Raw genomic sequence first — 72,089 nt, 5'->3', positions numbered from 1 at the left:
CTTTATATATATTTCCCCAAATGCTACAAGAAACACAAATGTGTTTAAGAGCCTTGATAGTACAGTGGTTTAAGCACCCTGTTATTAACACAGCTGCCTGCAATTTACTGCTGGTTCGAATCTCTCCAAGGCTCAAGGTTGACTCAGCCTTCCATCCTTTCTAAGGTAGGTGAAATGAGGATCCAGTTTGTGGGGACAATAAGCTGACTTTGTATAAATATACAAAAGTATGAAGGCTATTGCTTAACGCATTGTAACACATTGTAAGCCACCCTGAGTCTCCAGAGAAGGGCGGCATATAAATCAAATTAAAAAAAAAATCCTTGGAGCCTACCTTCTTTTCCATAGAAAAGAAAAGAATTCAAGAAATGTTGCAAAGGGTAAAAATCTCTCTCTCTCTCTCTTTCTCTCTCTCTCTCTCTCTCTCCCTCCCTCCCTCCCTCTCTGTCCCTCTCCCTCTCCCTCCCTCTCTCTCTCTCTTGCTATGAGAATAACTTTGGAAGGCAGGAGACAGACACACATTGTTTCTTAGACAATGGTCTAAGAAATCTGGATTCAAAGAAGGAATGGGATAATAAAAGCAACCCAGAAAGGATCTTTACGAGTTCTCTGGAAAGGAAAAGCAGTGGAGAAAGATGTGCTTTTGGATTTATAAGGTTCTGTTATTTTAATATTACAATCGAAGTAGTATTAGTACTCATGGTTTTGATTTCTCTCTACCTTCACTACTTTGAAGGGCTGGCATGTTTAAATTGAGGTTGATGTGTCAAAGTCACATCAAAGAGGAGATTTTACCTTTCCCCCTCTCTGTTATGGAAGTCATCTGAATTCCCAACAACATATCGCCTCATGTGATTAGACCACTTCTTTAAACACCAGTAAAATCAGCTTTGTTTTCTTAGGCCCAATTTATAACTAAGGAAACATTATTATTCTGGATGATATTTTCCACATCAGTCAGGAATAACAGTTTGATCAAACTAAAACCAATAGGAGGAAAGTCCATCCAACCTAATGAAAAAAACTGCATAGGTTGGATGAAATGCCATCATTAATATGTCTTTCTTTAGGTAGAAAGCACCATATTCTTTAGCAAATGAACAAACAAGCCATCTTTTTAGTCATTTCTCTCCATAATATCCCTGTGAAGACATTCAGTGAAGTAAGTCTATTTCCTCACTAGGAACTTATAGTGTCTTCTGGAATCATACAAACATCATTGTTCAGGATAACTCTATTGAGAAGAGACTGTCATGTTGCTGCTTTAGGTCAAAAGGAAGCAAAGAGCCCTGTTGTCATTCTGGAAAGGTGTGTCAGAGAAGGTGGAATTAATATCAGGTCAGACCATGATGGACTCTGACTGTTGTTGAATCAATACTTTTTCTTGAGTAGTTCTAATTATCCTATAGCACTAATATCTATCCAAGACCCTGGTAGATGTCAACTTGTCTTGCCTTTTTCAATGACTGACTGACTGACTGACTGACTGACTGACTGACTGACTGACTGACTGATTGATTGATTGAATATGTGCCATCCAGTTGCCTTTGACTCCCAGCAACTACATAGATAGCTGGATGTAATCTTATTATTTGAGTTGTTTAACTACTTTCAGGAGCATGAACTCATCTACAATCAATCTTGCAGTGCTTCTCTGAGTCTTAGTAGCAGGATTAAATGTATAGGAATGGTATATGCCTAGGTAGAAATAGGCCTGGTTGTATTATCATTCTGTGAAAGAAGGATGAATACGAACAAAGTGCTGACAGATATTTATCTTAATCATTTGGCTGTCAATCTGTTAAACACTTCACTGATTTATGCATTAAGTAGTTGGTTAAATTTAAATGCATTTACATTTGCAGATCTTAGTGAGGGGACTGTTGTTGAACATGATGGTACATTAGTCTATAAAGCCTTTGCAGAGGAACATTTTTTAAAGAAATCTATATAAAGAAGGGGCAATTTAAAACTAAATGTTTAACCATTAAAAAAAAAAAAACCACACACCATCTGAAATATTTTTGCAGGGAATGTATAAAGATTGCAACTTTATCTACATTTCTTCCCATTTGTATATTTTTTTGGAAGCATTCATGGATAATATAATAAACTATAACATTTTATAAATGTACACATTTATGTAAGCATTTTCCTTCTATTTATGCATTCTAATGCATTTTAATAAAATAGCTGCATTATAAAAATAAGAAAAAATATAGATATTGATATGTGCTTGCATTACAATTTATATCCAGAAATTTTCATCCATGGTTAATGCATATTTCTATGGGCATAGAACATTGGAAATTAAGCCCTAATCCCAAGGAACTGACATGCTTTTTCCTGCCTCCCTTGTCCTACATTATGGGTTACTCTGATTTTTTAAAACCTATTTTGATGTATATTATTTCAGGGCAAATACCTTCAAACATTATATGCCATGGCACACACTTCATCAGCACATGTATTCCATAGTAACCAAACCATTCCACTGTGATTAGAAAAGTAAAGCAATTTGATGAACTCCTTGGTTGATGTAAACATACTTAATTGTAGAACAAGGAGTGGGAGAAATTGGGAGTGGAGTCAAAAAAAGAATCAGCCTACAGTCCAATGGTGGGTTTCAAATATTTTTACTACCAGTTCTGTAGGCGTAGCTTGATGGGCGTGGCTTGGTGGGTGTGGCAGGGGAAGGATACTGTAAAATCTCTATTCCCACCCCACTCCAGGGGAAGGTTACTGCAAAAACACCATTTCCTCCCGATCAGCTGGGACTTGGGAGGCAGAGAATAGTTGGGAGCAGGGCCAGTCAACATTTTTACTACCGGTTCTCCGAACTACTCAAAATTTCCACTACCGGTTCTCCAGAATTGGTCAGAACCTGCTGAAACCCCCCTCTGCTAGAGTCTCTACATAGTCACAAGTGGACCAAGTCCAACCTTCCTGAATTCCATTAAGCCTTATCTAGGGCCAAATAGTGCTAACCCTTAGTTGATTAGATTCCTGTGCATAGGCATGAGCAATAAATCAGTTTAATTGAAACTTAACATGTGGCCCTGATCTCTTATGCCTGACATTGATAAAGTTACTATCACAAGTGCTATGCCTTGCAATGAGTTGCCTTAACCTAAGATTTTAGGGTTCAATTTCCCAACTATGAAAGTTCCATTTGAGTTTTCTGACCTTAACACATGCTGTAATATAAAATGCAATTCAAATTATGTCACCTTTGGAAGAGTTTCAATTATTTTCTGGGGAGGAAAGGTTAAAGGCTGATGTTCATGGCTCAAGGTCCCCTGAAGAACAGAATTAAATGTTTTGTAGGCATCAGGGGTATTTTCATTCCTCATTTGGACATAAGACTTTATAAAGTTGATATTTTAGAACCTGGATTTTGAAAAGAATGTGCAGACACATAGTGTTACAGAAATTAAAGACTTGGAAAGTATTTTGGAGATCATATAGTTCAACTTCCTCCCACAGCAGGATTTCAGTATTACAAGAGTCTTGACAGATGGCCATTCTCTGCTTAAAATCTTCCAGTGAAAGAACATCTACCCGATCAATATTAGATAGATAAAAGGGAATGACCAAATAAGGAAGAGTCAAAATACAAAGAGAAATGTATATTATAGTTGCGACAAACTGGACATGTATTGAAATGGATGTTTATATGTTTTTATGTTTTGTACGTTTCATTGTTCTGTTTAGTTTATACTTATAAATAAAAATTGGAGAAAAAAAAAGAAAGAACATCTACCCTCTTTTGTTCCCCTACTGAAGAAAGCAAATTCTTCTTCATGCAACAATCAGAATGTTTTCCTGAAGATTTAAACCCATTCTTTCTTGTCTTGTTTCCTGGAACAACACAGAAGAAGTCTGATCTGATTTCTACATGCTTGAAGACATATATTATTATTAGTTTTTTTCTTATATATCTTTATATATATGCTACTCATCTGCCTTACAAGAGTCACTTTTCTAGGAGATATGGGCAACATAGTAATTTAATAAATACATAAAAAGAAATAAAGCAAAATAGCCAACATTTACAGCAGTTCCTCATGTGATTCCCTCCTCCCTTCCAGATCCTATGTCAGCTTAGATGGCTTGTCAATGTCTTTCCTAAAATTAAATAATCAGATGTGGGTGCATAATTACATGTAGGGCTTGACCAGTACAGAAGCAAAAGGAGTAAAGATTATTCTTGATATTGTCATTATAATTCTGTTGATGCAGCTACAATGCACTTTTGCTTCACTTGATGCAGTTTTGGTTCATGTTGATTCATGATCAGTTTGAGATCCACAAGACCCTGAAATCTTTTTCACATGGATCTGCTGCCCAGTATGGTCTCCTCCATCTATATTCATGTTTAAAACATTTCCCCTATCCAAGTGAAGGAATTGCATTTGTCCTTGTTGAAATTAATCTTGCTAGGTTTTGCAGAATGCTTTTCAAGGTTGTTCTCAATCGTTACTCTGTTATCTAAGGTGTTTGTTATTCTTCCCAGTTCTTTGATGACTTAAAATCCAGTAGGACTGTATTTTCTATCCCTTTATCCTAATTGATTATTAATATATGTTGAACATTACAGGGCCCTGGATGGACTCCTGAGATACACTGTTCAATACTTTTTCCAGCTTGAGCTGGAATGAGCTCAATGGAATGAGCCATTGATGCATGCTCATTGGTAAAATTGCTCAACCACTTTTATATCCTTCTATACTAATTATGATATAGTCCAATCCATATTGCTTGCCAGCTTCTCTACTAGGTTACTATTGGAGAAATTATCAAAGACAAAGTACTCTACCACCTTCCCACAATCAACTAAACTAGTCATAGTATAAAGGAAGAAGGGAGAGAAAGACAAAAGAAAGAGAAAGAGAAAGAGAGTGATCAGGTTGATTTGGAATGACTTGTTTTTATGTTGACTCCTGCCAAGCAGTGAATATTATTGAAGGCACTGCTGATTAACTGGTTCTATAGCATTGTCCAATATTGACATTAAATTGATTGCTCTATAATTGCCCTTTCTCTTTTTGTCTCCTTTAGACAATGTTTGCCTTTCTCCCATTCTATGCCACTATTCCTATCATCTATGTTTTTGTAAAGCTCACAAACGGCAGAGAGGACCAAATAAACGACCTTGGAGAAGAAATGTGGCACTTAACAAAACATGAATTAAACACAGGAAAGGAGGAAGGCATTAAAAATATACTTTAAGCAGTTCTGCTTTAACTCTCTTTGTTACACTATAAGAAAGAGGGAAGAGAAAATGCTGTCAGACTTTCAAAATTCTCTTACTATAGTCTACATTAACAGAGGGTTGTGGTTTTTTCCCTTCACTGCCCTTTTTTCTTCTAATTACCAAAGAAATGAAAAACTCTGTTAAATTGGGTGATTGAGGAAGCAGAAGCAAGGTAGTGCGTGACAACAGCTCTTTAATATAGTGCGAATTTCAGCAAAGGTTACAGTAACATAGCTCCCTTCATATACCTTGCTGGCCAGGGAGCTGACCAATCACAATTGACCCATTGTCTTTCAAATCTCCCACCAAAACTATATACATAACACCCCTCCCCTCCCAGAAGGCACTCAGGGTGTACATTTGCATACAAAATCATGCAGGTGACCAGGGTGTTCCCTATGCCTAGTTGACCTGCACAGTTCAGTCTGAGGCATGGCGTCGAGCTGGTCGGAGGGACCTTTTGTTTCTCCCAGCTCCACCAATGGAACTTTCTGGATTACTTTGGGGGCGTTGCTTTCCTCAGCTGGGAGAGGCACCTCGCTGGAGCAGCACTGGACACAGAAGTTGGACACCAGATCCTCCCATCTCCCATGTCTACGGTATATGACTTGGGGCCTGTGTTATCCGAAATCATCCCGGCTACCTATAGGGGCCCATTTGCATAATTTCTGGTGAACACTGGTGTCCGTATCTGAAATTCCCTCAACTTCTTGTCCACCCCCTTGAACCCGTCCGGGGAATAGTTGGGGTGTAATCGGTCAAGAATGCACCACAGCTTCCTACCCATCAGGAGCTTGGCCGGGCTGTGCCCTGTGGCTGTGCATGGTGTAGCATGCTGGACAGCCAGGAACTTGTCTACCCTAGCCTGCCAATCCCCAGCGTCTAACCATGAGAGTGCCTCTTTGGCTGTTCTCACGAACCTTTCAGCCAGTCCGTTACTGGCCGGATAAAAAGGTGCAGAGAGGGCATGTCTGATGCCCAGCTCTGCCAGGTACCCCTCAAACTGGGTAGTGGTGAACTGGGACCCGTTATCCGATATGAGTGTACCGGGCAATCCGTGGGTGGCAAAGAGTTTCCGAAGCACCTTGATTACCACTTCGGAGGTGGTGGACTGCATTAGAATGATCTCGAGCCATTTCGAATAGGCATCGACGATCACTAGGAATGTTTGGCCATGAAATGGGCCAGTGAAGTCTATGTGGAGTCTAGACCAGGGACCCTGGGGTCATTCCCATTCCCTGACTGGTTCTGTGGAGGGATCTGGTCTGGACTCTTGGCAGGGTTGACACTTCCCCACCTACTCGGTGATGTCGTCGTCCATTCGTGGCCACCAAACATAACTCCTAGCTAGCCCCTTAATCCTTATGACCCTGGGGTGCCCGTCATGTAACATGCGCAAAACCTTTTCCCTTAAGCATAAGGGAACAATGACACGATCACTCCACAATAAAGACCCCCCTTGCATAGACAATTCATTCCTCTTGGCTGCAAACAATTTAAATTCCCCGCCTTCAGTCTTTCCTGGCCACTCCTTCATGACTCAACTCATGACAGTCTTTAGAACAAATTCCTGAGCCGACACTCTCACCACTTCAGAAGAAGTGAGAGGTCCTGAGTCCAAAATGTCAATGAGTAGGACTGGTGTCCCCGGTGTGCGGTCATCTAGGATGTCCGGTAGCAGGCATTCCCTGAAGGCATTGGCGTGTCCCAAACTCAGTCTGGGTTGGTGGTCAAGGAGGTAGGAATATGCTGCTAGAAAGATAGTCCAGCGAGTCATCCATGGAGACAAGGCAGTGGGGGTGGGCCGATCCCCAGCTAGGAGGCCCAAAAGCGGCCAATGGTCCATGACAAGTTCGAAATTCCGCCCAAACAGGTATTCGTGGAATTTCTTTACTCCCGAGATGGCTGCCAGGGCCTCTCTGTTCAGCTGGCTGTAGTTCCGCTCAGTGCTGGACAGGGTGCGGGAATAGTAAATTATGGGCGCCTCTAGTCCCTTCAGTAGTCTGTGGCTCAGGACGACCCCTACTCCAAAAGGGGATGCATTGCAGACTAGTACCAGCGGAAGCGTCGCATTGTACTGGATAAGGAAACTTTCCGCAGACAAAAGTTTTTTCACGGCAGAAAAAGCAGCAGCCTCAGTCTTTCTCCAAACCCAGGGTGCATTTTTAGCCAATAGTCGGTGTAGGGGTTAGCTACCGTTGCCTTGTCTCTCAGGAAGATGGCATAAAAGTTAAGGAGACACAGGAAGGCTTGTAGCTCCGACTTGTTTTGGGGGGTTGGTGCATTTTTGATGGCTCTAATCTTGCTTTCGGTGGGGTGAATACCCATTCTGTCCACCCGGTACCCCAGGAACTCGACAGAGGGTACTGCTATCATACATTTTGTCCGTTTGACCCTGAGGCCAGCACTTCTGAATTTCTAACACTAGCCTTAGTCAGTCCCCTAGTTGTTTTTCGTCTGTGGCACTGATAAGGACATCATCGAAATAGGGGACTACCCCTGGAAGTTCTTGTAGTAGGCATTCCATCGTACTTTGGAACAAACTGGGGGCTATGATAACCACAAATTGTAGTTTAGTGTATTTGAAGGCACCTCTGTGAGTTACGATAGTCTGTGCCTCCGCGGTAACACCATCTACCAGTTGCTTGTACGCCTGCACAAGATCGAGTTTTGCAAAGATCTTGCCAGGACCCAGCGAATAGAGTAAATGGTGCACGATTGGGACAGGGTAAGCGCTCTGCTGGAGACCCTTATTAATCGTGCATTTGTAGTTGGCGCAGATGCACACAGACCCGTCAGGCTTGATGGGTGTCACGATGGGGGTCTCCCATTTGGCGTGGTCTACTGGGACTAACACCCCCTGTTTAATTAGTTTGTCCAGTTCCAAGTCAATCTTAGGCTTTAGTGCAAAGGGCACTCGTCTAGCCTTAAGTCAGATTGGGCTACATTGGGGTCAAGATTAAAAGAGATAGTGTCTGCTCCGATTGGCTGGCTCCGCTCCTTGGCTTGTTGTTGGATGGTAAACTCGCCTGGCAGACCCTTGCTAGATGTCCCTTTTTGTCACAGTGTCTGCAAATGGCATCCTTGAACTTGCAAGTCTGCCATTGGTGGGAACCTCCGCAGCTTGCACAGTTCTCCCAACACTCTCTCTGCTCCCTCCTGTGCTGTTCCGTTTGGAAGACGTCTTCGTCGGACTCTTCCTCTCTGTCAGTCTGGGTCACCTCGTGGTGCACCAGTGTTGACCTTGGCGTTGCTTGCGATGGTGCTGGCCATTGCAGCGTCTCTGCAGCCTTGGTGGACAATTTGTGTGCTCTTGGCTCGTCGAGGGCGATGTGGAGCGTGAGATTGGACCTGGCGAGCACTCTTCTCTGTAGGCGAATATCCTTCATGCCACAGATTAGTTGCTCTAGGAGAGCATCGTCGAGGTCTCGGTACTTGCAGTGCGTCGCTGCCTTGTGCAGGGTGGCCATGTAAGCGCTGATTGGTTCCCCTTCTCGCTGCAGTCGTTGCCGAAACTCATACCTCTGTATGAATTTGGATGGTACCGGGGTGTAGTGGGCCTTCAGCGAAGCTTGCAAGGCCTGCCACGATACTGTCTGGACCGGGGTTGGTTCCAATAGCGACTCAGCCATGTCAAAAACCTCCACAGTGGCTCAGGAATAGCGCTCGCTTCCTGTTGTCGGAGAGGCCCTGTAAATTGCTGGCCTCCAGGAAGCATTCGAACCAACCCCCACTTCTCTGTGGCTGGGTCAAAAGGCATTGCAGAACATATGCAGACATCGTGGTAGTCCTGTTCTGTACGGGGCTCGTCCGCCTGGCTGAATCCATCATCGTCAGCTCTTTCTTGGCTTGCTTCTTGTTGCCTCGATCCCACCTTCGTCACCAATGTTAAGTTGGGCGATTGAGAAGACAGAAGCAAGGTAGTGTGTGACAACAGCTCTTTTTTTTTTTTATTGCAAAAGTTTTACAATTACATTTTCACCCCTTTTCCCCCCCCGCCTCCCCCCCCAGACTTCCCAACCTCCCTAACCCTCCCTAACCCTCCCCTCCCCCCAGACTTCCCTATAATATACTCATACTCATAAAAAACCCTTAATATAACACTTATATATAAACTTGAACCCCTCCCTCCCCTGTATAATTTTTCTCTTTACCTCCTTACATTAAAATATTTCCAATACATTATTTTCAAATAAAAGCTATTTGATACTTTCTAGTTTGATATTTGTTCTGAACATATTCTATCCACCTTTTCCATTCCCATTCATAAGTCTCTTGTGAACAATCTTTTAAATATGCTGAAATCTTCGCCATCTCTGCAAAACTGGCCATCTTCAAAGTCCATTCCTCGATAGTGGGCAAAGCTTCATTCTTCCAGTATTTACCTATCAACAATCTTGCTGCTGTTATCATATACAATATCAATTTTGTTTCACCCACCTTTTTTCTTCTAATTACCAAAGAAATGAAAAACTCTGTTAAGTTGGGTGATTGAGGAAGAAGAAGCAAGGTAGTGCGTGACAACAGCTCTTTAATATAGTGTAAACTTCAGCAAAGGTTACAGTAACACAGCTCCTTTTATATACCTTGCCGGCCAGGGAGCTGACCAATCACAATTGACCCATTATCTTTCAAATCTCCCGCCAAAACTATATATATAACAAACTATTTTGTTCATAATGAATCTAAATTTTATTTGTGCTTCAGTCTTTTTAAGTTTCCTATTGCAAATATGAGCTTCTTGCTATGCAACTCTTTGGTGATTTGTCCCATCTTCCATGTGCTGGGAAAGGATCACAGATAGGTGATCTCTCATGTGCCAGCTCTGCCTATTGACACCTGCACTGCGGAAAAGAGACAGAAGATGTAGGCAATGGCAAAGACAGAAGAGGCGGGGTTCAGCACTGTAAAAGGACTCCGCTGCCGCGGCCCGGCTCCTATTCACCAAAGGACCGGCACCAACATACAGACATTTTCACCCACATTTGGGGGGGGGGGAGGAAGCGTGTCTTATGGAGTGAAAAATAGGATAGCTATAACTGTGTGTTCTTATTCAGTGTCCAAACCTTCACTGCTCCAGTTATTAAAATTAAGTATTTTAACAATTTTGCTTGTCTGAAGATTACAAAAGACCCCAGAACACAGCACCATCATCAATGTGAAAAATGATCAAAAGTCCCTTTTTCAGTGTCATTATAATTGGATGGTCACTAAACAAATGGTTATATGTCAAGGACTACATGTATTGAAGAATTTAGGAGATCTTGGCTGAGTTACTTTCTCCACTTATCTGAAGTCTTATAATGTCTGTTTTGGAAAAAAAAAATCTGTAATCTAGTTCAGGATTAAATAAACCAGACTTTCCATATGGTTTAGTAATTTATAATACATCTCAACAACAATGCCACTACTACTTTTCCCTCTTGTTAAGCTTATTCAGTGCAGTGCTTTCTTTTGAGGAAAGAAATGGTAGTTGATTAAATTAAATGACCCTGTTTATTAGGGTGCTCTATTTTTTACTATTTCTATGACTACTATTGAGTTAAGCTTCATTGAACCTGCATTTAACAGCAGCTATGGGAAGGTTTTGCACTATTCAAGCCTAAATGAAACTTTATCTTTCCATTGACAGAGGAGAATAAGAACTATTCTTATTATATAGTTCTTCTTATTATAGGGAGGGGGAGTTGCCTAGCAACCTTAGGAGTATAGCCTGACCTCATCATGATAACCTGAACATACATCTAAGCTTTGAACCGTTTGTCACATACAAAACACTGATAAAATCTGTACCCTGTCTTCTAGCAATTTGGTATTTATTCTGTCAAGGGCACCTATGAGAGTTTATCAGGAACTATTGTTTGGCTTTTGAACTGCCTATGCAAAGGCTAGCCCTGCTACAAGTCTAGGATAAAATACAAACAATACAGAGCAGAAGACTTTGGACTTATCCCACAAAGTGAAATTGCCAACTGATTTGTCTACCCAAAGCCATTCTGCTATGGCCAGATGGTCCAATTGAGTGTACCACTGGAGGAGATTACTGGCAGACAGCCCTCATGGCAGCTATATACAGATGTACAACATTTGCATTTTTTGTAGAGTCCCAAAAACATTAATTTTCTGCAGATACATATCTCTGGATTTGGGAGGTGGGGGGGGGGGGTCAGTTGCAGACAGCGTGTTTTATTATAGATTCAAAATCTAATCCTGTAAACACGACTTCTTGACAGTCACATATTATTCTGTAAATTCTATAAAATACTCAAAAGTTCTTCATTGGATTTTTTGGCTCAAATTCCTGGATCTCTGTATGCATTTCTTTGTACTCCTTCTCTTCTTTTGTCTTAAAATGTCTATTTACTTTTAAATTAGTTACCTCCTTCAGTTCCTGCATTCCACTCACAATTTTCATCCCACTAGGTTTTAGTCGTTCCTTTGAAATCATATTAGCCTTCCTGCAGTCCACTTACAAACTTCTAGTTCTTCTTATCTGTTTCTCAGATCCATATATTTATACAGGGATCCTGAAAGTATTGAAACATATAATCTGACATTCCTTGTTATATTTAACAGTTCATTACTGGATGCTGCCATACCCTATATATATTCTGTATACATATCCTCTGTATCCCTCCCATCCCTCTTTCTCCTAGTCTCAACTGAAGTATTTGGTGCCACTATTTTATAGGCTGGGCCCTCCTTTCCCCATAGCATTTGACTGAAGGAATTCTGTCATATCTTTTCATGAACCACATGTAAAAGATTGACATAGCTTGAAAAATGTCTCTGCATAATTCCCATCCCATTTTTTTACCCTTGAAGAATGCCTTATTAAAATGTTATTCCTCTGAGTAGCTAAAGTTAGAATTGTTCAGGTTTAACTTATCCACCTAGGCCTCTAGAATATAAAACTCTCAAAAGTAAATGGATGTCTTCCCTAAAGGATATAAAAGAATTTCACCATTATTTTCCATGTAGAAGAATGTGTAATATCAATCAGACTAGACTAGATATTTATATCTGTAATATATATCAGACTAGACAGTATCAGAGAAATCTATGTAACAAGATTGACATTAGGGAAATCTTAAATCTTTAAGCAAATTATTTTTCAGGGAGTTCATAAGAAGTATGGATATGAGGGGGCATGGCATACAAACATTCATATATTACTGAAAGCTCTGAATAAAAATAGGTTTGGATTTTTGAAACATTTAGAAGAAATAAATGGAAATCCCTTGGGAATGCAATGTAATTCTGCTGTTGCAAAACAGATGTATTCCATCTGATTCATGCATTCTTAGTATCCATATAATACTATTACTATGAACACTATTATGAAGTAGAACCTAGGTATCAGATTAAGAAAAATGCAAGTTAGAAATTAGAGTTTAGAACAGCTGGTAGATGCAACAAAGAGAACCAGAGTTTATAACTTACTTGGGAATTGACTGGAGCTAAAAACAAACAAACAAACACAAAAACCTTATTAGTTTGCTTCCATCATTATAAACTGTAGCATAGTCTTTCTCATCCACTCTTTGCACATGCTCTAAACTTCCACTAAACTGCAAATGTAGAGTTCTATGGGTTAGATGCAGGGGTGAAATCTAAACATTTTCACTACTGGTTCTGTGGGCATGGCTTAATTAGTGGGTGGTGGTCAGGTGACTGGGTGGGTGTGGCTTGTTGGTTAGGTGGGCGTGGCCAAGTCGACGTCACTTCTTTGCCTTTTTTTAACCTAGAAAACACAACAAACACAAGTGGCTCACCCACAATGTAAAAGTAGCTGTGCTAGACCCAAAATGGCCCCTGCAACAAGCAGGAACCTCACACAACCACAAAAGTCCAAAAAACCAACTTTCACACTGTATACACACACACACACAACACAACACAACTGGCTCACCCACAATGTAAAAGCAGCTGTGCTAGACCCAAAATGGCCCCTGCAACAAGCAGGAACCTCACACAGGCACAAAAAGTCCAAAAACCCAACTTTCACAGTTTACACACACAAATTCCATATACAGCTTTGTGAGATTTTGTGTGTTTGTGTAGTTAGAGTGAAACACTACAGAAACATACAAAATCTCAGAAAGCTGCACAAATATTATTTTATTTTATTAATTTTTATTTTTATATTAAAGCAGCTAAATTTAAAACTTTCTAAACTTTAAATGGCTAGGTCTAAAAAAAGAACAACTAAAAAAAACCCCAATTAACTATTTTTTTTAAAGCTCCCAAAGGGGGGGGGAGGCAGGCAGGCAGATAGAGCTGCTCATCGATGAGCTTGATTGCAGGCAGAGAGATTCAGTTGCTTGCTGATGCAATGGATTGCAGGAATTACAGGAAGCAAAGCAAGGCAGGTGTTGCAACCAGCAGCTCAGGATTCGGTCCGAAGAGCGAAGGTACACAAACTGGAGGCTGGGGGGAAAGGGATTTTTGCTACCGGTTCTCCAAATTGCCCACTGCCATCGCTACCTACTCGCCTGAGCCAGTCCAAACTGGGAACATTTCACTCCTGGTTAGATGGTGACTCAGGTTAAGTCTATAGATTTATAAATCCAGTCCCAATGAAAGGCAAAGTGGTGGGATTCAGAAAACTACTATTTTCCCTGTAACTATTGGCAGAAAATCCAGACAGCAACAAAGATGTTAAGACTAGACTTCCTAACTAGGACTCTGGTTTATGCCATCTGTTCAGAAGCCCTGAGAGAACTGGAACCAATATACAGTTAGAAAAACTTTAGGAAAAAGATAGGCAGGAGTGTTTTATTTTTTCCAATGCTGTTTGATGTTGCTCACATCCCACATTCTCTTTTTCAAAACTGTTTATGTCTGACATATAGATCTAGGCTTCCCATGCCTTGATTCTAATAGCCTATACTGCAAGCATCCACTTTGTCGCATGATATTAAAATAAAAAATCCTTGTTTTGGCAGAAAAATAAGAAAAAGTGCAAAATAATAGAATATAAAGATTGGCTGATCTTGGAAATACTTTGTCCAAGCCCAAAGGAATCTTTTCTTGATGCCTGCTAGATCTTGTGATCAACGAAGATGAGAAACTAGTTTGCGGGAAAATGTATTTAAAATTACTGCTATTTTTTTTTATTTTTTTGCTTTAATTTATATGCTGCCCTTCTCCGGAGACTCAGGGAGGCTTACAATGCATTAAGCAATAGCCTTCATACTTTTGTATATTTATACAAAGTCAATTTATTGCCCCCACAATCTGGGTCCTCATTTGCTATACCCAAAACAAACAAACCAGGAACCTTGCTGGTGCATGGCAAATTGAACAGCAGAGTAGGTTTTTGGTAGGATCAGTCTGAGCCCAAACCCAGAAAATTGAATGATCTAAATAAATCACAATTCAGATGATGGTGAGAAAGGAAATAATATTATCATAAACCTCAGTTCAGGGCTACTCTACATTCCTGCAAGTACTTGGTGGTTTCTAAGCTTCTACTTTTAAGTGCAGACAAAATATGATGGAGTGAGAATGCAATGACATCATCTTATAGAATCACATAAACCTACAATATACAACTTCCAAATCATCTTATCTGCCTAGTACAGTGTCCTTGACAGAGGACCCTTCAGATTTTCTATATAAACTCCTCCAGTAATGTAAAGGCCCCTATCTTCTCACGGTGCTGGTTTAAGGGTATATGGTACCTCTAGACCATATTGACTGATGATGTTGACTCCCATCAATGAGGAAATTGGCAGCCATCGTGGCACCATGGTTAGAATGCAGTACTGCAGGCTACGTCTGCTGGCTGCTGGCTGCCTGCAGTTTGGCAGTTCGATTCTCACTGGCTCAAGGTTGACTCAGCCTTCCAAGATTGGTAAAATGAGGACCCAGATTGTTGGGGGCATATGCTGACTATGTAAACTGCTTAGAGAGGGCTGTAAAGCACAGCTGTAAAGCACAGTGAAGCTGTTGTGCTATTGCTATTTTTAGAATGATTCAGAGAAAGGTGTCCCATTGGTGCCATCTAAACTTTGGCACCCTAGCCCAGTGGCCATTTCAGCCTTAGCCTAAAGCCGTCCCTGCCTGATCTAGTTCATTTAATTTATTCATCGACTTATGTATTATATCAGTTCCACTGGAAAATCTAAAGTAAATCAAACAACACAGTTTTTGCACATGCAGGAATGTTTATATGATCAAAATCAATTGCAATTGGTAGTTCAGTTCAACCTATTGATTCCATTTGCCACATCAAATTGACATGAACTGCACTGTTGTACTACAGTGTTGTTCATCTAAGAAGCATAGCTGACTATGGCTGAGCTTATAAAGCTAAGCAATTAGTACTTGGATGGAAGTCAACTAGAAAACCTGGTGCTATAAGATAAATTAGAAAGTCAAGAATAAGAAAATGATTCTGGAAAAAGGCAATGGTAAGCCACTTATATATTGTTACAGTATAGCTATTACTTTAAAGTGCAGTCTCACTTGGTTTAAGGGCCCATAAAGATCTCATATATACTTCCATTAATTATATTTTGCGAGAAGTAAATTCTGGGCATAATGTTCTATGTCAAAGTTCTATCACCAAAAAATGAATAGGTTATAGAAGAAGGATAGCTTGCTATTAAATGTATTTTTCTATTTCAACATCTCTCATCTGCTCAAACCCCACTCCTGATGTAAAAGAAGTAACTACCAGAAGCATTATTTCCATTGTTCCTAAAATGTATAGTTATGTCTTTATAAACACAGCTTGCCTCCTCTTTATACAAATAAGAAAGAACAGTATGTGAATCATAACTGGGCTATTTGAGAGCTGAGTAAGTAAAAGGATAAATTCATCTGCAGCATACTGAACTCCAGACATCTTCAGGTAGCCAAGCTTGAGAAATACTGGGCTGCCTGTGTACACACAGTGTATGATGTGTGTATCAGTGGTGGGTTTCTTCTGGTTCGCCTCAGTTCGGGAGAAGCAGCGGGAGGCTCCGCCCAGCCGCCCGGACATCATCACGGATGCTCTGTGAATGTGCAGAAGCGCTACATGCGAGCGAAGCAAGTGCACATGCAAGCTCACAGTTCTGTACCAGTAGCGAAGGTAAGTGGAACCCACTACTGGTGTTTATATGTAATACATACACATGCATATATGCACATACAAACATACATACATACCATACATACATGCACATATATTCTTTCCGGGGGGGGGGCTTCTGCTTTTATCCAGCACCCCAGGTGATCACATGACATGTGATCACATGATATTATCATATGATTATACATGTAATTCAGTGTCAGTTATGAAATTATTTACTAAGAGCAGCTTATACATACACACAAAGAAACATACAGTTTGTATACATGTACACACCAGAGGTTCTGACCAGTTCTGGAGAAACGGTAGTGGAAATTTTGAGTAGTTCAGAAAACTGGTAGTAAAAATTCTGACTAGCCCCGCCCCCATCTATTCTCTGCCTCCCAAGTCCCAGCTGGACTTGGAAATGGGGATTTTGCAGTATCCTTCCCCTGCCATGCCCACCAAGCCACGCCCACCAAGCCATGCCATGCCCACTAAGCCACATCCACAGAACCGGTAGTAAAAAAATTTGAAACCCACCACTGGTACATACATACACATACATACATACATACATACATACATACATACATACATACACACACACACACACACACATAACAGCTATTGGTCAGTAGGACGGAGTGTCTCAAAAGCAAAGTATAAATCTTTGTATCAGTGGGACATGCCACTTCCACTTCCTATCCTGCTTATTTCAAGTACATTTATTCAGTACTATAAGTAAAAGTCTTTGTCATATGCCCTGTATATGTATGTGTCATGCGTCACTTTTTCCAAACATGCAAATAACTTGGATCTCAATTTCTTATAGCTCAACCTTTGCAGTATGGGTCCTTCAATAAGGCAACTTTTTTTTCTCCCCTTATTACTCTAAAAGGCATGGGTTTCTAATTGAATGGATTGGCAGTAGATTCAATTTAGGAAAAGAGAGGGGGGAGTATTGTTTTGTACAGCACATAATTTACTTATGGAATTGGAAATCATAACATATGGAGATGGCTATTTAGATATCTTTGAAAGGAGATTGGACAAGTTAATAGAGAAACTGTCAACAATGTTAAGTCAATGAAACTTCTGTATCAGCAATTCCCATCTTCATGTCTCCAGATGGTTGTACTGCTTGTAATTTGCCCATTGTTCTGCAATATTCTGCTTGTAAATCTAGGCCATTGTTTTGAAACAGATACTTGATAAAACTGGGCATTTAATTCCCTCAAGCAAAATTCTTATGTTCTTTTCCATTTCAAAGGTAGAAATCAAATATTCACTTCTATTTTTAAAAAGTTTACATATACTCTGCATGCATTAAAATCAATCTGACTGAAATTTATTCCACCATCATTCACATGATTAAACATTTTTTTCTTTGGAGTTTATTCAAAAGTGGTCATTAAATTATCTGGAGCAGGGATTTGGATATAGCTAAAGTCTACTGTTACGAAGAGTTAGATGGGAAAAATATAAGAAACATTTTATGATCAATTTTGTTTTCCATTCTCCCATTATATGTACATCTGGATGGGAGGTGGAAGTGTTTGAAGGGAATTGTGAAGTGATACTTAATGGTGCAGTGCTGAATAGTCAAGTGATGCATGACTGATGAACATGTTTGGAAGGCTGAGAACCAGACGGACACAGGCAATTCTCATCACAGTGACTTTACAAATGTAAAATGGGAGTTGAGTATTAGAAATGCAAGTGATGAGGCATAGCCTTGCTAAATCTGCACATTTTCCTTTTCTCTCTCTTTTTAAATATTGTAATTTAATGTTCAGGATTAATGACAGCCTGTAAAAAGAGGTGATTTTGTAAGTCATGGGAGCAGCTAGTTTTAAAGATGGAAGAAGAAGAGGCATGGAGTAAAGAAACAGTTCTAGAAGAGAACTAGAAAAAAGGCAAATATACGTGTCCCAGGATAAAGTTGCAGGATCCAATCTGGCTCGGTTACCAGGACCAAAAGTTTTGACTTCCGAGCTTTTGTAGCCTATCTTCAGGGAACTTCTCTCTAGCAGAGTGTATGCTGTTTTCTGTGTGGTATTTATAGTGTCTGTTATAAGTGGCTTTTTAGATGTTGATTGGTGTGTGTTGATGGCTGGCATTTAAGCCATTAGCTGTCATTTACTTGTGCCCAGCCCTCGCCTTCTAAGTACTTGAATCAGCATCTTGTTGACTGATGAGGAGCCTGCTTCCAAGGCTTCAATCACTTCTCTGGCTGTTTTTGTGCCTGCTCGTCCAACAATCTTGGTAGCAATAGCAATAGCATTTAGACTTATATACCGCTTCATAGTGTTTTACAGCCCTCTCTAAGTGGTTTTAAAGAGTCAGCATATTGCCCCCAACAATCTGGCTCCTCCTTTTACTGACCTCGGAAGGATGGAAGGCTGAGTCAACTTTGAACCTGGTGAGATTTGAACTGCCAAACTGCAGTCAGTCAGCAGTCAGCAGAAGTAGCCTGCAATATTACATTCTAACCATTGCACCACTGTGGCTCTTTTGGTAGCTGCAAAATTGAATGTGTGTCCTTGTTCATTACAGTGTGAGGCAACCAATGAGTTTGGGCCTCCTCGTCTGACAACTCACTTGTGTTCTTGCCCTCTGGTGGTTAGCTTCCTCCCCATCTATCCAGATAGCCACAGGAGCAATCCATGCAGGGGGTTTGGTAGACTACATTGAAAGTGTCTCCCATCTCCAAGCAATCTTTACAATGCATAATTTGTCATCATATGGTAGCCTGTGGGTGGTATGCAATGCCCATTTGCAGATCTTGGAAGCTGTGTTCTACAGCTTCCAAAATGTTTTTGAGAACTAGAAAGGACAAGCATGCCTTGAGCTGAATATTATTTATTTATTGATCCATCCATCCATTCATTCTACATCTTATATAACCACCTACCACCAAAAGAAACTCTGGGCCAGTAAACAAAACAAAAATACAATGCAATAAAAAATCATTTAAAACAAGAACACCCTGTTGCTTAAAAAGGCAAAGATCTGACTACTTCAGAATTCTGTCTCTCAGCCAACACAAGAATCCCAAAAGCAGAATATAGGCATTTCTTACCACTAAAAAACTACCAGAAGCTTTGGACTTCTTATGCCACAGGTATTAGTCTGTAGCAAGTCATCATAACTAGCAGCCAGTGGTTTTGTCTATGGATATTCTCCGTTATCCAGATCATGATTGTCCCAAAGGTGCTTTTTCAAGAGGCAACTGGACTTTCTTTGCTTTTCCTTGAAAACATTTTACTTCTCATCCAAGAAGCTGTGTCCTCCAAGAGTTTATTTAATCTCCTTTCTAAGCCATCCAAATTGGTGATCCCATTTTCCTATCATGGTAATCAGATTAGCAATTGCAGCCCTGAAGAATAACAGAGCGCCGGAGCTTGATGGGTGAGGTGTTCCTAATAGTGGAAATCAAACATTGCCAACCTGCCTGCTGTTATCTGAAGCCAAAAGAGACTGGCTTTTTTGTATTAAGCAGTAGCCGAAGCAGCAGCTTTGATGACAATGCTGTGTGTATATAATTCTGTCCTGATTTATCCACTCATGCTTTCTTGCTTACTGACAACTTTTATTTCTAGAGCTCATATATCATCCTCAACTGAAAGAAGGCAGGGGCTCTCCTAGGCTGCTCCCCAAGTATCATGGTGGGAAGAATGTAAGCCAACCATTCTACATTAATTCCAGGCTCATTAACTGATTTTTGTTGACAAGGGTGATTTAATTTGGGAAAGCAGAAAACACATGGGTGCTCACAAATTTTACACTGAGAGCTCGGCTCAAAAAAGTGAGCAGAATTCATTTGCTCTAAAGTGCAGAAAGAATATAGATATGCATTTTAAGCCAAGTTGGTCAGTACATTATTAAATGACATATTTGCTTTCAATGAATTATGTGAAATTAGTTCTTTTTACTCCATTCTCCAAGCAAAACTTCCAGAAGATTGAAAGAATGTCTTTAGCAGATCTGGGGATACAGGCAGGGGTGGGATTGAAAAAATTCAGCTGCCCGGTTGAGGGGTAGGCGTGGCCATAGGGGCATGGCCTACTTGGCCTCCTGCGCCATTGCAGCGGGGGTGTTTTTGCCCTCCCCAGGCTCTAGAGGCTTTCCAAGAGCCTCTGGGAAGGCAAAAACGGCCTCCCCTGGGCACCAAAGGCCCTGTGGAGGCCAGAAATGGGCCCTTTTCCAGACTTCCTGTAGTTTTGGTAGGCCCGTTTTTCACCCTACCCAGGCTCTGGAGGCCTTCCTCAACCTCTGGGAGGCCGAAAATGGCCTCCCCCGGGCACTGGAGGCCCTCTGGAGGCTGAAAACGAGCCCATTTCTGGACTTCTGGTAGGCCCGTTTTTCGCCCTCACAGAGCCTCCACCTGCCCTGCACTTACCTGGCATCCAAAACGGGCCATGTGGAGACTCCTGGGACAGGAGGGTCAGGGTGAGCGGGGTCATCCAGTCCTTGGAACAACTGGTTCGGCAAACCAGATTAAAATTAACATCCGGTTCGACCGAACTGATCCGAACCTGCTGAATGCCACCCCTGGATGCAGGAACCTACACGTTAGTATATTATTATATTGCAGTAAGAAAAATGAAGTTAATTGGCACCAGTGTGCTTCTAGAAGTAACTTTACATCCGCCAGATTTCATGTCACACTTAAATGTATATACCTTTTTAATTTAAAAGAAAAGAAAAAAGTTGAAATGATGAAAAATTAAACACTACCTTGTAGCTTTTTTTTCAGCCCCTGGGAGGATTCTACTGGGTTGACAGAGAATAAGGCAGGATGAAAATGAAACAAATAATGGGGAATTAGATCATCATCTGGTAAAAGAATGATTTCTGCTGGTACAGAATGGGAACCATTTTATTAGCATATGCAAGCTTATTCATTAAGTTCCAAATATGACTTCAGACCAAAAATATTGACTATCACTACATTATGAGACAATGTGACTGATACTGGCATTACTTTCAGGTCAATATCAATCAGCCACTAGATACCTTAAAGGACACATCTGGTAAATTTGTGAAGCATGTTTTTTCTCCAGTTCTATTTTTTGTATTGAAAATTTGTTCCAATCTATTTTTACTTGAGAAAAAGAAGGGGAAAATATCCATTCTGAAAAGTAGCCATTCTGAGGTATATTTTTCCTTATATTTCAATTGGATGAATCAAGTAACCCAAAGGGATCATAATCCTAATTGGATCCCTCCACAGAGGATCCAATCCCTAATTCCTCTATAGTAATTAAAGGCAAAGTTAGTTGCATGATACTTAATGGACATAGCATTAGTTTGATCTAATTTGAATGACAGATACAAATAGATACAGGTACAGGTATAGGTTTAGGTATATTAAAAATACAGTTTTTGTTGGAAAGGCCTTAGATCTCACATAGAAGATTGTTTTCAATTATGTTTAATCATTTGAAATATCCAAATAGTCAATAGTTTTTGCTCAAGGCTGTAAAATTAACCAACTAAAATGTAGCCCCAGAGTTACAACATTTCAATATTTTCTTTTCCCTGAATATTCCTGTTTCTCAGAATTTCAATGGATTCAACAAATAATCACGGGGGGAAAGCCCACAATGATGCAGAATGTTATGAAAAGTAGGGTTCTTAAATTAATGTTCTTCCCTTAAATCCCCTAAGACAGAAGGAGAAAGGAAGAAGGGAGGAAGAGAAGGAGGGAGGGAGAGAGCGAGAGAACTTTAAAAACAAAACAAAACTCCTTTGCTTTGAGTAGATTGATGTCATTTCCAATGCAGCCAAGTTGCCCTAAAGATGTCTTCATTTCAGGTGAAATTGGTAGAATTTTAAAGTGCTTTTAAAGTGCCTTGAATTGTGTCCAGTATTTTGAGAGCCAAGAAATTTGCAAATTACCAAGTCTGGTTCATGGATCTGACCACATGTTCTTTCAGGCTCATTACCAAAACTTCTTGAAAACAGCCACTGAGAGGACAAACTTGCCAAAGGCTTGGATTCTTGAATTTGGCTTAGGATTTTGATTGCCGAACTAATGGCTTTCTTATCCCCCTGCATGGCTGTCAAGTTTCAGATTTATTCAGTAGGAAATCTGATAGCAGCTCCCAAAGGAGAGAGGTTGTCATGCCATATCATATTTTCAATCCACTTGTTCCCTGCCCTATGAATCCTAATCAAGAAAGAAAAGTCAATTGCAGTAACCTACCAGTTATGAGACTTTCCAGTCACATAAAACTGGCTGGCTTCAGATTTATGAACAAGAAGTAAGGAGAGGTAGAGTATAAAGCAGCTGTTTAAAGGACTCGTGTTAATGAAAGAAAAGCAGAATTACATTTTGAAAGGAAGCTATGTAGGACATATTGGAGGTCTTTGTCAGTAAATGATTCTTGAGAGAAGAAATACTAAGGGTTGTTGTGGTTTGCCACTTAGGGAAACAAAGATATTCTGAAGCACACATTTAATTCCAAGACCTAACGTAACCTTTTGCAGGATTATGTCAGAATAGTAAAACATTGTTGTCACAATTTATTTAATTATTTATTTGTTTGCCGCCATGTTGCCTCGAGGATAAACTAAATTGCATAGAACTCTGTAGTTCTCAGATCTAAATATTTTAGATTAAAACATTTGTTTTCTTCTAATTGAATTGTGTAACACAGCAAAATCCACTGCGGCAGAACAATACTCATGATTCACACTTTGCACTAACACATAACTCACTGATATTTCTTGGCTCAAAAATCATGTTCAAAATCTGTAAGTGGGGAAGAGTGAACAAATGTATCAGTTCCAATAAACCATTGCTCTGTTAGCATTTTGATTCATTGAACTTTCATCACAGTGAAGCAGGATTTAGTGAAGGTATTTGAGAGAAAATTAGTGAATTTTCTAAATTGCTGACAGGGAGCTGTCAGCACTGTCCAGCCAGCTCCTTAACAGCTAAAGCCCAAAATGTATTGCAGATAAAAGCTGTGAAATAAATATGGGGAGATGAGAAATTGGTGGTATATGCAAAAGGCGTAGCTCTGCATCCAATATGTGAAAAGTCATAATCACCAGATAGTCCAAAGTGGAGAGAATCCCTACAATTTATTTTTCTCCTCAAACCTGGCAGCACCTATATCTGAACATGCAGATGAAATTGAACTAGCAAATGTGAGAAATATACTGTTTCCAGTCACAGTAAAAACTCGTTCATCTTAGAGTTATAGGATTCCCTTTATATCTTACCCAACCCATAGGCATTCAATTGATTCATTCCAGTGTAATCATTGTGAGAGTAGTGAGTGTTAGCTAATATCTGAATAGTCAGCATAGATTTAGCAATGTTAGGCAACATCATCCAGGTCATGGTTGTCCCAAAGATGTTCCCTCCCCCCCAAAAAAATTTCTTGGGTTTTTTTCCTTTGAAAACTCATCCAAGAAGTGAAAAATTTTCAAAGGAAAAAAACAAGAAAGTCCAATTGCCTTTTGGAAAAAAAAAGCATCTTTGGGACATCACTATTTTGTGACACTGAATGCCCTAATGCACTGCTAGGGACCAGCCAAACATTTTTCTCAATGTGCATTATTTGAGATTCATTGTCCTCAGAATGTTCTGCTTACTGTGCTTCAGAAACAAGATTGGCAAAGTTGTTGCTGGCACATCTGATTGGTGACTAATTGCTCCTTCTGAAATTGGGTGAGTTGCAGGTCACTACTGAATATCTCATGGGCCAAACATGCATTGCTCCAGAGGGAGTAATTAGTTGGGCTGCTGTTGTTGGGGATAACAGCACTGTTCTTCTGAATGTGTGAGGGTATGGAGGATACAATGAAGTAGAAGCAAGGAAATAAAAGGATCTGTCTATATCTTGGGAGAAGAAGAAAGACAGGCCTGTCCTTTCCCTGCTTGGCACTCTTCTAACTCCAGCAGCAGCATGTACCCATGTACTTGAGAATAGAGGAGAGAAATAGATCTATAGAAGAAAGTTGGATGCAACTGGGGTATAAAAATTACGGATATGAATAGCTGCCTTGTGAAATATATTCCAGAAGGTTATGGTTCCTCTGAGCCACACAAAAATACCACCACCACCTGCCTTTAGTTATCAGATGATATTCTTATTATTCAAGCACTCAAAATAGAAATGGCCATGTAGACATAGAAATCTTAATGGGAATCCTTCTGCAGGCACCTGGAACTCTGCAGATTGCTGGCACTCCTGATATATCTTCTCTTTGTGACATACAGTTGTGGCCAAAATTGTGGAAACCTTTTGGGAAAAGTATTTTTGAGGTTTGATGGCTAATAACACCACTTTTTTTTAATAGTACCATAAAATTATATATCAATGGAAAGATAATTTAATCAAGAATGTAATGCAACAAAGTTTGTTCAATTATCTGTATTCTATGAAAAGTTATAGCCAAATAATCAGAAAAAGGAAGCACAACTTGCTTAGGTTGATATCAGGTAGCTTTCCTTCATCTGATTGTAGCCAATGAGCATGAGTGTTTAGAGAGCCAATCAGATGTCATCAGTTATTAATGTCATGTATTGAAGCTGAGAGGAGGACATTTGTCAGTGTGTTATGTGATCACTATCAAGTTGGTTGGTGGGGGTTGTGTTCTTTCATTAAGTGAGCCTGTAAAACATAATAAAATTAAAGTAATGGTGCAAAGAGTTGACTGGTCCCCTAGAAAGTGATATAAAATAGTATTATTAAGTGAACAAAGCTACAGTTATAAAGAAATTAGAAGAAAAATTGGTGGAAACTTAACCAAAGGTGGCATTTTTACGTATTTGAAGTGGTATAAGGAGACTCAGTCACTACCAAACCACACTGGTAAAGGCAGGAAAAGGTGAACAACAGCTAGTGATGATGGAAGAATTAAGAGACTGTGCCTAGGTGACAGAAGAAAATCATTTGGGTGTATACAAGATGAAATGGCGCAATGCAATGTGAAGTTGAGTGCAAGGACTGTTTGGTGCAGGCTGCAGGAATTTGGCCTAAAATCTAGAATTCCACGAAAAAAGCCACTTTTATCTCTCAAAGAAAGGTTGAAAATACTAAACTGGGCTAAAACCCATGTTACCTGGGTAGAGGAACAATGGGACAGTGTTATCTGGAGTGTTGAGACCAAGATCTCCCTGTTTGGTAGTGATGGCATAAAATACGTAAGGAGAAGAATCAGAGAAGATTTGCATCCTGATTGCATTACATGTACCGTGAAACTCTCAGTCAGTGTTATGATCTGGGGTTGTATGACATCAAAAGGTGTGGGCAGAATTTGTGTGATTAATGGAAATATAAATGGCCAAAAATACATTAATGAAATACTTGAGCCCAAACTGAAGTATTCCGCACATGATCTTTTCCAAGACAATGAAGCATTTATATTTCAACAAGATTCAGCTCCATGTCATGTTGCTGCTGTGTGCAAAAAATGGTTTCAAGACAATCATATTCCACTGCTAGAATAGCCTGGGAGTAGCCCAGACCTTAACCCAATTGAAAATCTATGGAGCCGACTAAAGAAACTTGTTAGTCAGAAGCAACCCAGTAATAAACTCCAGTTAATAGAAGCAATCATTCAATCTTGGTTTCACATTATAAGAGCTACAGAACTAAAAGACTTGGTTCACTCCATGGGAAGAGGTTTTAAGGCATGTAATCCATGCTAAAGGTTACCCAACTAAATATTAACTGACATGGTGATAATTATAGCATATCTTGGTTTTTTCTATGTGTTTCACTTTTCTTCTTTATAACTGCTATTCTAATAGCAAATCCTTCATAAAAGTTATTGCATTATATTCACGATTAAATTATCTTTCCATTGATATATAATTTTATGGTACTACTCCAAAACAAAGTGGTGTTATTAAGCCATCAAACCTCAAAAATACACTTTTCCCAAAAGGTTTCCACAATTTTAGCCACTACTGTAGAATGTTCCACAGGAGATGTTGTTCTTTGCTGTAGAATCATTTGATCCAGCTTTCCTCAACAGTGGTTTGGCACCGAAATGGTGCCATCATGGTGAAGATATTTCCTCTGGAAAATGTAAGTGAAAGTCAGTGTAGTATAGTGTAGTGTAGTGATTAAGGCATCAGGCTTGAAATTGGGAGACTATGAGTCCCACCTTAGGCACAAAGCTAGCTGGGTGACCTGGAACCAATCTAGTTCTAGGAAGGTGGTAATGGCAAACTACTTTTGAAAAATCTTGCCAAGAAAATTATAGAGCCCTGTCCAAGTTGTCTCTGATAATCAGACACAATTGAAAGGAAGAAAAAAAAAACCCCTAAGTGGTCTGTCTTGGAGAAGAAGCACAGAAATTTACAAAGTGATCTTAAAGTAAGTCAACAAATGGATGACTATTATCCCTTACCTGTCACTGTCAGGAACTACTCAACAATTGACTAATTCATTGTCTATTAGCTAATAGCCCCAATACGATTACTATCAAGGACAAATACAATTTGTCTAGTATAAAAAAATGCAATAGATCCCTATTTCAGGGTAATTCAGATTTTCACAGGATAAATCAAGTTAGGTGTGTTATGTCTGAAATGAAAGCCAGCATGCAATCAGTATGAAGACAATAGAAATGTTCTAAGATATTAATGTTTGATTTACTCTTCCAATCTGGCTCTACTTGCTAAATGGTAGATAACATAAAAATGAATGTGGCCCATTTATTGTACACTTGCTTTATATTGTTTCATATTTTGGAATTTATCAGGGGAATACTTGGTGACAAAAAGAGGGAGAGATTAGGATGAAAGCTGTGATACAAGGTGTGATATCAACAATGCAGGCAAACACATTGGTGGAAGCCTTTAGGATTAATTTTTATGATTAGTTCTAGCCTTTACATGATAAGTCTTTTTTATCTAGCAGGGAGAAAAGATCAGCTTTCTAATTAATTGTTTCCAGTGTATCTTCTGTGTTGAGACATTACATTATTAATGTTCACTAAGTGATTAAGCAATGGCAAGCAGTGCATTTACTAATTGATTCAGAAACTTTATCTGATGGCCCCTTCATTCTGAGAGCTGAACCAACTATTTACCATAAAGTTCCTATCTCAATTAGCCTGACATAAAATTATTCAAAATTGTCTCTTTTATTTTCTTTCTCTGCTTTTGTTTTTCGATGTTCATTATCAAAACAAACTTCCCAAGACAATATGAAGTAGATGCATGAGCCAAACACAGCTTTTCTTTTATCCATATCCTAGCTGCCACTCCCACTAGCACACAGAAATTGTGTGCCTGCTTACTCTCTTGTAATCACTTCTTCTCTGATGAATATAAATACAAACTATTATCTTATTATTAATTATCCCTGTGCTAAGGTGAGCATTCCAGAAGGTGGGGGAATGGTTAAGAGACAAACAAGAGTCATAGGCATGAAACTGATTATTCTTGTCTCTTTTGACCTGCCTATCCCAGCACTGCAAAGGGAGCATGGAGCATTCCAAAAGGCGAGGAAAGGCATAGTCATGGTCATATGATTTCTCACTTAACGACCATATCTCTTAGCAATAGAATTAGAATAGAACTGATCCCAATTGTGGTCACAAAATGAGGACAACTATAGATTTATTTTTGTCTCCATATTTTGCATTCTGTGTTTTATTTATAAAAATGACTAGACTGAAGACGTTCTATAAAAGCATTTTATTTTTATGAACTGATGAATATATTTTCTGATTACAATGGTGTATACATCTGATAAATAAATAAATGAAATAAGGAAGTTTATCAGAAAATGGGAATCTCTTCACTTATAAGATACCTACAGGTTTTGGAAAGACCTTTTGATGGTATAAAAAAAATGTCAGTATTGTAGATATTGGGAAGTCTGTGCTTGCCATAGTGAAGTCTATATATGCTAGGAGTGCTTGCATTGTTCTGGTGCCATGGTGGCAATGTTCTCATCTTCCTTAAGCTTCCTCATACCTTTGTTTTCCAAACTGCCCCAAGGGCAACCAATACACATTTGCCCATTGCAAAAGCTACATATCATGATCCAGCTCTTTTATCTTTGATTCTTCCACAGCTTCAATTTGTAGTCATATCAGTGGCAATTATTCTATATTTTCTGCACTGAATGTTTACCATAGAAAAGTGACAAATGATAACTTCTATTTACACTGAAATTTCTACCATAACGAATATTTGTATCTTTGCTTTCAGAAGCACAGAAGATTATTTCACTAAGATGTTCAGATCAATTACATTTTTTTGAATTAAAACTTTCTTTGAAGGAGGCACCAGAGCACATGAGTATGTGTGTATGTGTGTAAGTACCAGTATATGTTTCATGGTATTCTGGTATTTAAGGTGCCTAAATGCAGTGTTCTATTTTAGGCTTCACTCTTTTTAGAAGTATACCTGAATGGAAGGCTGGAGCTGAGGGATAAGAGCTTTGTGCTCGAATATTACGCTAGTAGAATTACATAATGCTTATATGTGACAGAGAAACCTATATTTCTATTTTTTAAAAGAAATGCATTTAACTAAGTATTTTATCAGGCTTGTCTGCCAAGTCCATTTTGCAGAATATATAACACATTTGTCAAATACAATTTCACTGCCTTTCAGTAAAATAAGAAGTTCTTAAGCAACTCTAGAAGCCAATACAGCATTAAGGTCCCACAACCTCATAACCCACACTCCTCAATTTTGTGCCTATGAAGCCCTTATTAATGTATTTCAGAAAAGAAAGGATCAATAATAGATAATCTCACAAATGAAGTTGTAATGAACAACCATGTTGCTGAGATTTATCATTTTCTTCTCAATGTTGCTTATGCCATTACATTTTAGTTGTCTGGGTAAGCAATACTCAGTGACCTTATTTTGGTGAGAAGAAGGGTAAAGGACTGAAAAAAGAATAGGATTAGAGATATTTTCACATTAACCAGATGGGTAAATCTTCCCAAATGACAGATACAGACTAATCTAATCCTGTTTGAAACTGATTATTGGAAACGTGGTCCTTTAAAAAGGCCTTAGACAAATCAACAAAGTTGTGTCCTTTTGTTTACAATTCAGATTGGTACACAAATCATGGCTCAATTCAAGCATTCTGTTTCAGTGTTAATTACTGAGTGGGAAGGGAGGACAGGCAAGAACAAGAAATCATCATTATTTTTACTACGCTCCACATGTCACTTTGGTGTAGTGGTTAAGACATCCAGCTAGAAACTGGGAGGCTGTAAGTTCCAGTTCTGCTTTAGGTACAAAGCTGGATAATCTTGGGTCTGTCATTCTCTCTTGGTCCTAGGAAGAATGCAGTGGCAAACCACTTCTGAAATCTTGCCAAGAGTACTGCAAAGACTAATCCAGGCAGTTGCTATAAATCAAAACTTATTCAAAGGCACAAACACGTCACGTCGAACCACATAGCTTCTCTGTACACTGTAGAGAATCCTTAATCACGCTGGGAATTTGCTTGGACAGAGCATGTTTCTTTCTACAATCGTTCATCAGGATTTAGCATGTTTCCAGAAAATAATTGAGAAGGAAATACAATTTCTCCTTCTTTACCATTGCCATCAACAATGCTAAGCCTTTAAATGAGTACAGAGACTGCCAACCAGTATCAGAGCCCCCAAGTACTTGCAGTCGTGACCACAATTATTTTAAAATAGACAAATGATGCCAGTGGGAAGCATTATTTGTCCTGGGAAATTGCCTATCCTTTGATTTCCTTCCCATTCTCATTCCCACTTTTTTTTTTTTTTTTCTCATCTCAGTATTAAGTTCTTCATCTGTGAAATAGCTCATTCACTCTCTGGAACTTAGAGGACAAGTAAGGGATCTCTTGAGGAAAATTGATTTTATTTCCATCCTTACATAAATAACTCATTATAAATATTATTTTATAAACTTCCTTAGTGACTGGGCAACATCTGTTTTCAACATTATCCCGCATTTAGAGATTTGGGGAAAAGTCTTTTTTATGTGCCATCAATGAGAGCTATGCAGTAGCGACCTCTTGCTAAAATAATACCTTTGTCACAGTCAATTCTCCCCATAAATTGTGAAATGTGTAATAAAGAAGGCTTGCTGGCTGGTTTTCCTATTTTTTTCCTCTCTTTCCCCCACTGAGAAATATTCAGGAGAAACACAACTGAACCCCTGGGGAAATGAGTTAGAGTTCTAGCACTGAATTGTCAAACTCCAAACAGTTGTGAATCAAAATGTACATATTATAAAATTCACTGCTGTTATATGATTTATGGTTCAATGTGCAAATGGAATAGTTTTGGAAAGTGATGTTTTCCTCTTTCTTGGGATTCAAAAATAAACATTGATTTTTAGTTTTCATTTCAGTTTATTTGTTGCTATCAGCTTTGGATAGGTTTCTCTTTCCCATCTCAATGAAATGATTTATATTATGTTTGCTATTTTTTGTTTGCTTGTTTGGACTATTTGAGATTATTTTTTGGCAAAGAGAGAGGGGGAAAAAACCTTAGACTTTTACCTGCATTCAGCAGGAAAATCAGCAAAAGTTGTTTCCTCTATAAACATGCATGTTCTCATTCCAAATAGCAGAAATTTAGCATTGGAGAAGAAGTTAAAACTGTTAGGCACATTACATATTCCAATCCTAGATAATAGATCTACAATATGTTTTCTTTCAACAAAGCTTCATGTAGTAAATGAAAAGTATCATCCTGATCAAATATCCAGGCTAATGTTATGATACTGTTTATATGGCTAAGATAAATTACAGGAACAATTACCATAAGATCATTTGCCAGAAAGGGATGAGCAGCATTACCTTCAGCTAAAAATTATTCGGAGATTTAGTTACTGTATTAGCCACAATAAGTTCTTGAAACTATTGTTCTTTATCAGATAATAAGCATACTTAACTTCCATAGTTAACTATGTTAACATAATTAACTATGGCTATGGAAGTTAACATAATTAACTTCCATAGCCATCACTCCGCTAAACAAATAATTCCCTGAACACTGTCAAACTAGTTACTAAATCAGCATTACTATTAATCTTCTCATTGTTCCTATCACCCATCTCCTCCCACTTATGACTGTAACCTTGTTGCTGGTATCCTTATGATTTATATTGACTGTTTCCTAATATGATTTGATTGCTTATTTGTTCTCTATGACTATCATTAAGTGTTGTACCTTATGATTCTTGACGAATATATCTTTTCTTTTATATACACTGAGAGCGTATGCACCAAGACAAATTTCTTGTGTGTCCAATCACACTTGGCCAATAAAGAATTCTATTCTATTCTATTCTATTCTATTCTATTCTATTCTATTCTATTCTATTCTATTCTATTCTATTCTATTCTATTCTATTCTATTCTATAGTTGGTAAATGTCTTCCAGAATATACTAAATGATATATTTTAAATGATGGCATGGAATAAGGTGTGTTTTTTTTTAATCTTGCCAAATTACAAAATTACTCCAAGTAGTTCACAACATAAAATCACAATAGCCGTAAAACCATTTTGGATGTATTAGGCGAAGACTAACTCTCTGATGAAGACTCCAATGCTAAGAAAGAGAAGATGATGATGACCAACAAGGATGAAGTCAGTTATAGTGGCAATGATATCAGTGTTGGAAGACTTGAAAGACCAGATGAGGCAGAGATCATCATGGAGAAAATGGACGTTGGTCTTACCTGATACGTCCCTTCTCAGCATGTAGAAAGCGTCAGTCAGGCTGGGGATACGCCTCGTCTAGCGTATGACCGAGCCTTGCGAATTCTTTTAAACTCCGCCCTTCCGGTTGCCCCAGTTCTTCGTCGAGGGCGAAGTGCAGGCTCGTGTGACGTGTCTTCCTACAATGAGAAAGAATTAATATACAACCCCCCGACCCTACCACCGGACCCTAGAAAAAAGGGTGGGGCTGACTGACGCTTTCTACATGCTGAGAAGGGACGTATCAGGTAAGACCAACTTCCATTCTCCAGCTTACCAGAAAGCGTCAGTCAGGCTGGGGACATACCAAAGCCTGATGTACCCGGGTGGGCTAGACGGCTCCGGTGGTTCTCATGAGAGGTGGACAGACTGGAGCACCCATCTGCCAAAGGCGGCATCGGACAAAGCAAACGAGTCCACTCTGTAGTGCCTGATGAAAGGGCTTATAGAGGTCCAGGTGGCCGCCCGACAGATCTCCTCCAGAGATGCCTGTGTGGACCAGGCCGCCGATGTTGCCGCGCTCCTGGTCAAGTGAGCCATGATTCTGTGAGGTGGAAGTAGGTCCGAATGGCGGTAGGCCAAGGAGATGGTGGCTCTTATCCATCATCCCAGAGTGGAAGCCGAGACACGGGACCCGATGGAAGCTGGGTGAAAAGCGACAAAGAGTGACTCCAACTTGCGATGTGCGGCTGTCCGAGCTATATAAATCTTCAGAGCTCGTCGAACATCGAGGGTGTGCCAAGATCATTCTAGATGATGTGAAGGATGAGGACAAAAGTCCGGAAGAACGAGCTCTTGAGCTCTGTGGAAGGATGAGTTCACCTTAGTGAGAAAAGCCAGGTCCAGGCGAAGCACTACTCTGTCTCTATGAAAAATACAGAGATCTGATCGAACGGATAATGCCGCCAGTTCCGAAATGCGGCGAGCGGAGGTAATCGCCACCAGGAAGGATACCTTCAACGAAAGAAACCGGAGGGAAATTGAACGGAGAGGCTCGAATGGAGGTGACATAAGAGCGGTGAGAACCTTGTTCAAATTCCAAGACGGGTACCGGTGAATGGTGGGAGGACGCAAATTGGTGGCGCCTCTGAGAAATTCATGAATGATAGGGTGGCGAGATATGGGGTCAGGTGAGCCACAGGATAGGACTGATGCCAAAGCGGCCACCTGGCGGCGCAGCGTGCTGGGGGCGAGACCGTTGTCAAGGCCTCGTTGAAGAAAGAAAAGAACATGCAAGATGGAGGCGTCCATTGGAACAACTGAAACTGAAGTACACCAGGAAACAAATGAACGCCATGTGGAGTCATATATGTGAATCGTAGAAGGGCGGCGGGCCGCCTGGATAGTTGAGATGATAGGAGGAGGTACTCTGGCTGCAGTCAGGATGCCCCGCTCAACCGCCAAACGGTTAAGTGAAGCCAGGCCGGATCCGGATGGGAGAGGGCCCCTTGAGACAATAGGATCTTGGAGGTGGGAATCTTCCACGGTGGAGCGACCGACAGGGTCATCAAGTCCGCGAACCATGGGCGCATGGGCCAATATGGGGCGATCAAAAGCAGTTGAGCCCGCTCCTGAAGAAGCTTCCGGATTACTTTGGGAATTACTGGAAGGGGCGGGAAAGCGTAAAGGAGGCCCGAGGGCCAGTGGCTGCGGAGGCCATCCGTGGCTTCCGCCTGAAGATCCAGGAACCTCGAAAAATAGCGGGGCAGCTGGTGGTTCGTCCTGGAAGCGAACAAGTCTACAAGAGGTGTTCCGAATCTGGCCGTGATCTCCTGGAACAGGGAAGATGGAATTGACCATTCTCCGTGATCCACCTGAGTCTGGCTGAGGGAGTCCGCCTGGATATTCGCTGCGCCAGAGATGTGGTCCGCCCGTAGCGATGTCAGGTGGGTCTCGGCCCAGAGGCCCAGGAGTCGAGCTTCGTCCATCAAGGCGAGTGAACGAGTGCCCCCTAATTTGTTCACATGGGCCTTGGCAGTAGTGTTGTCCGTCAAGACGAGCACATCTTTCCCAACTAAGATGTCCTGGAAATGCAGAAGGGCCAGCCGGATGGCGCGGAGTTCCAATAGGTTTATGTTGAGCTGGGATTCCGAGGCCGACCAACGGCCCTGGACCATGTGATGAAGGAGGTGGGCCCCCCAACCCGAGAGACTGGCATCCATGGTTAACTGAACCCGATGAGGTTCCTGGAAGCAGGAGCCGTGGGACAAGGCGGCCGAGGTCCACCAACGAAGGGAGTCGATGACACTCGGAGGCAGACGAAGTTGATGAGGAGACGTGTCCTGAAACGACTTTTGGAAGGGGAGCAGCAGCCACTGAAGGTCCTGCTATGTAAACGGGACCATGGAGTAATACCGAAGGAGTACACCATCATGCCCAATAACCGAGACAGGGTCAAGATGGAAGCCGAGCCATCACGTAAGCACCTAAGAGCCAGGGCTCATAGGTTAGTCTGGCGTTCCGTGGAGAGCGACACAGTGGAAGAAACCATGTCAATAAGGGCCCCTAAGTGGAGAATACGCGTCGAAGGGGAAAGGTGGCTCTTAGACCAATTAATAGAAAAACCGTGGGCCTGAAAGGAATTCAGAACGGTAACTAAATCAACCCGTGCTTCTGAAAGGGAGGAAGAAAGAACCAAAATGTTGTCTAAATAAAACTGGAGACGCAGAGGGGAAGAGCGAATGTGGCCCACGAGGGAGGACATTATTTTTGTAAAAACCCGAGGGGCTGAAGACAACCCAAAGGGCAACGCTCTATATTGATAATGAGAACCTCTAAAGGCAAAATGAAGGAATTTTCGGTGAGCGGGTAAAATGGGAACGTGGAGGTAAGCCTCCGTTAAATCAATTGATGAGAGGTAATCCGAAGGACGGACAGATTCCAAAATAGAAGAGAGGGATTGCATCTTGAACCGACGGTATCTAATGTGTCGGTTCAAGGATTTTAAGTCCAAAATGGGCCTCCACCCACCAGAGGACTTTTGGACAACAAAAAGCCGGGAGTAAAAACCATGACCTTGCTGAGATTGGGGGACCCGCTCAATAGCGGCTATAGCGAGGAGGTGGTCTATAGCCGCAGCAACAAGATCCCGTTTAACCTTGTCGCAAGAAACTGGGCAGGGAATAAAGCGGGAAAGGGGAGGAAAATTCTAGGGAAAGACCCTGTGAAATAGTGTCGAGAACCCAGGAATCTGTGGTGGAAGTCTCCCACTGAGAGGAAAACAATGAGAGACGACCCCCAATGGGAGCCTGGGAAGGGAATCTATCTAGACCTACGAGGAAAACTCCCTTCCCTCCCGCCCCGGGACCGTCGAGGAGGGAATCTTGCCCCCGATCTGACCTGGAAGTCCGGTTGGGGTCTGGAAGAGAAGCTTCGTTGGAAGCGAGGTTGAAAGGAAGAGGCCCCGGAGGCTCGAAAGGACTGGAATCTGGAAGAAACAGAGCGTGGATCTCCTCTGCGGGAAGCCGGAGGTAGAACTTTGCGACGATCTCTGGTCTCAATAAGTAGAGGATCCAAGGAGGACCCAAACAAACTTCCCGAAGAGTAGGGGGAAGAAGCCAGTTGCCACTTGCTGCGCATATCGGCCTGCCAATGTCTAAGCCATAAAAGGCGCCGTGATGTAATATTGGATCCCAATGCTCTGGCCGAGAATCTTGCTGAATTCAATGTGGCATCCGCCGAATATTCCAGAGAGGCAGCTATCTTACTTAGATCCTGGTGGGATCGTGAATCAGACAAAGGCAAATGGGCTTGAAGTTGTTTGATCCAAAGCAAAGCCGCCCTATTAAAAAAGGATGCCGAGGTGGAAGCTCGGATAGCCCAAGCGTTGGCAAGGTGGCCTTTAAGAAGAGTCTTTTCCGCCCTTTTGTCCTCCGGCCAAAGGGAATCTTCCGCTGGGCCAGTGGGATGAACCGAATCAACCAGAGCCACAATGGGTATGTCCACTTTAGGAGGTTGCAAAATATCCGCTAAGGGGGCCGCCGAGTTGTAGAAGCGCTTGTCCAATACGTTTGGACTGGGGCCTGCTCCAGGAAGGGACCACTGACGTTGTAATACGTCCGTGAACAACTTAGGTGCCGGGATGGTCTCCGGATTCACGGTAGGCTCTACAAACATGGCTGAAGCTGGATCGTGAGGATCAGAAGTTGTAGTCGAAGGAGGTGGACCGCCCAAGCGAGTCGTGGCAATAGCTTTGAAGAGAAGAGACCGAAACAGATGGAGCTTAAATAAGCCCACAAACGAAGGGGGGTCTGGGCCCACGCCTTCATCGTCTGACCAAGCTTGGTCCTGAAATTCATCCGCCTCTGACACAGAGACTTGATCTGTCTGGCCATGGTACGAAGCCTGGTCTTCATCCAGGAGAGATCCCTCCCTGAGGTTAGGATCACGCTGTAAGGCCGGTTGAGGGGCCTGAGCCGACGGAGGAGGGGCCTGATGCCAGAATTCAGTCAGGCTCTGGCGGATGGCCCGAGCTATAAAGGCCTCCAAAGAATCTGTCATTGGTGTGGTAAGGGGCGCCGGCAATGGACCAGAGGGAGGCGCCAGAGGAGGCAGACCCGTGTCTGGGAGAGCTTGGAAAAGGCGTTGTGAATCCGAAATTGGAGAGCCTGCAGGAGAGCCAGGTAGGTCAGGGGAAAGATCCCGCACAGAACGTGGGGATCGAGGCCTAGGGCTTGGAACAGGATCAGGCCTATCAGGTTCCCTCGGGGGGGGCTGCAATCGCGCCTTCTGGAAGGCCTTTTCAAAGGCCTTATGTCTCCTTTGCTCTTCCCGGGCTGTTGAGGAAGCCACCCCTTTCCGAGATCTGGATTTCTTAGCTGGAGGGGGGGGTCCCTGGAAGTGCCCTCAAGTGGATCATTGTCCAGCGATCAGCGAGAAGAGGATCCGCGCCCGCTGGAGTTAGGCCTCGTGGCGTCTGCCATTTTGAGTAGTGAGGCTGAGGTGTCAGCAGCAAGGAGAAACGCTCCCTGGGTTTACAAATTCAAAAAGAGCGCCAAGCCTCGAGGGCGAATTGTGCTGTCTATTTGCGAGCCGCCCGGATAGCAGACCGCTCTGAGAAACCCCTGACACTCGATCCGACTTGAAGCCGCAGCAGGGGAGCGCTCGAGACAGGAGAAATAAGAGCCGGGTAAATCTAAGTCTTCGGCAATAAGCGCGAAGGGTTAATTGTGTGAGCGGGGTGTTCGCAAAGTCCCTCCGGCAAGCCCCGGCGCTGAATCCACAAAGGGGGGAAGCGCAGTCGCTGGCCGTCCGGCTTCAAAGCGACTTCATCGGCGAGCGGCCGCTCTAGCCGATAATAAAGCTGCTAGGCAAATGCCTTTTAGATGCAGCAATCTCAGCCCAGCTGAGGGGCGCGAGTCCGCCGCAAGCCCCAGCGGCAATTTTAAGCAAGCTAAGAGACAGTTTGTGAAGTAATTAGACCTGTGAGTCCTGAGAAGCAAGGAAATTCCGACTAGGAAAGCGATCAAAGGCTGAAGACATGTCTTGTCACGCGTAGACCGAGCCGAAGAACTGGGGCAACCAGAAGGGCGGAGTTTAAAAGAATTCGCAAGGCTCAGTCATACGCTAGATGAGGCGTATCCCCAGCCTGACTGACGCTTTCTGGTAAACTGGAGAATCTGTCTATGTGCTCACTAGGATTGACTTCAACCTCTGAGGACAAATTGCAGTTCCTCACTAGTTAAAACCTAGACTAACGTATTCTAGCATAGTCTATCTTAATCTATAGTTAACTCCTGAATCTACTCTACCCCCAGGAATTGTTTATTCTCTGAAAGAAAAAACCCAAAAATGTCCACACAAATCCAGTACATGTACATTTATAGGCAAAATGTCTATGAATTTATAATCACAACTAATTCAGTAAAAAAAAAAAAAAAAAAGCTATGGATAGTTTGAAAAGTATCTGGAAGATGTATTTTGGAATGCAGAGGAATACAAATATCATCCTTCCCATAAGAAGGGAAAAGAATGTTTTGATCATTAAAGCAGTCACCTTTAATGTAATTCATTGAGGCAGCTACAGGATTCTTCAGGCTCTTGCAAAGCTAATTTTATGATGAATGTTGGGCTCTTTCATTTTAATAAGTTCAAGGGTGCACTGTTTCCAGTTGCTGAAGATAGGTGGGTTTTTGAAATAGTATACAATTAGACTTATTTTTTAAAAAAAAATCCAGGAAAAGACAGGTGCTTCCAAAAAGGAAAAGGTAGTTTCTTTGTTCTTCAAATTAAAAACTTTCTATTTATATATAAATGTTATAAACATTGTGCAATGATACCATTCTTGGTGAAAGTAGCTCTTAAGAAATTTTTTTTTAAAGCTGTCATTTGTGGTTTGTGTTTGGCCATTTTGATTCTGTAACTTGTATATATAAATTCAGTTTAACTTTATATTATCTATCTATCTATCTATCTATCTATCTATCTATCTATCTATCTATCTATCTATCTATCTATCTATCATATATCTATATATCTATTTATTAATCATCATTTCCTGGAATACTTGTCTTAAACCAATTTAAATCAGTCTGGAATGGCAGAATCATTTAAAAGTGCAGCAAACATGCCCTAGGTTCAATGGTATGCACCACTGATAATTAACTGAGCTTAAAAGTAATGAATGTTACTGTATTCAGTGGAACTTATTTCTGAGGAGATATTGCTGTGTTGGGCTTTTCAATTATAATTGGACCATTTTTCCCCAAATCACTCTGCCCATTCATTAAAATCAGTCACCTGAAGGCCTTTTTTGTTTCCTTCCTAGAAATACTAGAAATAACCTTTTCATTGGGTTTTATTAATTTCTGTAGTAGCCACCCTGTAGGGAAGTCTGCTTTATATCTAAACATTAGTTTTTTAAATTATTTTTCTTACATGCATTAAGACATTGATAGTAATTTTGGAATTCTGGTATAATTCAAGTTATTTAAATGAACTGTTACTTTTTTATCTGTGGTTCTGTCTTTATATTTGAATTATATTCTTCATCCTGGAAACATAGATCAATCTTTGCATGATTATTTATTTACAAAAATAATTCTATAAGCTGTTGAATAATGAAAAAAATCCAAAGCTTTCTTTCAATTATCATAATTATAAATTATAAAATAAATATAAAATATTCTATACACAGGAATATTTATATTGTAGAAACATTTATTTATAAAAATAATTCTATCCAGCTGTTGAATAATGAAACAATCCTAAAGCATACTCTGTCAATTATAGAAATAAAAATATAAATGTACACATATCCTAAGAGCATAGGATTATATGTAATCAATTATATAAATATATGCAATTATATACTATTGTTTCTCTCTCATAATACTGTGAACAATTTCTTTGTGAGCATTTCAGAATGCCATGAAAATACTGAACTAAATTTCTGTTGGAATACATTGTCCCTTAGGAATTGTCTTACTATTTAGTTTATCTGAAATCTTGAGTTAGGGCAGTTGACCAATGTACTTATCAGACAAATGCACTTTTGTCATTGAAATATTTCCAGTTACTAGCTTAGAATTTGTAGCTATCCAAAATCTAATAAAGAAACAGATTGATTTAGTGGTTAAGGCATCAGGCTAACACCAGGAGATCATGGATCTTAGTCGCACTATGAGCATCAAGTCAATTGGGCAACCTTGCAACAATAACTTCCTTTCAGGAGACAATGTCAAGTTACTTCTGAAAAAACTTACCAAGAAAAATGGCAGGGAACATCTCCAGGGGTTCTCCAAGAATTGGACACAACTGAATGGAAGAAAGAAAAAGCCCAAGTAGTGGGCTAAGGCAAGATCACATGACATTTTATCCCATTTTAATTTTATATGGGGACCTTTCTAGTTCAAATAAAAAGTCTGAAATGTAGAATCTGAGCCTTCATGCCCTATTAACTACAAGTGTGACCTGGAATGGGAAAACATGAAAAGAAGAAAGAAAGAAAGAAAGAAAGAAAGAAAGAAAGAAAGAAAGAAAGAAAGAAAGAAAGAAAGAAAGAAAGAAAGAAAGAAAGAAAGATGCATTCTACTGTCATTCTTCCATGTTTCCTTATGCATATTTGTTTTTTTTTTAGCATTAAAATCTGGCAATGAAGAAAACAAATTCAGAACTGACTGTTTTCTCAGTTCATCAAGCACATCGAGAACTCGAAAAAAATCCATTCCAAAATTATTTCCACCTCTCAGATTCATTTTCTTCTCTTTTTCTGCTCTTTCTCTACATTCAGTAAATGTGAAGTTTGGCTCCTCAACTAAAAATAGATAAATACAAAGTTGTAATGATTGAATAATTTGTGGGATGGAATAATATTTATAAGTGTGAATTGTATTCACTGATGACAGCTTCTTCATATATTACAAAGGAAAAAAATTATTGAAAATTTGCATGACACAAAAATTTGCATGTCACATGAAAATATGCACATATTTTCTTTAGAGGTCAACTTATGACCACATTTGGGACCAGAATCTCAATCATGGTGCAAAATTTATTTATTTATTTATTTATTTATTAAATTTGTATACCGCCCTACTCCCGAAGGACTCAGGGCGGTGAACAGCCATAAAATAAAACATGTAAATACAAAATTTAAAATAGAGATAAAACTAATTAAATAAATTTGGCTGAGACATTTTAAAACCCCAATAAATTAAAACCAAATTTAAAATTCCATTTAAAAGAGGAAAAGTTTAGGTCAGGCCAGCTTGATGGAATAAAAAAGTCTTAAGCGCGCGACGGAAGGTACGCAGATCCGGAATCCTCCGTATCTCCGGGGGGAGCTCGTTCCAGATCGTAGGTGCCCCCACAGAGAAGGCTCTCCCCCTGGGGGCCGCCAGTCGACATTGTTTGGCCGACGGCACCCGGAGGAGCCCCTCTCTATGGGAGTGTACTGGTCGGTGGGAGGCTATTGGTGGCAGCAGGCAGTCCCGTAAATAGCCAGGTCCTAAGCCATGGAGCACTTTGAAGGTGATAACCAAGACCTTGAAGCGCACTCGGAAGACCACCAGGAGCCAGTGCAGCTCGCGCAGGAGAGGCGTTACATGGGAGCGCCACGTTGCTCCCATCACCACCCACGCGGCCGCACTCTGCGCCAGTTGGAGCCTCCGAGTGCTCCTCAAGGGGAGCCCCATGTAGAGAGCGTTACAATAGTCCAGACGGGAGGTGACGAGGGCATGAGTGACCGTGCGTAACGAGTCCCGATCCAGAAAGGGACGCAACTGGCGAATCAGGCGGACCTGATGAAAAATCCTCCCGGTCACGGCCGTCAAGTGCTCTTCTAAAGACAGCCGTGAATCCAGGAGGACACCCAAGTTGTGAACCCTCTCCGTGGGGGCTAATGCTTCGCCCCCAATAGTCAGCGATGGCACCAGCTGACTATATCGGGACGTCGGAAACCACAGCCACTCGGTCTTGGATGGGTTGAGCCTGAGCCTGTTCCTCCCCATCCAGATCCGCACGGCCTCCAGGCACCGGGACATCACTTCAAGGGCATCGTTGGGGTGGTCTGGGGTGGAGATGTACAGCTGGGTGTCATCAGCGTACTGATGGTACTCCACCCTGAAACCACGGATGATCTCACCCAGCGGCTTCACATAAATGTTGAACAGAAGGGGCGAGAGGACCGATCCTTGTGGCACCCCACATATAAGGGGCCTCGGGGTCGACCTCTGCCCCCCTGTCAACACAGACTGCGACCGGTCGGAGAGAAAGGAGGAGAACCACCGTAATACGGTGCCTCCCACCCCCAACTCTTCCAACCGGTGCAGCATGATACCATGGTCGATGGTATCAAAAGCCGCTGAGAGATCTAATAGGACCAGGACAGAGGAACAACCTCTGTCCCGAGCCCTCCAGAGATCATCCACCAACGCGACCAATGCCGTTTCCGTGCTGTACCCAGGCCTGAAACCCGACTGGAACGGATCTATAAAATGGTGATTGCTTCATTTAATGTCTGCAAACTTGGCATCCTAGCTGTTGTCCTTAAGAGATCTCATGGGTTGTTAAGGAAGGCAAGGAATGCAAGATACATCAGGGAGGTAGCAGAGAACCTGAATCTTCAGGAGCTGAAAATTCTCCCTACCGAAATCCAAGTAGAATTTTCAGTACCTGAGTAGAAAGCCTCGTGTGACACATCATATTCCTTACCTTATCTTGCTGCTTCTCAATTCGGGGGTTGAAAATTCTGCTTGGGTCTCAATTTCTCCTTGTTTCTGGAGGCTGGCTGAAAGACCTTCCTGCTGACGGATTTCAATTCCATGCCTCCTTGCACAGAATTAAAATTCTTTGTGCCTACTTGCATGGAGCTGAAATCCTTCAGCAGGAATTTCTCAGTTCATCAGATAGGAAGAAGTAGTTCCATGCCTCCTCCTTTGTTGATTTTTTATCATGACCTGAATAGATAGTCTTATTACTAGATATGCACATAAAGGTAAAGGTAAAGGTTCCCCTCGCACATATGTGCTAGTCAATCCCGGCTCTAGGGGGAGGTACTCATCTCCATTTCAAAGCCGAAGAGCCAGCACTGTCCGAAGACGTTTCTGTGGTCATGACTAAACACGGCATGACTAAACACCAAAGGTGCATGGAGCACTGCTATCTTCCCACCAAATGTGGTCCCTATTTTTCTACTTGTATTTTTTACGTGCTTTTGAACTGCTAGGTTGGCAGAAGCTGGGACAAGTAATGTGAGCTCACCCTGTTAAGCAGCACTAGGGATTCGAACTGCTGAACTGGCGACCTTTTGATCGACAAGCTCAGTGTTTTAGCCACTGAGCCACCGCGTTCCCTAGATATGCACATAATAACATTTAATTCATTTAGTCTTATCTGTTTAAATATTTTTTTTAGATTTTATTGTTATTCAGCCCTGTCATTTTCTGTTAACGTTGAATTTTACAGACTGTAAAGCACCCTTTCCCCAGTCATCTTTAATTCAAACTGTCATTAAGCGAATGAACATAAGTTGAAAACTATATTTGTGTCAATGACCATAAATAAATAATCATTCAACATTTATCCATTCCAAATAAGGAACATTAGACACCTTTTAAAAATAGAGAAAATGTATCAATATTTGTATCTATTGTAATGCATTCAGTTTCTATATTGAATGTATTTATGCATTGCATTTTCAAGTTGCTTTTAAAAATGGATAAGTAGCATGTAGCTTACATTTCTTTGAAATTTCTGTGTCTTAAAGAACTCATTGTTTCATTAGAAAATAAAATTAGAGTCTATTTTGGAATGTCTCACTCATTTCAATTATCTTCTGAGTAACCTAGTCAAAATACTTCCTAATAATAAAGAACAGTTTTTAAATTTGACATTAACAGAAAATGGCAGAGCTGAATAACAATGAAATCTAAAATAAATGAAATAGATGAGAGACAAAATTAAATTAAATGCTACAATGTGTATATCTAGAGTCACCTTGCGGAGAGATGGGTGGAAAACAAATTTAATAAATAAATAAAATAAAATCTAGGAATAAGAATATCTGGGGATGGGGTGGTTAAAAAATCAACAGTGGTTGCCACCACATGATTGAACTTCTTTGAATTTTTTGCACCCTAAAATGACTTTGTTCCTGATTAACTTAAAATGAAATACTACATTTTAGTCTTAATTAAAGAACTATTCCTTGAAGTCAGATAAGAAGACAAGACTTTCCTCTAGTGCTATTATTGCTATCTGCTTTATGTTTTCTACTCAGATCTATCCATAGCCTTTTTAATTGCCAGAAAACTACATAGGTGACTTGTTGAAGTAAGTGGAATGCAAACCTGAAGGCACTTGAGTTGTTAAGATGTCCTTCAAACCCAGAATCAGCCTTGTATTTGCTTCAGAATCCAAAAAAAGTACATAACGTCCAGCAGTGTATATCATTCAAGCAATATCCAAATTTAATTTTTGAAAGATATGCTTAATATATGTCTGGAAGGAGACTGACTTCTTTTTCTGAATCAAATACAAATAAACGTTACGAAGTAGGAGAAGAGTTTAGGGTTAGGGTTAGCATCCCTGAGTCTCTTGACTGATCTTATCCTATAGCAGAAAGTATTCCAGAATAATAAGAGAAAGGAAAGGGAAATAATTCATTGAGAAGATTGTCAGCACTGGAGGCCATCTTTTTCTTTAGATCTTCAGGGCTGCCACAATTAGTGCTGTGGGAAACTGGGAGGGGGAGTTGCAGAGATATCTAGCCATAATAACATTTGTGTTGTGGCTCCGTTACCTGAGCCTGTGTCATCGGCAGGAGAGGACTCCGAGAGTGAAGGAGTTGGCAAGGCCTCCCTCTCCAGGACCTTCCTCTCTGGCAATGCCTTCGGTGTCCCCCGAAGGTCAAGAAATAGGCCCGGGGCCAAGCACATCCATGCAGCCACAGGTGGACAGTAATGAGGGAGATGAGACTTGGCTGGATCCTCGGCAGCGTCGCAGAGATAAGTGCGCGCAACAGAAGAAGAGGTGTGCCAGAGATTAAGCTGAGTCACTGGACCACACCCCACAGGGTATAAAAGGGGGTGAGGTGGCCATTCAGACTCTGTGACAGACAAAACTAACTACTATTGAGTCACATTGTATCTTTAGAAACAACATTATCTGCCTTGGATTTAATTATGGATTGGACTTGACAATTCTTGAACTGTGTGTATTTTGTTTATGAGTAAAGTCTTGGCAAGCAGCTATTGGGATTGCTGCCAATCCTCTTATCGAAAGAATTGGTTGTCTGCCAGTTTCTTTAACCCCCAGCTGTCTGTTTGTGTGTGTGTGTGAGATGGGGACAGAACAATTCTTTTCTCTGGGAGTCAAGGACATGCACCTTGAGTGGCGTGACTAGGAGGCATCTCCAGTTGGGACGATGCATTGATTGGGTCATGTGGGTTCAGGGGAAGAGACTTGGACTTTCTTTTGGGTGGGGAAAACCTGGAAGCTTTCAGATTTGGGTTTTCCCAGATGTGCCAATATGACATCTCTAATAAAATGGAACTTTGAGGAACTTCGAGCCTCATAGTATTCTTTTGTTAAGGGTGCTACTTGGAACCCTGACAAACATTTTTTTTTCTCAACAGCATAGGTGGACAGAGGCAGAGACAATAATAAAATAAAGAATGTTAAAATAGCCACACTCCATGCTGCTTAGAGACCTTGGCATTTCAAAAAGTTCACCAAGATGGCAATCAGGGCAGAGATCTGGTCCAATTGCCATTAGATGAGATGCTGAGAACTGTGGGCATTCTGCACAAAATAAGCTGAGAAAGAGAAAAAAATATATAATTTTTTTTCCCTAGGACCTGAAATAGTTATAAACTGCGAGTATTAAAATGCACTATAATTTGTTATCTGAGATTGGCAAATTTCCTTTAGAGAGATACATATCTAGAGGGAATGATTTTGATCTTGCTGCAAAGAAAGTTTTTGCTAAAGTGCAAGCTAGCTCTTTTGTTGCAAACTAAAGCTATAATGGAGCACAGGCTGCAGCTCAGCTATTTTAGGTATCCTGGAAATAAAATTATTTTTTTCGGTAGATTGAAGCAGACTGACCAAAGCAGCCCTATCCATTCCACAGTTGTATATCTGAGTGGTATTTTTCACTCCGCTTTGTTTGGTCTTGAAGTTCTGACACAAAGGAGTACAGAAACTGCTCTTCCTTCCCAATGTATTGATTGGGATTTCTAAGCTGACTGTTCCAGCTGACATCTAGTGCAAGGGGCTTGAGCCCTTACAAGTGAACAGCAAACAAATCCCTGGCTTTAGAAAAGCTTTCATGAGGTCAGTTCACCAAATTTAGAATACACCCTATTTGGGAGATGTCAGATTAGCAGCCATCAGTGTCAGCCCAGCACTTTTCTGTCTCTGTTTTCTGCTAGCCTGCCATAACTGACTTGCTTTTCATTCATCAAGTTCCACCACATCACAATCTCACTAGGTAACTGTTGGTTGTTCTTGTTGAAAACTCTTCATCAGAATTGGGTGACTTTCAAAGGATTGATCATGGTGGAAAGGATGGGTATTTCAAATAGTGAGGAGGGGAGGGAAAGAGGCAGTGTAAAAGAAAACAGGGCCATTCATCATTTTGCCTGTATAATCTGCTAGAAAGTGATCCATTTCTTTATATGTAACCGAAGGGTATCACCAGTTCATGTTTAACTTCACTTTTCACTTACCGATCATTTAGGATCAAAGCCAGAATTTAATGCATCGCTTTCCTTTGTGCTTCTTTTTTTATTCCATTAATAGAGGGGCATTTTTAATCCAAGTTGCTAGACAATGGGGAACTTTATTTTGCAACAAAAACATTTCAGTTATCACTGGATGAAATTTCTCTCTCTAGATTAATCTATACTTTCTGGGAAAATCATATAGAAATGAAAGCTTGCTAGCTAAATTAAATGTTTGTTTTATTTTTGTACGAATGGACATATGCTAAAGATGGTCCTAGGAAATGTTTGGGGAGGAGGATAAAGTAATCCAAGATAGTGGCTGCATTCAAGTAATTGAAATCCCACCCATTTTGGAGTTTTGAATGGCTTCAATCATGAAGGTGTGGCTGCCACTATGGCCTTTGTGACACCCCGTAAGGACACTCCTGCTAGAAAGAGTATGAGATTTATACAGTGTGTATTAATTGCCTACTTTTCCTGATTCTTCAGCTGTTTTTAGTGCTATTCTAAACTGTTTTTAGTGCTTCCTTTCCCACTCTTAATTCAATGAAAATATTCTTGTAGTAAAAAGGAAAGGAGTCCCTCAAGCAGCTCCTGATGACTTTAGCTATAGTCCTTTTTGGCAGTATTGCAAAATTGTTGGTCTCTTTTGGGATGCTTTTTTTTTTTTTTTTTACTTTCAGGTCTACCTACAGCTCTGGGATTTCTTGGTCATTTTCCATCCAAGTAATAAGCAGAGCTAATCCAGTTTGGGTTTTGAGATTAGCCAAGGTCAGCTAGATGCTACCATCTGCCAAGGAGTGGTCTTTTTCCTTCCTCGAGCCAACTGGCCTTTGCTCTCAAATGCTTTTCAACTTTCTACGCTGCCTTTCAGGTCTGTTTGAGGCAATCAACTGACAATATAGTTATTACATTTGAATAGAAGAACCCAGTTGAATAACTGAGGCTTAAGCGTGGCCTCAGCTTGGCCTATATTTAGATGGACATGGTCTCTGGTTGCAAAGACAAGAATATAGTAACAACAATACAACAACAACAATACTTAACTAGATTTATTGTCTCCACATTCTGGTATGTAGACATCAAAAACGGAATTATTATTTATTTCTTTATTTTTTAATTTAATTTGATTTATATGCCGCCCTTCTCCGAAGACTCAGGGCGGCTTACAATGCGTTAAGCAATAGCCTTCATTCTTTTGTATATGTTATACAAAGTCAGCTTATTGCCCCCACAAACTGGGTCCTCATTTCACCTACCTTCGAAAGGATGGAAGGCTGAGTCAACCTTGAGCCTTGGAGAGATTCGAACCAGCAGAAATTGCAGGCAGCTGTGTTAATAACAGGGTGCATTAAACCACTGTACTATCAAGGCTCTTTATGAATATAAAGAGATAGGAAAAAGAGACTTAAAGCCTTTAATCAGTATTCTTCCCCTTTTTGTGCCATGGTGAAACATATAGATCTTCATGATCTATATGAAGATAACAAGATCTATGATCAGATCTTGTTATCAAAATTTTAAAAAACAACAAATACATAATATGATAATTTATGTGAAAATGAAGGTGTATTTTTTCATCAAGTTTTCAGATCCACTAAAATCTGCACAAACATCCCAGGTTAAGAACCCTACTTTAAACTCTTAACGTACATTGTTACATCTGATGAGTTCATTTTTGAGTATTGGAGCACAATTCCAATCACTAGTTTTAAATAATATACACTTAAACACAATTAAGATGCACATATAACAATAAGAATTCAATTTAATGGGCTTTATTTGCTTGTAAGTGAATATAGCAATAGCAACAGCACTTAGACTTATATATCGCTTCATAGTGCTCTCTAAGCAGTTTACGGAGTCAGCATTTAAGATTCTTTATTTTTCCTTTAATAATCTATATTATTAGAAAAAACTTCCAATGCTGAACATCTTTTTTAATATCCAGTTTTTAATTGTAGAAAATATAAGAATTTCAGAGATACCTTGTACCTCTAAATGTGTGTTTCTAACACAATTTATGTCTATTGCACTAAAAGTACATTAAAAATCTAATGCTGCCCTAAAGACAGAGAAGTTCATTGTGGCATAAACTTACATGGAGTATAGTTCACTTCAGCAGAATTTTAGACATTATTATTAGTTGTATTGATATGAATATATTAAAAAAAACTAATAACTTGAAATGTCTTTTCCATAAAAATGAAAAGACTATTATATTAAAGCAATCCAGTCGTAAATATTTGTTCTGAAGTACTACTGAATTCAATAAAATTTAATTCCAAGTAGCTATGTATAGATTGGAGATCTAAAATAGCAAGGTGGCCATGGAATGAAAAACTAAATCTGGTCATATCTAAGAGATGGAATTTTCAAATGTCAGTGTTGCTTTGTAATAACAGGATCACTATTGTCCCTGAAAACAATGTTACGTAAGTAACAATATTACTAAGTTAATGTAGTGGTGGGATTCAAATAATTTAACAACTGGTTCTCTGCCCTAATGATTTCTTCTAACAATCAGTTCACCAAACTGCTCATGAAGTTAACAACTGGTTCTCCTGAAGTGATGCGAACTGGCTGAATCCCACCACTGCTTACATGCAAATATATATATATGCAAGAGAGATGAGAAACATGAAACATGAAAACTGAAACCCACTTTTTTTTTAAAAAAAATAATGCAGTGAAATAGAATGTATGGCTCTGCAGTTCCCAGTATCCATCATCATTAGCCATGCTGGTAGGGAGAAATTGTGATGTCACATTTCTGGAGCAGAGTTGTGTACATTTAGTTCTTGTTGAGCCAAAAAGATAAGACAGACAATATAGAAACAGAATATTTCACTTCAAGTCTTGATTTAAAGAATTATTTGGACGAGAATATTTCCCTGGCACATTGCCATGGTAACCAACTGATAGCTATTAGCAACTTCGTTCATTTGACTATCTGAAGATGCAGAAGAAGAAGAAGAAAAAAAAAAACCAAGTACAATGGCAAATTAATTCCTATTTTAAGCTATGTCATTTTCACAATAGTACAAAATAAAACAGCAGCCCAAGACCTGTAATTTATAAGCTTGCTAATAGTCTAGCAAAAAATAATGAAGAGATAAAGATAGATTTTGAGGAAGGCAAAACCAAAAAATTATGATAATTAAGAAAACCACTTTATATGAAAAATATGAATAATTTTGCAATAATGAGGGCAGTATAAAATTAAATAACTTAAAAATCTTAGCATTGTTAGCACCATGTAGTCAAACTTAAAAAGGAAGCAGGGTCAGACTTACAGTTTAGATTGAGAAAGGGGGGAGGAGGAGGAGGTGGAGGTGGAGGTGGAGGAGAAAGAGGAGGAGGAGGAGGCATATTCTGTTTCCATATCATTGTCAAACAAACTACACTCTCATACCCATGAAGCACTAGGATATGAGTTTGAATCAAGATAATAGTATTAGAATGAAGATGCAAGCTTTGAGTGTTTCATGGGATTTCTCATACTACTAATACAAGCTTCACGCTATATTAAAACAAATAAACAATAGTATGTTTCCATTGCAGAGTCATGTACTTCTCACTGGGGGGGCGGGGAGAAATTCACACCGAAGAGCTAGTTTGTATGAAAAATGTAATACATGTTTCAGAAAGCAGCAAACAAAAAGAGATAATTATTTTAAAATAACTTACTCTTGCTGAAATTGATATTGTTAATGTGTGCATCAGAGAAATTTTCATCACAACAAATGTCAGGGTAGTGTGAATTAAAATAGTTTCTTAATGTTATAAAGTGATGTACATTAGGAGTTAGAGAAGTGAATGAAAATGGATGATGGTCTTTAGATATCTTTTTGAAAACTTGATTAAAAAAAGAGAGGGGAGGGGAGGGAGAGGAGAGGAGAAAGAAGGAAGAAAAGAGAACAGAAAAGAAAGAAAAAAAGAAAAAAGAAAGAAAGTGTTGGTATATTTTGGTTCAGTATGTCCAAGCTCAAAATGGAACAGCAGTAGTTGTAGCCTTGAAGTTTATGTTAAATGTAGCACAGCAGTGCCCCCTGGGGCAAAACCATGGCTGAGATGCTGCATGTATTTTGAAATCACTGACACTGTGGAGGCTATGCAGCAACTACTTGTCTCAGCTATGCAGGGAGAGGGTGGTATTTTTGCTTTTGTTTTGTTTTGTTTTTTTGAGCGAGACTTCAAACAAACTAATACATGACGGACTACCCTTGGCTTACCACACAGACCTTGCTTGATCTCACTGCTGATTGCCATGATCTTGACATTGTTGTTAGATTTTTTTCCCCTCCTGTTTTTTCAGCTGTGTGACATGTTGCAAAATGAAGACCTGCTGTAGGAAATAAATTAATGGGGAGGGGGGTAAAATGTGATTTATGTGCTACAGGGGATGAAAACCTTTTATTCAGTGCCTAGATACTATACATGACTTTCAGTATTGTTAAACACATGACTTCCCCCCTTCTGAAGAATAACCTGTGAATTAATCCTTCATCTGAACTGCACCAAAGTATATTGTGTGACCAACTCTGAGAAACAGAAAATAAGTAATACCAGGCAAATCACGTTTCATTTGTTTGTTTGCTTGGTGTTGTTTTTTTGTTTTTTTGTTTGTTTTTTACAATGTACTAGATTTAGACTAAGGAAATGCTATGGATAAAAGGTATTTAGACTTAAGTAAAGTGTTTGATGAAGTTGACAATAGCTACCTTTTGATAAACTGGAACAATGGGTAGATGATCCCACTAATTCTCAGTCTATAATGTAAACAAGGGTAAGAAACAAGTGACATATGGGTCTAAAATTACTTTTATAAGAACAGTTACAGTAAAATAATATTTCAAGTTGAATATTCTTCCCTTTGTTTTCTTGAATTAGGGAGGTATCCATCTAAGGCACTTTCTTACATTTGTTTCTTGGATAGGTTTAACCTATGCTTGATTATTATCTTGGTAATCTATCGTTTCATTATTCTTTAAAGATAATCTTGGTGTTCTCTAAACTACTAGATAGATTTGCAGCTGGTTGAACAACAATATCCAGTGGGTTACCTCAGCATCCTGTCCTAGGCTAATGTAGTCCAACCTTTGTAGAAATGACTTGGACAAAAATATAGAAAACATGCTCAACAAGTCTTTAGATTATATAAGGTGGGGGAAAGGATGGCTTAATACTTCAGAAGACATGTTCAATTTTCAAATAGATCTCGATAGACTTAATCATTTGGCCCTACAAAATGGCCAAATCTGACAAAATTCAGTTTAATGGCAAGAAATGTAAAGATTTAGTAAAAGAACCCAGAAGCAAGATAAATGGTACACCTGGAACCCTGTTACCTTGCCACCGAAGTTATACCTATTTAATCTATTTGCATGCTTTTGAACTGCTAGGTGGGCAGAAGCTGGAGCAAGAATCAGAGCTCATCCCATTGCATGGTGCTCGGGTCTCTAACTTGGGCTGTCAGTTTTCCAGCTAACAAGCTCAGCATCTTTAACCACTGAGCCATCATGCCTCCTCAATAGTACAAGATATTCTGCGAACATCTTTTGTCTTGAATGCCCTACCCAAATATTATAAACTCATATTTTATACATTACTTATACATTACTTAAAACCAGAGGCATCCTTAGATTCCCCCCCCCCAATTCCTTAACAAAATGAGATCGATAGTCAACACTGTCTTACTTTAGACAATTGCTCAGTGTTATTTATTAGCCTAGGAACTAACTACATAACACATGTGTTGAATATCTTCTATCGCCCAATCTAACAACATGCTTCCCTAATCAGAAACACTCCAGAATAGAAGGAATTTAGTCTGGAATTTCTTATCAAATCAAAACACATTTTGTCACTGAGCAAAGACTTGGAAGCTGTAGTTTTAATAATTCTGTTTCAATCATCTTTGTCCTGCTATAAATTATTGATCCTTCATAACACATTTCCAGCATGATAGGCAATTTTTCTTTTCAATTTTTCATCATTCTTCCACCTTATCCCATCTCTTCAGTTGTAACATCTAACCTAATTCTGCCAAACAAGCACATTAACAGTACAATAAATGAAGCAAAGTTTCAGGAACTGGAGTTAACATCAATGCAGTAATGAAGAATCCATTTGCTTCAGTCGAGTTTATATCTCAAAACTGTTACAGCAACCAATCACAAGAGTAAAACTGTGATCTTCCCTGGGTCTATGCCTGATCAGCAGAGAGTTGAACTTCAAATAGGCATGCATGGAATATACATATTAAAAACACATGTTTTAATTGTTTTAAACATGTTTAAAAACACATGTTTTTAATTGAATGAAAGTGGTATGGCTAAAAGATATCAGATGATTTAGCCAAGACTCCTATTTTTCCCCTTATTTTTGTCAAGGATCAAATGAATGCTCCTTGATGGACCTATTGTAAGAAATACTTGATATTAAATATGAAATATTTGATTAATTGTGGGGGTTTTTTTCTGGCACAAGGATAGACTAGCAGGTGTTCTTTCTAAATCTTTTAGAATACAGTTTTTAAAATCTGCAATCAGTGGGCATAATAGCTAGGAGCTTATATGAGATGTACACTGACCAGCATGATAATTTCTGGTGTGGAAGATATCTGATAAAGAAATTAGTGTGATTCATATTTTAACTCAGGCATAATTAATTTCACTTCCTAGAGCAATACATTAGACAAAAATATCTTAAAAAAATATTAAAATCATGGCAACTGGATCAAAGTATGTTAATATGAGATGTTTCGTTACTCATCCAAGTAATTTCTTCAGTCAAAATTAAAAAAAAAAATAGTTAGGCAGAGAGTCATTAGAATATACCAACTCTTGTCATACCAGGAATTTCTCCCCAAAATATATTGCAGTTTTTTAGATACTTTTGGTTTAGATCAGTGGTTCCCAAACATTTTTTGGCCATGCCCCATCTAAAAATCTCGAAAATCCTGATCGCTCCCCCCCCCATGACATATAATTCTTACTATTCAAAAAGTGAACACCTACTCACAGGAGGAAGCCTAAAAGGCCATTAACTTGGTTTAAACAAGGTTCCAATTGCCCCCATTAAAAATCAAATTGCCTGCTTTGGGGCATGGGCCCCACATTGGGAACCATTTCATTGACATACAATGAAAACTCGATGATCTTTCAGTGAAATTATCTTTCAGAAGTCTTGTTTATTAAAATGATAAAGTACAGTTGTCCATTTAAAAATGCAAATTAAGATATATATTAATGAAAATAGCAACATTCCTTCTTAATTATGAATGGAATGAGATTGTTCCAGGTCATATTAACTGATCTAAACTGTTTTCTATTCATGGAGGTGGGCATGTAATGATAGCTACCTTATAGCACAGTTCTTAGAAATATAGAATAGAATAGAATAGAATAGAATAGAATAGAATAGAATAGAATAGAATAGAATAGAATAGAATAGAATAGAATAGAATTTTTTATGGGCCAAGTGTGATTGGACACACAAGGAATTTGTCTTGGTGCATATGCTCTCAGTGTACATAAAGGAAGATACGTTCATCAAGAATCATAAGGTACAACACTTAATGATAGTCATAGGGTACAAATAAGCAATCAGGAAATAATATCAATATAAATTGTAAGGATACAAGCAACAAAGTTACAGTCATACAGTCATAAGTGGAAGGTGTTGGGTGGTGGGAATGATGAGAAGATTAATAGTAGTGCAGACTTAGTAAATAGTTTGACAGTGTTGAAGGAATTATTTGTTTAGCAGAGTGATGGCATTTGGGAAAAATGTTCTTGTGTCTAGTTGTTGTGGTGTGCAGTGCTCTATAGCGTTGTTTTGAGGGTAGGAGTTGGAATAGTTTATGTCCAGGATGTGAGAGGTCTGTAAATATTTTCACAGCACTCTTTTTGACTCATGCAGTATACAGGTCCTCAATGTCCCTGAACACGGTCAAATTGTGCCTCCTATTTTTACTGTGCAGAAATCATTTTGAAAATGTCAGTGGAGCATTTTCATATTGTCTATGTCTGGGGAAGCTGCTCTGGGTCTTAGATTAAAGAATGGTGACAGAGAGAAAAAAGGGAAAGTGGGAGAAGTGATATCAAGTTGAAGAGCATGAGAGCATCACCAGAGGAGACAAAATGTGAAGGAAGGAAACAAAGGGCAATAGAAGAGAGATTGAAGGGTGAGAGAATAAAAGCTCCTGCAAGCAAACAGCAGCTCTTGGATATTTTAAAAATGCACCTTTTGCAACAGTCCCCCATGCCACATTTTCTTTTCTGTGATTATTTTCTTTCCTTTTCTAAGCCAGTATGTATTCAGCTTCCTTTCGACTTTTTGCTCTCTCTGAAATCTCTTAAGAAATGTCAGGCTTCACTCTTACATTATCAAGAAATAACATGGCTGTGGCCTTTCCTGAGCTATTTTTGAAGCTATGGCTGTATTATTTCCAGCTTTGGAAGGCAAGAAGTTTGAGGGGCTGTTTTGCCCTACACTATACAGTTTTTTTTCATAGTCAACCCAGAGCAGGGGTGTCAAACTCAAGGCCCACAAGCTGGATCCGGCACGCAGGGTGTTTAGATCTGGCCTGTGAGCAATCCCCTGGAAACAGCCTCTTCCAGTATAAATGGCGCTTGGGAGGGCCATATGCATGCCTCCTGGGCTCCATTTCTGGCCACGCCGACCTCCTCCAGCACCCAGTGAAAATGGAGCTTGGGAGGGCTGCATGTGGAGCCTTAATGAGTGATGTCAAGTTGGCCATGCCCACTCTGGCCATGTCCACTGGCCCCCCAAGGTCAAACACAACCCTGATGCAGCCCTCAATGAAATCGAGGTTGACACCCCTAACCCAGAGGGTGCATGAAATAATACAAAGCCAATATCTAACCTAGGTATAACGGATTCATTATCTTCTTCAAATCATGGACAAATTTAAAGGGAAGAAATTCAGTTTTGGGGAAAATGTTATCCTTTTAATATTTTCAGTCATTTTAAAATACGCATTTGGTGGTGGGGGTAGGGCTGGTTCTCCTATAAAAGATGCATCAGAAGCTTCATGTGCTCAGTTAAAATCAAGGTTTAAAATGGATAATAAAATAAATGGAATTGAAAAACACAAAGGATCATATGAAATTGAATTATGCATAAATGATGAACATATAATGGCAAAAGTATATAAACTTCAGCTAAATTTTGAAATAGAAGACAAACAGGTTAAAGACAGGTTATTAATTTTGAATATAATATACAGATGAAGACTTTTGAGAGAATGTGGATAGCTGATGTTAAATTCACACTGGATTGTAACTTAAAAGTATGTAAAAGTAGAGAAATTGTCAAAAAGTTACAAAGCTGATTCAAACCAAGGGACTGTTTATAATGCATGGTGGACCTGCAAGAAAGCTAAGAAACCTTGGATACAAAATTCATAAAACAATGCAAAGAACTTGAAAGTTAGACATTATGAAGAAACCAGAAGTCTTTTTATTGGGACTTATGGACAACAAGTTAGGGGGAAAAATTGTGGCATATTAATTTTGCATATAGTAATTGCAGCAAGATTATTGTATGCTCAATAATGGAAGAACAATTAAATTCCCACAGTGGGAATCTAACTTCGTTTCTATTTGGAAATCACTTTTGGATTTTTTTTTTGTCTTGAAACTGAAAGAAATGAAATTTTAACCTTGGGATTTTATGATTAGATTTGTTTATGATTATAGAATTTCAGTGTGTTATGGTTTATTCTAATTCAAAGAGTCATTATATTTTATTTATGTGTTTCGTACTTATATCTGTGCTGAATAAAGTTAGAAATTACTATTTTCTATAACTTTCTTTTCCTTTTTGTTTGCACTACTCAATTTTGATTTCTTGTTGTTCCCTCTTTTCACTCTGTTTTTCTTTCATACACTAATATGTATGTCTGTGTGTATATACAGTAGTATATCTATATCTAGATTTATACATATATCATCTATATCTATATTTATCCATCCATCCAGCTATCTATCTATCTACATAGTAGTATACACAGCAGTATATCTATATACACAAAAATAATAAAATTGTATTTAAAAAATCATAATTTAACTCATGGAGGAGTGGATTATAAAATTATCAGAATTTGCTGAAATGGCAAAGCTGACCGATTTAGTCAGGGGGAAAAAATGAAAACAAAAAGTTTTTTTGAAAAAGTGGAAACCTTATATGGACATTTTTGCTCACTGGTGGTAAATCTTGCTCATCCAGGGAGGAGCACAAAGTCCATCTCCATAGCACAGATATTTTGTAGATTTCTATTTAGGTCCAGGAAAACCCTCCCAAAGTATATTTCCCTTCTCAGGAAGCATCATAATCTCAATTTGGAATCAGCAATAAAGTAATTCTTCATGGAGTTCTTCTTTACAATTGTCAAAATGGTCAGCCATTTTATTTTTTTTTCAGCATGTGGATCAATGTTTTAAAAAGTCAGGATGGACTCAGACTGCAGACAGCAATGAATAATTGCAGATAGCCATGAAATAATCAAACATTTTGAAGCAAGAAGAGGCAACTATAGTAGATGCAACAGAATTTGTTGTCTAGTACTTTATTCCTCTCATCCCTGCCTCCCTCTCCGTTTATCCTGCTGCTCATTTATTCATTCTCACCAGGTTTTTGCTAGCACAGAACAAATTTATAATATGAAATTTGCATTGCTTTCTATTTGGGCTCTTTTAATGCCTGTGATATGTATCGGTTTTTATACTCAACAGCAATTAGACTGACCTAAGCACTGCTGTAGCTATTTCGTGAAAAATTCATGAGACTTTATTGACAAACATGAATTTGACCTGAGCTTTCAGAATTCTCAAAGGCTGGAAGCAGAATTCCAAATGAACCAGATGATTTGTATTAAACATCTAATACTTGTAAATATTAAATGATATATACACTTTTAAAAATCCCAAATAAATTTTAAATACTTAGATTACAAAAAAAAATAATGGTACATAACACAATAAAATACCACACATAAAGTGGGATCAGTGAAACAAGAGCATGTTAGGGCATCCATTCAAGATACTAAATGGAAACCATTAATTTAATCAAATTTTCTACATCTAAGCATTGAGATTCTTTCGGGGAGGGCTCTTTCCTCTTCTTTGGACTGCCTACAAATATGAGATCATTCTACTGGAACTGCACTTTTAAGCAAAACTATTGTCTTGAAAAACTCAAAAGTAGAAACTTCCAGGGAAGATATGGTGATCTGAAAACTGCAGCAAAGATCAAGTAACTTGTGAGTAGATAAGGAGAGAATGGGAGATCACCTGAAACTGTTCCTCACAAGAAGACAGCAGTACAGTGGTTTTCTGCAGGTTTGACTGTTGGGACATGGTGGGATCAACCATTTTGCCTGCAACCATAGTGGAGTTTTTTAAAAGACACTATGTTCGTGAAACTCACTTTTTAATCACCTTCAGAAAATGACTATTAATTAAGTTAATGTAATTAAAGATCTTCAGAATGTCAAGTTTGAAAAAGTCTTTATCAGGTGAGTTTATCTTCAACTCTCAACAAAAGAAAAATTAATTATAAACATAAGAATTAAAGAATTTAAAATAAACAGCAGAAATCTCAGTAATATTTTGAACTAAGAAATTTATAAAGGGATAAATTTTAAATATTAACTTTTACTATTAGATTTTGAAATCAGTTATAAAAAAATAAACAGCTACTCATGGGAAACATTTACTTTTGTTATTCTGGGTTTTGCAAATCACAACAAAAGATAAGCTATTACTTTAGAAAGTAGACAATAGGAGTTAAGATTTTAAGCCATATATATAACAGGTATGTGTTATACATGCACACACACACACACAAAATATTAAATTGAAATAAATCTGTAGGACAGTTTTCTGAAATTAAGGAGATATACAGGTAGTTACTGTATGTGTGACATCTCGGAAGAGAAGTGGAATGCCACTTGGATTCACAGAAAGTGTTCGGGAATAATGTTTGCTCAGATATTTGTTGACATGAAGCACCATTGGAATATTTTCACAGTTCTACTAGTCTTTCATATCTGGGAAATAGAGTTACCCAAGCTAATCCCTCTTTGATATTGCTCTTGTGACATCTGCAGAAGGAAAGCTTATGCAATTGCACTTAGGTCTATTACCTGCAGAGTCATTTCCAAGTAAGTGGCCTTAAACATCAATTAATAGATGCATAAATAAGTATTATGCTGAATGTGAAAAACCTCCAAACCTCATTTGAACGACATTGGTAGGGAATGGATGTTCCTCAGTTCAAACATCTGGTGTTTGGATGCCCAAATGATGCTATAAATCATTCTGAGCCTGATACTACCTTTTTCAATTGATACATTTTATTAAAAAGCAAAAGCTTTTGTGTGCTGCAGCATACTTCATCATATTCTGTGTATCATATTCTGAGAACATGGCTTTCCTACTAGAATGTCTCCAGCAAGGATATCTCTCAAAACACTTTTTAATCACCATTTTTTAAATAGAGGAAAATTGCTCTTAAAAGTGTGCTTCTACCCATTCTGCTATGCAAAAGTGAGAGTTGGGTCTGTAAAGGGAAATGTAAAAGTAAGTTGATGTGATGGGAATGGAGTACTTAAGGGAAAGGTGTTATAAAAGAAGCAAAGATAGGGTCTAAAAAGAAAGGGCTTATTCATTGAGAGAGAATGAGGATCAGATTGAACAAAGATATGAAGAATGAATTGGTCAAGAAGAAAAGGAAGACCATGAAATTGATGAGATCCTCGTGAAAGGAGAGGGTGAAGCGTTTACAGAACAAAAATCAAAGTCTGAAGCCCCATATGAATGCTATAGAAGTAAAGACAATTTGCAAAGATAAAAAGATACACACCATTCTGCTGGGAACTAGCTTTATGACCTTTTTTGTTCATCATCTGCTTTTACCTTTTTGGGGTTTACAATTTTATTCTTTTTCCAACCTTATGATGTTGTTTACATTGTTGTTTACAATGTTTTTTATCCTCAAAGCAGGGGTGGGTTCTACTTACCTTTACTACCGGTTTGCAACGGGGCCGCACGCACATGCTCGCTTCATTCATGCATGCGTGCACTCTTCTGTGGATGCGCAGAAGCGTTCTCATGACATTGGGGTCGGTGGGTGGAGCCTCCCACCAGTTTTACTACTGGTTCTATAGAACCGATGTGAACCAGGGGCAACCCACCACTGCCCCAAAGAGAATAATGTACTGCAAAGATATGGGAAAAAAATACCCTCCAATAGTTCAGCATGCCACCTAGAAAAAGTTGAATTCCTTTGGATATATATATATATATATATATATATATATATATATATATATACACCATATTTCCTTTTTAAAATATGAAATTATTCTCCCCTCCCAGCTAAAATCCCATTTTAACTCTTGAGTCATTTCATAGCCACTTTTCATGTAAAACTTTTCATGTAAAAATGACATTTCTGGAAGATGTTATGAGCCTGGTGGTGCAGTGGACTAAATTACTATTAAAGTAGTATTTAGCTGCCAGCTGCCTGCAATTACTGCGAGTTCAATTCTCACCAGGCTCAAGGTTGACCCAGTGTTCCATCCTTCCGAGGTAGGTAAAATGAGAACCCGGTTTGTGGGGGCAATAAGCTGATTTTGTATAAAATAGAACACCGCTTAGGGGGGGCCAAAAGCCCTAATAAGCAGGTATATACAAAAGTATGAAGGCTATTGCTTAAAAGCATTGTAAGCTGCCCTGAGTCTCCGGAGAAGGGCGGCATATAAATCAAACTAATAAATAAATAAAATAAATGTTCATCATATCAAAGATGAGGAGGATGAGATGTTGAAGGTTAAGGCTCATTGAAGATTAATGCTTATACAGAATGGGCAGGACATATTCTTTAAAACATGGCTGCCATTTTATCAGAAGACTACCTACCACATAGTTACTTCCCCCTCTCAATCCCCATAATACTTATCATATTGACTTTCTTTTTCTGGGCAGATTGATATATTTCTGAAGTGCCTGTGCCTGTATTCTTTTTATTTTATATTCTCATTTGGAATACAATGGGGATAAAGATGGGCCTTTGCTGTGGAGCATGCCAACATATCACTTGTTTAAATATTAAAACTTATTTTATTGTAAAAACCTGGAGGAAGGAACTGGTTAGGCAAAAAACAGCAGTCTCTATGAGGGCGCTGGCACCCTGGATTCCATCTTGTGGACTTCAGTCACATTACTTTAAGATTTGGTCACCCAGTTTATACTTAAAAATCTATGAACTTATGAACACATTTCTACAAACATAGTCAAGATATATGTAAGGTAGATTTTTATAAGAAGCTTCTAGGGTACACACACACACACACCTATACATACATATATGTATGTATAAGATTTTTGTTATTGATCACTGTCAGTAGGAGTGAAAATGAGTAATTGGCATTACCAGAAATTCTAAAGTTTTCAGACTCTATGCTATTAAAGATGCTAAATTTGTCACCCAACTCCTTTCAGTTTCTGGGCATATGTTTTGCTTCAAATAAATCTGAATAAACTTTTTTAGTCCAGACAGGAAGCATGGACTAAAAAGTGTCAACAGATACGACAGCCATATTGTAGAGACAAAAGCGGAGAATGATTAGGAAAATGAAGCTCTACTGTTTCCAAGCTGCTAAAACTTGATTAGAATGAGTAGAAAAGAAGAAAAGTTTCAAGTCTGAAGCTTCCTTTGACTAATCTGTGCATCTCTTGAGGAAGCATATGGCAATTTGAATTTTATAGGAAAGAAAAAAGTGCAGACTGGTACATATTTCTGGAAAATAATCAACTTGAAACATCATGATCATTAGCCTGGGAAAAATGGATGTTTCTTAGTATAAGATACTTCTGATCTTCAAGTGATAGTATTAGCTTAAAAAAACCCCCTCCTGTATGGGAAATTTAATTGAAAGTTTTATGTTCACCTTATGAGTTGAAGATGAATCTCACACAACAGATGTACTTTTTCTGAACACATTCACACCAAAGTGATTGAACTAATTGGATTTCAGAGGAATCTGAGATTGCCTTATTCCCATCAAAATGGTATCAAGCATATACCTTATTGTTCTGTAGAGTAATTTCTATGTAAAATAAGTTTGATTAATAATTAGATGAACCAGGTTTGCTCTAGGAGTTTCGGTGTCACTCTGGCAAAAATTCACTTCAGTTCCCTTTTTTATTGCATATACTTCAAATATTTATTTGTTGGAGATCTAAACAGATTTGTTTCATTGTACAAAATGAATGAAAAATGTGTTTCCTTTTGTTCAGCTGTAGGGATGAAGATTGTAGCATCCTGCCTATTGTGAGAATTGCTGAAATATTTATAATATATTTATGAAAGGACAGAAGAGAACCATGAGGATACCTTCTTATTTCTCTATTTATTCTTGTATTCACATATGTTGACACCTATAACCAAGGACTTGGGGGGGGGGGTTGAGTGGCAAAGATTTGGGATGTTAGTCTAATTTATTTATCTTGAACTTCTACCTTCTTAATCTCTGAAATTCTTGATTGTTTCTCTTTCTCTGTGGTGTCTATAGATGTGTGCATGTCTAACTGGCAAGGCAGTGGACAAAACAGTGCAATGTTTTTATGTGTGTTGATTGGGATTATTTATTTATTTATTTAATCTATAGAGAGATCCATCTCACATGCAAGTGATATACAAGAAAGTACTTGCAGATGCTACTGCTAATCTTTTCCATCTTACTTTCCCCCTTGGCCTTCATTTTGTGTTTCTCATTTTCAACTTAAGCAACTTACTTTTTAGCATTGACTCTGAGTTTTTCCATTTGGAATACTGCTTTAAGGATTCTAGGTGCAATCTTTGAACTTCTGTGCATTTATTAATTTACCATGTTCCCCCAATGTTTAGCTATTATTTTGCTTTGTCCCTTCCTGCTGAAGTTAAAATGACCAGAAAGAAGAAGTGACAAAAGAAACACTTTCATATGGGCTAGATAAGTGTATAATATAGCTTGCCATTAAAACTGCTTCTTAACATCCTGTATTTTCCTTACAGGGATAGGATCTGGAGATAGGTTTGTAGCTAAGACTGCTGATAAACTGATTTCATTTTTCATATACCCCAAGAAATTTGATAGAAAATATTTATTCCCCTTTCCCCTTACATAAACCTATATTGTGGAAGCTTATAAGTATTATTTAAGTGGGCCTGGAATAACAACATCTGCAGAATTGGGAAGGACTGTCAAACAAGTCAACATGGTTACAATCCAGGGGTGAAATCCAGCAGGTTCTGACAGGTTCTGGAGAACCGGTAGAAGAAATTTTGAGTAGTTCAGAGAACCGGCAAATACCACCTCTGGCTGGCCCCAGAGTGGTGTGGGAATGGAGATTTTGCATTATCCTTCCCCTGCCACACCCACCAAGCCACGCCCACAGAACCGGTAGTAAAAAAAATTGGATTTCACCACTGTTACAATCACACAGTCAAAGCCCCAACCTTTTGTATACGTATCAACATAAATGCACACATAAAAGGGTTAGGACTTCAGATACATGGAAGCTGCTATCTTGATCTGACTATGTCAACTATCTTAACATAGTTGTTGTAGACCTGGAACACAAAAAAAAAAAACCCCACTTTATTTTTAAAGTTCTCTTCAAAATTAACTACATTCTTATCACAAATCCTGATTCTCTCATGGCTGCCAAAATGGGAATGCAGTTAATTTCATCTTGATGTAAAACTGATCTACTTGAATGGTTATTTATAACTGTATATTTTGTACTGACTCAGAGTTTTAAAACAAAGTTAATTGTACTCATAAGAAATAATTTGGTCAATCATCTTTTCCCCCCCACTGTAGGGTATGCCTGATTCATATTTAAAAATGCCAGTTTGAGCAGTTTTCTTACCATTGTGCCAATAAATTAATTGGACAAATGCTTAATAAGTAACAAACACCCCTCTGAGTTGACATATTGAATTTATGTTGGTTTGGCAAGCTGAGCAAGCAATTACTAACACAACTGAGTGCTGCTTTATTTAATGCAGCACTTTCCCCCCTTTTGAATATCATTATAGATGGAAAAAGGGGCTTTTGTTTTCTTCTCAAGAGAAGAGTTGTATGAGCACGGAAAAATGATAGCTATTAAAACCAAACAAAATCATTCTTGGAAGCTCACAAACGACTTTTGTGTTTGCCATTTATCAACAGCCAAACATACAAGTTTGATATTCACTTGATTGTCAAAAGCTTAGTGTCACACAGATTGTGACTATTGAAATAGCTAGAGATGAAGATAAAGATATGTAGTTATATACAGTATATAGAGAGACAGTCAGATGCATTATTCACTATAGCAGACCATATGGCCAGAAGCTGATTTAAAAATTCTTTTAAACCATATCCCATTTTTTGTTTCAGTCTGAACAAGTATTTACTGTAATGTTTTTGAAAGATATCCCGGCAACTGATGTTTCAGTGATTATGTGTGCTTTTGGGAGTTAGAGAAGATCAAGTGACTTAGAGAAGATCAAGTTGCTGACCAATTCAACCTTAACCAAGTGATTTCATTGTGATTTATTTCCCAACAGGCATGCTTTTGATTGTAACAGAAAACCAACTCTTTTGCTACTTCTTTAGACTGTTCAAATGCACAGTTCTTATACAGACATCTGTATATTGGGCTTTTCAAATAATTTCAATTATGCTGCTCTCAAGTATTATTTCACCCCTAACTATTTTTTTCAGTTTTCATCTAAGGCAGTGGTTCTCAACCTGGGGGTTGCGACCCCTTTGGGGGTCAAACGGCCATTTCACAGGGGTTGCCAAAGCCCTCTCTTGCCCCCCCCATGCCTTCACTCACCCTCACCCTCTGCCTCTGTTGGATCGCCGGTCGCTTACCCTGCCCACTTCCAATCTATTGCTGCCTCCTGAGTCCCAGCTGATGGCTAGAGGGAAAAAAACTGTTTAAATTCTTGCCGCGGGGCTTCAAAGGGCCGCCCTACAGCTGATCAGTGTTAAAAGAAAACAAATGAGTAGACCAGTGCCTGCAAAAATAGAAAAAACAGCCCCTTTCAGCTTCATCATAGGTTAATTACCATAAGTTGATTTGATCAGCCTCCCGACTCTCTGCTGATTTGCTCTCAGCTGTTTTGCGGAGGGCTCTATTGCTAGCTAGCTAGCTGCAAAGAGGTAAATTGCTGGAGCAGATTTTTTTTTCCCCTAGCTATGCTGAAAAAGTGAAACTGAAAGTAAAGCAGGGTCTTTCCTGCAAAGTGACAAAATGTGGCAGAAAGAGATTTCTTTTTCTTTTTTCTCACCAAAAAAGGTAGGTGCAAAACTGCAAACAATGGGAAATTTAGGGCAAGAGGAGGTTCAAGATTTTAAAACACCAAAGAAAAAAAGCTCTATTTAACTAGAGAATTGTAATAATTGAGATACTATTAATTGTATATTGTGTTGAAAGCAGAAATGGTTAAGTTGTGGTTTGGAGGAATATATGGGGGAAATTATTTGGTTTATTATTATTGGTAAATATAATTAATTGATTTGTAAGAAATTGGATTGCATGGAAATAATTGGAATATTCATGTTCATATTGATTAATATACAAAAAGGATAGTTATATAACTAACTGGTTTATATTAAAATGTTGAATTTGTATTAAACAACTGTATTACATAATTACATAATTAACCAATGTGAGGATGGATATAAAAATAGATGACAATGCGAAGGGGTATAATATAGAATAGAAGGGAAAAATTGAGTTTGATTAAGATTAGAGATGAGGATGAAGGGTAGTATTGGTTTTTTAAAAAAATAGATGAGGAATAAATATGGCAAAAAGGAAATATAGAAATTGTAAATTTAATTGAAATGACTAAACACTGTTTAAATTTGTGAACATCGAGGACCTGTCAGAAATCACTTTTTTTAGCCCTCTGGGTAGTCAGGGTTGATCTCCTCTAGGACTGACCAGTTTGATTGCCTTGCAGTCCAGGGGACTCACAGGAGTCTTCTCCAGCACCATAGTTCAAAGGCCTCAATTCTTTGGCGCTCAGCCTTTCTTATGGTCCAACTTTCACAGTCATAATTTGCAACTGGGATAGCAATGTATGGCTCATACCCATATCCAACTCATATCCAACTCATATCCAGCTCATATTCAACTCATACCCATTTTTAAATGCTCAAATGTTCTAGGAAAGGCACCGACCCTTTATATAATTTAAGAAAGAAAAGGCTATTCCTTTGTGTTGCAAAAAAAAAAAACCAAAAAAAAAAAAAAAACCACAGGCAAAGAAACCTACAAAACAGATCCTGCTTCCATTTCACAAAAGGATTCCTAATGTAGGAAGTAAGATTCTTCAAAGTGATCCCCCAAATCAGTGACCCACTGTCGAAGACTAATAAAGTTTGATGTAGAAACTGAATCTTTTGTATGATGTTACTGGCAGCATTAACTAGTCTTTGGCAATTCAGTGGATTTGATTAGGAATTACAAATTAGTTCAAAAAATAAAATTAATGCTTTTGCCAGGTTTTGTTTTCTTTTGGGGGGGTTTTGTTGTTGTTGTTTTGTGAATCCATTTATACTTATGACCAAATCCGAAACAAACCCCAGGAAGCTTCCTCATCGCTAGAGTGTAATGACTGTCTTTGGAAAATATTTGATGCACAGATAGTTTCCTTTCTCTGAGTCTGCTCAGCTATGTTAAAGCTGGCTCTCCTGCTGAGAATTGATTGCAAGATTAAACTCCTTATTAGGTGCATTGTTAAATCATACTAACAATAATACGAATGACTTATTCCGTGGTGTGATGCTCACATATATATGCACACATATCTAAACAAACTATTTTGTTTCTATTTTTTACTTCTGTGTAACCATAATTCTTCTGGGAAGCCATTTCCTTCTGAGTGCATATAAAAGCAAAGAATGCTTTTGATTTGAACATTATTGTGTCCTTCATACTGAAAGTTCTTCAAACCAAATACTAACATCTATAAATACACAACTGACTATCTCATATACTTCTCTTTATTCCATATTTCCTGTCAAGTGCCGGAGAAATCAGGAACTCCAGGCAGTTCAAATTAATTAGGATTAGGAACAGAATTCTATAAAATATTTAAAACATTATTAGTACCAAAATTATTAAAGCTGTATAATACAATATTAGAAGGGGAAAAGATTCCAGAATCATGGGAGCAGTCGTTAATAATATTAATACTTAAACCAGATAAGGATCCGATACTCCCTGACTCGTACAGACCTATATCATTAATAAATCAAGATGCAAAATTTTTTTCAATTATTTTAGTAAGAAGAATGAATAATTTTATAGGTAATTATATAAGGGACCGGAGATATCAGCTTTAGATATTTTTAAGGCCTTCGATTGTGTGAGCTGGCAAGCATTAAAGATGGTAATAGACAGAATGGGGTTTGGAAATAAATTCAAAGTTGTAATAGATCAATTATATTCTCGGAATTCTGCCTTAGTGGTAGTGAATGATGGAGTTACAGACAAGATACGACTCGCCAGAGGAACAAGGCAGTTCCTAATATAATATGTGTTTTCTGGAGGAAGGGGGATACCACCACCAAAAGAAGTTTTAAGATTTTGGAAGCAGGAATGATCCCGAGGGGTGGGGGAGCACTCGTTGATTGTTTGTATTGTGTATATTGTTATATATTATATATTATGATTCATGTATGTTATGTATGTTAAAAAAAATTAATAATAAAAAATATATAAAAAAAACCCAAATTAATATAAAAGTCTATTGCAAGCTTAAGAACTACTAATGGTTAAAAGCAAATTGCCAGTGATAAGAGTCAATGGAATTCAAGGTGGGCTGGACTTAGTTCTCTTGTGAGTATGAAGGAACTCAAGACTGATGATGCATTTGACCCCTCCCTCAGGTTCAGCCTGGTCATTTCCTACATATCCCAGGTTATTTTCAGAATAACTTGCAGAAAATGCAGACACTTTGCTGAAGTTTTCAGTTCCTTCAGTTCATTCTTATCCTTTTTTTGTGCAGGTAAACACATGTGGAATGTTTTAGAAATCAATCTTGTGCCTGTATGATGAAATAGTCTCACTAAGTTATGCAAACTTTTATTTTCTACACTGGCAGAGGTAGAGATTTAAAAAAGAGTTTTATAAATTGGAAATGGTAATACTCCAGGAGTGGATGAATTTCCTATTGAGTGGTATAAAACATTTATAGATCTTTTGATGCCAGAACTTTGTCAATTGTATGATATTTGATAAGGGAATTCTATCAACATTTTAATCAAGCTTATATTACAGTTGTACAAAAAAACAGGTAAATATCATACTCAGTGTGTGTCCAATCTTGCTGATTAATGTTGATACAAAGATTTTAAGCACTGTTGGCAAATAGATCACAGCAAGTGATATTGTTTGTTATTAAGAATGATCAAGCAAAGTTTATAAAAACTAGGCAAGTGGCAGACAACATTAGATTACTTGCAGATTTAATACTGTTGAATAAAAATAAAGATCAATTTGTAATAGTAGTATTGGGTACTGAAAAAGTCTATTTATACATACATACATACATACATACATACATACATACATACATACGTACATACACACACACACACACACACAGAGAGAGAGAGGGGGGGGAGAGGGAATATGTTTGCCATACTGAACAGGTTCAATTTCCTTTATAATTTTTAAATAGATCAAGATATTCATCTACCATCACCCATGTAATGGTTCACAGCATATTTTATTTTACTTTCCCACTATTTAGAGGAACTAGACAAAGATACCTACTTTTACCCTTGTTCTTTAATATTTGTGTGCAGCACTTGCTCTTTCTACTAGACAAGATAAGGAGATAGATAACACAGGAAAACACCAATAGGGTTTATATGGCAATGATATTCTTTTACCTATGTCTTAGATTTATGAAATAGACCTTTCATACTACTGTACCAGTGTTGATACAAATAATAGATGCCCTTTGTAAAAAATATTGCAATATAGCAAGATGCTATATTAACTGGTCCAAATTGGAATCAATGCCAATAGATGAAAATGTGATAACCCATACAGCTAAGGAATATCAGTTCCATATTTGTACTGAATCCATGAAGTATCTAGGAAAGTATGTATTGAAAGATCGCCTATAGCTGTAGACTTTATATGGATAAGTGTAATAAAATCTGGAATCCCTTTATACAAAATATAGTGAAGTGGTTCGGGAATAACGAGAGGCACAACCAAGCAAGTGACAACAGCTCTTTAATTTACAGTGAGACTTCAGCAAAAACTCAGAGGCTGCAGCCCTCCTTATATACAATCCTGGAGGGACTTTCAGCCAATCAGAAACGTAGGCAGGTTTGAAACTCCCGCTCAAAAGTATCAATACATAACACCCCTCCCTTCCCAGAAGGCACTGTCATTCAAAAATTTACATAAGTACACACAAAATCTCGCAGGTGCCCAGGGCGAGTTCTCGTCCTAGTTGACCTGCGCAGTTCAGTGTTTGGTGGGGCGTCGAGCTGGTCGGAGGGACTTTCTGTCTCTCCCGGCTCCGCCAATGGAACCTCCTGGATTTTGTCCGGGGCGTGGTTATCCCCGGTTGGGAGTGGCGACTCGCTGGGGCGGCGCTGGAACCAGGGCTTGTCAGCTAAGTATTCTCGCGAACCCGGGCTTGAGTTAGCTGTTTTGGGAAAGTTGTTATAGTTAGGCTCGGATATGTCTAAATTTATGTTTGCTTCGCCGACTACCCTTTTTCTCAGCTGGTCTATGTGGCGCTTCCAGAGTCGGTCTACCCCTACGTCTACCGTATAAGATTTCGGGCCCGTTATGCCCACTATGGTTCCTGCAACCCATAGAGGTCCGCTGGCATAGTTGCGAGCGAACACCGGGGACCCAACCTGAAACTGTCTTAGTCCAGAGGTCTCTCCCTTGAAATTTTCATGCGAATAGTTGGGGTGAAGCCTATCTAACACGCACCGGAGCTTCCTGCCCATGAGGAGCTCTGCTGGGCTTCTTCCTGTGGCTGTGCATGGTGTGGCATGCTGGACAGCTAAGAATTGATCTATCCTGGCCTGCCAGTCTCCGTTATCTAGTCTGGATAGGGCCTCTTTGGCCGTTCTAACAAAGCATTCGGCCAATCCGTTAGAAGCCGGGTGGAACGGGGCCGATAGGGCATGGCGGATGCCCAGTCCGGCCAAGTATCCCTCGAACAGGGTTGCTGTGAATTGAGGGCCGTTGTCAGATACTAGTGTATCCGGTAGGCCATGTGTGGCAAACAGCTTGCGAAGGGCTTTAATAACTGCCTTGGCTGTGGTAGAGGGCATTAGAATGATTTCGAGCCATTTTGAAAAGGCATCTACTACAATTAAAAACGTTTGCCCATGGAAGGGGCCAGCAAAATCAATATGGATCCTCCCCCATGGCCCTTTTGGTTTCTCCCACTCTCGGATGGGCGCTACCGGGGGATCGGGGCGAGACTCCTGGCAGGGACTGCACTTCCCCACCCACTCAGAGATAACTTGGTCCATGTTGGGCCACCATACGTAACTGCGGGCTAAACTTTTCATTCTGACAATGCCCGGGTGCCCTTCGTGCAACAATTCTAAGACCCTCGTTCGTAGTTTCGTTGGCACTACCACCCGGTCACCCCACAACAAGCAACCACCTTGCGTAAACAGTTCGTTTCGTTTGTTTACAAAACCTTGGTAGTCCCCCCCGTCCACCTTGACCGGCCACCCTTTTAGCGCCCAGCCCATCACAGTACGAATGATCGGGTCCCTGGATGAGGCTTTAGTCACTTCGGCAGAGGAAATAGGTCCCAAAGTTAATGTGTCCATTAGAAGGACGGAGGTCTCAGGTGTTGGATTGGTCAGTAAGTCAGGTAGGGGACAGCGGCTGAGGGCATCCGCGTGACCCAGGGTCCGTCCAGGTCGGTGTACAAGCTGATATGAATAGGCCGAAAGAAAAATAGCCCATCTAGTCAAGCGTGGGGACAGAGCAGCGGGGGTGGGCCTGTCGCCAGCCAAAAGTCCAAGCAAGGGCTGGTGATCAGTCACAAGTTCGAATTGTCGGCCAAAGAGATATTCGTGGAACTTTTTAACCCCCGCAATTGCAGCCAGAGCCTCTCTGTCCAATTGGCTATAGTTTCGCTCTGCGCTTGACAGGGTGCGAGAGTAAAACGCAATGGGCGCCTCTAGGCCGTTCGGAAGTCTATGGCCCAGGACGGCACCAACTCCTACGGGGGAGGCGTCACAAACCAATACAAGCGGTAGCGCTGTGTTGTATTGGATTAGGAAACTGTCTTCCGATAGAAGTCTCTTTACAGCCTCAAAAGCGGCTGCTTGTGGTTCCCCCCAGACCCATGGTACATTCTTCCCCAATAGTTTGTGTAGGGGATCTGCGACAGTAGCTTTGTCTTTCAGGTACATTGAGTAAAAATTGAGCAGTCCAAGGAAGGCTTGGAGCTCAGCTTTGGTCTTGGGGGCAGGTGCGCTCTTAATAGCTGTACCCCAAGAATTCAACGGAGGGGACAGCGATCATACATTTATTTTTCTTTAACTTCAGTCCCGCTTCCCTAAATCTAGAAAGGACGTTCCTGACTCTGTCCCCTAACTGACGTTCGTCCTGAGCACTGACTAGAACGTCATCAAAATAGGGCACCACTCCGGGAAGCCCTTGCAGAAGGCGCTCCATGGTGCTTTGAAATAGGCCGGGTGCGACGCTCACCCCAAACTGGAGCCTGGTGCATTTAAATGCACCCCTATGAGTAACAATCGTTTGTGCCTCTGCCGTGGCATCATCGACTGGTAATTGTTGATAGGCCTGAGCCAGGTCTAATTTGGCAAAAAATTTTCCGGGCCCCAGGGAGTGTAGTAGATGATGCACGATCGGCACCGGATAGGCGCTCGGCTGCAAAGCCTTGTTGATCGTGCACTTGTAGTCGGCACAGTTTCTAATTGAGCCGTCGGACTTTACTGGGGTCACTATAGGGGTTTCCCACTTTGCATGGTCAACGGGAACCAGCACCCCTTGTTTAATCAGTTTGTCCAGTTCCGCATCGATTTTTGGTTTCAATGCGAAAGGCACCCGTCTGGCCTTGAGTCTTATTTGGGCTACGTTGGGGTCTAAATTAAGGGAGATAGGGGTCCCCACATACTTGCCCAACGTGTCCCCGAAAACGTCCTGGAACTCGGTCAGGAGACTGTCTTTTAACGATGACTTGAGCATCTGGTGGACGCCGGTGAAGCCCATGCCGAGGGCTCGGAACCACCCCATGCCGAGAAGGCTGGGAAGCTGCTTCGTGACGATGGTCAGTGGCAGGTCTCTTTCGTAGTCTCCATAGGTGACTCGGAACGTGCCCACGCCTTCGAGGGGGACTCGGTTCCCCTGGTAGTCTAGGATGCGCAGTCTCTGTTTGGAGAGCTGGTCCTTCTGGAACGACGGCAGGAGGGTCTTTAGGGTCACCCATGACATTATGGAGAGAGCCGATCCGGTGTCGATCTCCATTGAGCACGGCTTGCCGTTGATTTCGACCACCGTGCTGACTTTGTCCTCGATTTCCGCGCTGGCCTGGTCGATGTGAATGCTGCGGCCATCTCGAGGTTCAAATTCGCGCCGTTTTTTCGTGCCGCCTTCTCTCGTTGGTTGTTTCTGGCGCGTTGATTCTGGTTGGCTGCGGCGCTCACGTGGTTGGTGTTTTCTGGGCAGAATGGCTCTACAGACTCGTGCCAAGTGCCCTTTTTTCTCGCAACGCCTGCAAATAGCCTCCCTATATTTGCAGGACAGTCTGTCATGGTGCCTTCCACAGCTGGGACAGCTTCGCCGGGGGCTGCC

Source organism: Pantherophis guttatus, chromosome 3 (genome assembly GCF_059756535.1).
Source record: "Pantherophis guttatus breed Tessera chromosome 3, ASM5975653v1, whole genome shotgun sequence".
NCBI classification, from domain to species: Eukaryota; Metazoa; Chordata; class Lepidosauria; order Squamata; family Colubridae; genus Pantherophis; species Pantherophis guttatus.
Note: the sequence above shows the minus strand (reverse complement) of the source record.